This window comes from Gymnoscopelus braueri (genome assembly GCF_963280865.1).
Source record: "Gymnoscopelus braueri genome assembly, chromosome: 12".
Taxonomy (NCBI): domain Eukaryota; kingdom Metazoa; phylum Chordata; class Actinopteri; order Myctophiformes; family Myctophidae; genus Gymnoscopelus; species Gymnoscopelus braueri.
In genome coordinates this window covers 50,047,095-50,119,183 of record NC_137614.1, presented here as the reverse complement: position 1 = coordinate 50,119,183, position 72,089 = coordinate 50,047,095, and the positions used below count along the sequence as shown (strand labels likewise).

Genomic DNA, 72,089 nt, shown 5'->3' with positions numbered 1-72,089 from the left:
TACTATGAGAACCACTGCTGTCTCATGCGTGTTGAATATTAGACCTGCATTATACACATAATGTACATTATATATATTATTATAATAGAATGTAGTTTCATCCTGTTTATTAAACGAATCTCACATTTACTCATTATTCTTCCCACTAGATGGCGCCATTGTTTTTTTGGCAGCATGTCTACCTGCCAGTGTTGGATCTGATATTTATTATTATTATTATATTAATTATTAGTCATTATTTCTACTTTTAATGAAATCCCTTCATATTAGTTTATCATTAATAGTTAATATTATAACTCTATGGTTAATCCCTCACATGTGCTTCCATTAATTATAATAATATTATTTATAATATCATAAATAATTTATATATATATATATATATATATAGATGGTCATGTGGTCAAGAAAGAATATCAACATTTCAACATGATTTATAATGGTAAAAGGAAAAAATATGTAATAATGATAATTGACACACACACACACACACACACACACACACACACACACACACACACACACACACACACACACACACACACACACACACGCAGTAGCAAAGTTTGTGTTGTGAGAGACTTCGAGCCTCATTTACGTTCTGTCGTACGACGCGCCTAAAATAGCCGATCTACAAGCTCACAACACATCACATCCACAACGCATTGTGAGCTTGTAGGTCTGCTGTTTTCAGGCGCGCAGCACCGTCGTACGACAGAACGTAAATGAGGCTCAGGCTGGAGTTTTCCCGCTTCTCCTCGTGAAGACAAAGGTGAAGAGGCTGTATGTTTATGATCCATACATACATGAGGGAGTTCATCTTAAGCTTACATGTGGTTGTGATATTATATTGTGATAGTAGATCAACAATGTAAAACAAGAAGAGACTGAAGTAGTTTTATGGTGTGTACTTTTTTCTAACATGACTAAGACTAAATATTATTATTTAAAGGAAAAACGAAACCCCCAAAATACCACCATGTTATGTGTAACAGTAGTACTGTGTGTATAATAGTCAATACAATGTAAAATATCACCTTAATTCACAACTTTAGTGTAAAGCATATTGATATTAATGCACTTACAATTTTACATTGATGTCACAATAATGGTAGTAGATTGAAGTCTAAGTGCAGCAGCATTTGATTGACTTGTATGATTGCAACTGAATACATATCAGTTATTATGAGCAGCAGATGAAGAAACAAGATGATATTGACCAGTTATTACATAGCATATCACTAATACCTGGAACAATGTTTTAGTTGTATGACATACTTAACAACGCTGGTCACCTCTGTCCTTGTCTCTGTGTGTGTGTGTGTGTGTGTGTGTGTGTGTGTGTGTGTGTGTGTGTGTGTGTGTGTGTGTGTGTGTGTGTGTGTGTGGGTGTGTGGGTGTGTGTGTGTGTGTGTGTGTGTTCAGTCTATGATCAGTGGAAGTAGTTCTTCTTAGTTTACTATGAGGAACATGAACGTCCTTAGGGTTGACCGTCCTGTACCTTTAGGAACTCCTAACAGAGCCAAGAAGACCCTGCCTCGGAGTTTTGAGGTAAAACTACACATATATATACTTTACACATATAACTTTATATGACATCAAATGATATCTTAATATCTGTTTCTCTGTCCCCCCACTCTCTCTCCGTGTGTGTGTGTGTGTGTGTGTGTGTGTGTGTGTGTGTGTGTGTGTGTGTGTGTGTGTGTGTGTGTGTGTGTGTGTGTGTGTGTGTGTGTGTGTGTGTATAGATTAAAGACTCACACATTCCAAAAGCAGGTCTAGGGGTGTTTTACCAGGGAAAAAAAGAGCTTCCCATTGGGACGCGCTTTGGTCCGTATGAAGGAGTGGAGATTGACAAAGAGGAAGGTGAAAAGAGTGGATACTCCTGGGTGGTGAGTGTGTGTGTGTGTGTTTGTGTGTGTGCACAAACAACCTGTATGCTTTTAAATAGTTTGTACTTAAGACATTTAATTATTTAATTTTACTTTACCTATCTTGGTTCACTACCCAGGGTACAGTAATTGTATTGTACCCTAATTAATTTGTGTTGTGCAACAACAGTTGATTGTTGGGGGTGTGTGGGTGTGAGAGGGTTAGTAAATTATCTATCTGTGTGTGAAATAATTTGTATACTGTATGTGACTATATTTTTATGTTTGTTTATGTTGTATTTAGTCTATGGTCGTACATCTCATGTGGCTATTCCAATACATTTGAATGTCTATAATGAAGGACACTGCTTAGTGTGTAGTTTTATGCTAGAGGGATTACATTTGTATGGCATACAGATAATGTCTTATAGGTTATAATGGGGTAGACACACTTTATTTATGTCACTATATACTTAACATAGATAAATAATGTATTTATTTTTCTCTAGATCCGCAAGAAACATGGTCATGTCTACATTGATGCTAAAGACGAGACACAGTCCAACTGGATGAGGTAGGACATAATTCACTGCTTATAAACGCAAAAAAAACACTTTACATAATTTTTCTCTGTCATGGGAAGGTTTTCACATCATACTGTATACATCTACACAAGATATCTATACTATTTATCTAGTTTTGTTTATAGATAAGTATAGCCATCTAGTAGATTGTAACAAATATACTTCTGGATGTAGTTGTAGATATGTAGATAATGTGTGTGTGTGTGTGTGTATGTGTATGTGTATGTGTATGTGTGTGTGTGTGTGTGTGTGTGTGTGTGTGTGTGTGTGTGTGTGTGTGTGTGTGTGTGTGTGTGTGTGTGTGTGTGTGTGTGTGTGTGTGTGTGTGTGCGCGTGCATGTGCTTGCTTGCGTGCGTGCGTGCGTGCGCGTGTGCGTGCGCGTGCGTGTGTCAGGTACGTGAACTGTGCTCGCAATGAGAGAGAACTGAACCTGATCGCGCTCCAGTATCGACAAGCCGTTGTGTATCACTGCTGTCGTCCTGTGAGAAGAGGAGAAGAACTGCTGGTGTGGTACGGTGATGAATATGGGAAAGAGCTGGGAATCGTCTTCGACAAGATGTGGGACGAGAAGAGTTCTGCTAAAGGTGACCTTCTATCTGTTTGTTAAATGTAACTGTTGATTGATCTGTCTATTAGGGATGAGTCAGACTAGTCAACTAGTGTCAGACTAATGGACTAGTCAGTTTGTCTTATATCTTCTTATCTTTTTTTAGATACATAAACTTTTGTTTCTAGTTTGTAATGATGTTTCAGTAGGTAGTTTTTATTAACCCCTGGCTTAGATGAAGGTAACTGCATAAGCTTCACTGACTGACACATGTCATTGTCCAGGACAATTAGACTAGAAGCAGAACAGGAACATTGGGTAAAGAATGTTGGTGTGTCTCACGTCCAGCTCACATGTATGATCCTCACCTTGTGGACACGACACTGAGTAAAATGTCTGCATGTCTGCTGTGTGTACTGTCTACACACACACACACACACACACACACACACACACACACACACACACACACACACACACACACACACACACACACACACAGGAAAACTGTGCCAGAGCAGCATCTGGTGGACATTCATCCTAAGCTGATACAGTCTTATTATATAGAGACTATAGTTCACTAATTGAATTGTTCAGAAAACCAACCAACTAGTTGACTTTAACCAAATGTACTTCTGCATATCGTCAATGTATTTACCTACTTACCTTTTAACTCTTGAAAATCCACTCTGAACTTGACTTGGACATCACTAAAAATAATCTGTATGAAGGAGACATTTGACATTCTGAATAAGGAGTCAGGATTTTCAGGATAAATTAAACTATACATTCATATTGACTTCTAGGTAGTGTTATATTGGTGGCCCAAGAAGGTTAACCCTTTAAACACTGGTCTGATAATTACTGTTACTGACTTATTTTGTATGCAAGAGCATTAACAAAAAACAGCCTGTGGGCCAAGCAAGGAAGACGCTGGGTTCACAGTTCATCACATCAGTGGCCCAAGATAATTAAGCACATTTAAAACTGTTCATAGAATTCTTACACATTACAATTATTGCTGTTTTAATAATGGTTGGTTAAATCAAATATGAAATCATGTGAATGTGTTGTGATTATCTAGGCAAAACCTTTTTTATGGATGAAAATTGTCACCCAAGTCCAAATGTTGTTCTGGGGTGTAACACTTCATAGAATTAAATTAAAATATTATGGGTTTGGATCATACAGTAGTTCAATATATATTTGTTGATACAGCTGAGGAAAGAAATCCAATTATAAAATTGCGTTCTATCAGTGATTTTGTGAATTAAGTAACAGCCATTTACACCATAAGGAGCATAACTAAAAAACAATTGCACAAGGTAAATGATCTAATACAAAAATAATATTAAAATTATAGTGCAAATCCTGATCATATTCTGAAGTGAGAGGCTGTGTAAATGCAAACAAAGGTTGTTGTTTTTCTTTTCTCCTGGACACTTTGGTACTTTGTATCCAACGTACTTTTTCCCTCTTTGGTCCCTCTTAGAAAAGCTACAAGGATGGAAACAATACATCTGCATTCTCAGTTACCTCAATACATGAAGGCTGCCTTATTAGTGTTTTTCTGAGAGAAAGAATGTACCTCGTGCATATTGCAGCCATTATATCAGCTAATACTATGGAGAAGTCAGGGGTAAATGGACAGATGATGGAGGGTTTTCAAGTTGTGTCTGACTCTGCACTCACTGTTTTCACCTCTGTCTCTCTCTCTCTCTCTCTCTCTCTCTCTCTCTCTCTCTCTCTCTCTCTCTCTCTCTCTCTCTCTCTCTCTCTCTCTCTCTCTCTCTCTCAGTGGGAGAGGGGTCCCAGTCTTCTCAGAGTCAGGTCTTCTCCTGTCCTGAGTGTCCATACGCCTTCACATCTCAGGGCTTCCTCCATGGACACCTGAAGAGAAGCCACAACGACCTCTACTGGCAAATGCTGAGGAGTGGACAGATCCTACCAGCAGCCTGTCAGCAGACCTCCACCACCAGCTCTGTACCCAGACAGACACAAGGAGACACTGGACACACTGTAGAGAGACCTTTCCTCTGTGGACTGTGTGACAAGAGATTCACTCGGTCATTTAACCTGAAGACACACCAGCGTCTCCACACTGGAGAGAAACCTTTCCACTGTATACAGTGTAGCAAGAGTTTCAGTGATCCCAGTAGCCTGAGGAAACACCAGCAAGTCCACACTGGAGAGAAACCTTATCGCTGCGTAGACTGCGACAAGGGATTCAGTCGGTTAGATAGCCTGAAGACACACCAGCGTCTCCACACTGGAGAGAAACCTTTCCACTGTGGACAGTGTGACATGAGGTTCACTCGGTTAGATAACCTGAAGAAACACCAGCGAGTCCACACTGGAGAGAAACCTTTCCACTGTGGACAGTGTGACATGAGGTTCACTCGGTTAGATAACCTGAAGAAACACCAGCGAGTCCACACTGGAGAGAAACCTTATCGCTGCGTAGACTGCGACAAGGGATTCAGTCGGTTAGATAGCCTGAAGACACACCAGCGAGTCCACACTGGACAGAAACAGTTTTAATCAAAACACATTTCGTTGCTGTCGGGCAGAAACCTCCGCGATCTACAAGCTCACAACGTGTCACATCGTTCTGAGCTTGTAGATCTGATATTTTCACTATTAACTGGAACATTTTCGTTCCGTTTTCGGAAAAGCGACGGCTTTTGGACATAATGAGGTTTCCACCCGACAGAGACGATTTCTAATCTGAAGACACACCAGCGTGTCCAAACTGTAAAGAAAACCTTTCCATTGTAAACAGTGTTACATGTGTTTCCATTGGTTAGAGTCTCTGAAGAGACAGCAGCATGTACACATTGAGTAAAACCTTCCATTGAAAACATTGATACAACAGTATTAGTGAGTTAGGTCACCAGAAAAGACCCCACAAGCCAGTGTTCTAGTGGTGGGTTTCCCCTTTTCATTAGGCCCATGTTTGTAGTCATTAGCGCCAGCTGTACACTATTGTGTGAAACTTCCAAAAACATCGAATGCTCAGAAAGATAGAGGCCTATTAATATCCTGTGTGAGTTTTGTTGGCTTTGTGTGATTTTATTTGAAAGATTTGCCAACATAATACTGTATGAGTTTTCTTTAACTGAATACAACACAATAAAGTATGAATTATCTTTTACTTTTTCATGCTAGTCTAGTAAGACGTCTGGTTTTACATTCTATAGTGGAACTCTTTTCATAAATTGATTTGGTTTGTTTAAATTTTTTGGATGACATCGGTCATTTTAAAAATGTATTTGACTATTTGTTTATTTTTTGCCTGCAGAGTATAGAATGCCTTTTTATTTTCATGATTTGAAAAGTTTTGATAACATACAGTAGTACAGTATGACATTTTTGTTTCAATCTTTTGACAAAAAGTATTGATGACATGCATTAATATAGTATGACATTATTTCACATAATAGTATGAGTTTTTGTATTATATGGTCTAGTATGACATGTGATCTGTTAACAGGTTAATTTAACCTGCAACAAATAGTTTGTTATTGCCTAGTACTGATTAAATATGTTGCTGTACCTGAATGAGTTTGTGTCTGAATCTGATGTTAACTTGTGTTGTTTTAGTCTGTTTGGACCAGGGTCTATTCCACGAAACCTGGATTAGGGATAAACCGGGTTTAAACCGGGTTTAACGGCTATCCTGGCTTAAATTATCCAGGAATCGGTTTCACGAAAGCTGAGTTAGCTCGGCAGATTAACTTAGCCAGTAAACCTGGATATGTTTATCCATGATCCTGTTTCACAAAAGAAAATTGAAGCAATCCTGCCTTAGTTACCATGGCAATTTAGCTGTGAAGTTAGCCTGGTCCGGACCAGGCTAACAGCCAAGCTTTATTAATCCAGTGCCTTGTTCTTCAAGTTTTGTGAAATAGCTGTTAGTCCAATGACTCCAATCATAAACCAATGAGTTTTTCCACACTTATTCAATTCTTATGCGAAAATCGAAGATCTACAAGCCCGAAATGTTTTTGTCCTATGGCGGCCGGGGGTCCCCGGCCCCCCATGGACCCCCGGCCCCCCATGGACCCCCGGCCCCCTGTGTACCTCCGGACCCCCGTGGACCTCCGGACCCCCGTGGACCCCCGGACCCCCCGGACCTTTGTTGGGGGTCAACGGGGGTCCGGGAGTACACGGGGGGCCGGGTACTCCCGGACCCCCGTTGACCCCCGGCCCCCCGTTGACCCCCGGCCCCCTGTGGACCCCCGTGGACCCCCGGCCTCCAAAAGGCAAGCTTTTCACTTGTAGATCTTCGATTTTAGAAATTAGAAATTAGAAAATTATTTTAAGGGTGTAATTATAATTCCAACATTCACTTAAACTCCTTATGTTTAAGCCTAACTGAATTATATATTTATGGATTTGTATATAAATTAATTGCATATTTTTGGACAACTTGTGCATTTAATTTGTCTGCAATACTTTGCCACGCTTTCTCCCTGGATCTATATTTATTGCGGCTGTGTTTCCTCTCTTGCTTATTATACATTTTACTTCCTTGTATGATTTCATAAGCTGCTGCAGTGCTGCTGTTCAGCCACAGAGAAGAACGCCGCTCTGGTTTTGGGCTCCATGATCGACTTTCATGGTCTTTTATAGGAATATGTGAACTCACATTCAGCCTGGTTTAATGATCCTGGCTCGACAAACCTCTCCTTCTCAGCCCGGCTTGGCGTTCGTGGAACTGAATAAACCAGGCTGAACAGCGCAGGCTTGTCAAACCTGGATTTGCCTTTTAAACCAGGATAATTTAATTCCGCTTTCGTGGAATAGACCCCTGGTGTTAATTTGATGTTATTCTCTAAAGTTTCTTTAATATTTATTTATCTCGTTGCTGTCGGGCAGAAACCTTGCATCTCCATTATTGAATTATAGCCGTAAATTAATGCCCTATTTTGTCATATACAAGTACCAAAAATGGCCGATCTACAAGCACACAGCCACGTTTACATGGACGCTTTCTTCCAATCTGATTAAAATAAACCCGATTGAAGGTTTTGGATCAAGTGTTTACATGGGATGTGATCTAATCCGATCTGGTGTATACATAGACCTGTTTTCAATCGGATTAGCTGTTGCGCAAATGATGAAATACATTGCATTTCCCTGTATCCATTAGTAACTTTATATAATAATAATAATAATAATAATAATAATAATAATAATAATAATAATAATAATAATAATATATAATGCAAATGCACATAGCCAGCCCTAGCCTATAAACAATACATATTTGCGCCTGGCGGCCCATAAGAATATAATAGCCTACATGTCATGGTCCATGGACAAGTGAATTCACGATAATAACAAAAAGGCTGTAGTTAATTAATATTTTGGCTACTTATAAAATGGCCTATTTTCTTATATTCCCTTACCCCAGTCCCATTATTATTTATCTAATGAAGGATATGGGATATTGTGCTGGTGGTTTCTTAGGCTATTTATGATGGCGTTTTCAAAAAGGTGGCGTTTTCAAAAAGTTACTGGCCTCAATAACAGACAGTCTACCCAGGGGGTGTGTGTGTGGTACTGTGGTTGGTTGGTCAAAGACGCACAGGAAAGCAGTGGTGTAAAGTAACTAAGTACATTTACTCAAGTACTGTACTTAAAGGTAGGGTAAGTGATATGTTTTGCTTAAAAAGTAAAACGTTTTTGTTGACAGGTTACAGCACAATATTCTGATGGTACCAAATCATTGCTATAGAGTGTATGTTCAGTAACATGAGTCTCCATGTCTCCAGCTCTTTAATAAAAAGAAAATACATTTTCAAGTAGGTGACAACATTTCAGCCAATCAGAAGAGTACAGCTTAATTTTAATAGTGTTACAGTTCCAATTTTGCATGCTCATTTCTTGTGTTATCAGTCCTAATTTCACTTGTTTAATCTGTATCCTGTCTGAGTTCTCTATCCTGATTGGATAAAATTGGTATCCTGACCTGAACATGCATTTTCTGTTTAATAAAGAGCTGGAGAGACTGTTACTCACTCTATAGCAATGAGTACTATCATAATATACAGCTATTTAACACTTACTTTAACCAAAGAAAATCACTTACCACTTACCTTATTAAGAAAGGCCTTACGAGGCACGAAGTGGATAGGTAACTTACCTTAAGTAGCTACAAATCTGAGGTATTTTTTACTTTACAGGAGTATTTCCATTTTTCTATACTTTTACTTCTACTCCACTACATCTCAGAGGCAAATATTGTACTTTTACGCATCTACAATTATTTGAAAACTTTAGTTACTTTGTAGATTTTGATTATTATTATTACAAAAAAGATACATTTACCACTTCAGCCCTATTTAAACTTGGGTTATTTGAAAATAGCTGATCTACAAGCTCACAAGTGTTGTGAGCTTGTAGATCTGCTATTTTCATAATACTTCATTTCATTTTTCAATAATACTTTTACACATTTTAGACAGGACATTCTGCATAACCAGCTACTTTTACTTTTGGTAGCCTACTTTAAGAATGTTTAGATGCCAATACTTTTTGACTTTTACTCAAGTCGATTTTGATTACTGGACTTTTGCTTGTAACAGAGTATTTCCGCATTGCACTATTGATACTTTTACTTAAGTAAACAATTTGAGTACTTTTCCCACCACTGCAGGAAAGAAAGTGTTGGCAGGACAGGGTAACGCCAAGTCCAGTCGCGGACACAGTAGAATCGTATCGCACCCGCACATCCATCCATCCATCCATCCATCCATCCCTCCCTCCCCCTCTCCCTCTCTTCTCTCCAATTATTCAGCATTAACAAAAGCAGGGGCCAATCATCAAATATCTGATCTTGATCAGATCTAGATGCTATTAAAATGAAGAGGCCCTGAGGAGGCATCAGAAATCAGGAGATTCAAGGCAGTGCATTTTATCCCACAAATAATTTGACTGATAAGACTATATGCCCATGTATTCCATGAATTAAACGCAATTAAAACATCGCTTGGGTTGGGTCCTCGGCAATTACCGAGTTTATAGTTGATCGGTCGGAGGGGTGGAACTCAATCAAGACGCACGAGCACATGCGCGCGCACACACGCGCGCACACACACACACACACACACACACACACACACAGACACACACACACACACACACACACACACACACACACACACACACACACACACACACACACACACACACACACACACACACACACACACACACACACACACACATATATTCCGTGCATTTATATAGATAAACAAATTGCCTATATAAAATAAATAATGTAGTGAAACATCACAAATGTAGTTGCAAAAATAAAAAGTGCCCCAATAAATGGCCAGGAAGCATGCGCAGAAAGAACGTAATCTATCAGATACTAATCGGGTTAAGGTGTATACATGGAAGAAATGTCCTTTTGATCGGGTTGTGAAAAGGTCTAGACCACCCCTCTGCACCCGATTAGAATTTTAATCGGGTTGGGCTTGATCGGGTTTATTTAGGTGTATATGTCACAGGACGATTGAATAACCAGGACGATTGAAGACAGAGCGCTTGTTTTTAGGCACGGGGCTTCGGGGCGAGGCGGGGCTTTGCTGCGACGCGGACCTGTCTGTTGTTGTTCCCCCCCACGTAGCAACCAGGAAGCTACGCTAGGGGAACGCTGAACACGCGTTCACACGCACGTGATAGTAGTTATTGTCCATGACGGAGGCGCGCCGACTCAGCAGAGCTTGAGGCCGCGCCTCCAGGCGCGAGTGCCCGCGCTGACCGGCCGATGCTCTGATAGTCGACACAGCGCCGTCCGAGTTGTAAACCGATAGGGACAGAATAGTTCTTTTCATGGATCACTGTGTGTGTGTGTGTGTGTGTGTGTGTGTGTGTGTGTGTGTGTGTGTCTCAGGGAGAAACTAAAACAATGCGTGTGTGCGCGGGCGCGTGCATGCGCGCACGCATGTGTGTGCATGCGTGCGCATGTGTACGCAGCACACACACACACACACACACACACACACACACACACACACACACACACACACACACACACACCTCCCTCTAGTCTGGCTTGCATTGCCCTCTAGCGTTGGTTTTACAGAATTGCCTGAAAACAAGCGCTCCTTCTTCAATCGTCCTGGTTATTCAATCGTCCTGTAACATATACATGGAGATTTTAAATCTGGTTGATTTTAAATCTTGTTTTAACCCGATTAGAAAGGTCCATGTAAACGCAGTGTGTCACGATGCAATGCGTTAACTTGCGTGAACTTGTAGATCGGCCACGTTTGCTACTTTTGAAAATCCTTTTGTGAAAGTTGCTAAATCTGTCTGTTAGAACACACACTCTCTTTTTTCCTGAAAAGTACCAGTTTTGGACAATATGACGTTTCCACCTGACAGCTATGACTCTGGTGTTGATTTGATCTGTTATTGTCTGATGTTGTTTCATGGTAGAATCTTTAATGAGCTACAGATCAACTCCCTGTTGTTGCACTAATGTGAACCCTGTTATGTCCAGTTACCTTTTCAATTGTTTTTGTCTTTTGTCTTATCCAGGATAATAAATTGAGTGTCAAGTTTTCCCTTAAAGGGCCGGACTACACCATGAATTTGAACTTTTCCTTCTTTTTTGTGTGTTTTTGGTCTCCCCTACCTCTCTTCTATCCCCAGAAATACCCCAGTTTGAATACTCAGGCTTTCACAGCATATCTGGGGTTTTCTGTAATTGGTCTCAAAACAGAGCAAACTGATTTTCACCCGAACGTGACGTCACGTTCGGTACAATCCCTCCCGTTTTTTCAGTTCCAACTAAAAAATCTTTTTTTTTTTTTTTTTTTTTTTTTTCACACAGAGCCAGGAGATAACATGCATACAAACTGGCTCAATAGCGCCCCGTGCCAAACAGGACAATGTGGTATTGCAGGTGAAAGTGCTTTATAAGCCAGAGAGAAGTTAGTTGGAATGAGTATATCTGAGGCTTGATTTAGACTCAAACCTTTTGAAAAACGTTTTGAGGGACATAAACAATATATTAAATATTCATGGTGTAGATCCTTTAATAAAGTGTTTGTAATGAGTGTTCACAGATCTATCATCTTCACTGGTGTCCATCTTCCTTTTGAACAAGTGGTGAGCTGGGTGGAAGAGGCCTGGGCAAGAGACCCAGAGAGTGTGAGTGAGAGAGAAGAAGTTACTGCAGGCGCCACCTCTGCTGTTTTTTACTCAGAATCTGTTCTTGAGAGATTACCTCCACCTTAACCCCTGCATGGTGACAGCTGGGGGTGGGGGGCTCTTTCCTCCTCCAGAAGTCCATCAAATCCTTTGTCTTGCTGACATTCAGCTGCAGGTGTTTCTCATTGCTCCATCCACACAAAGATCTCCACCAGGTTTCTGTACTCCTTCTCATCCCCCTCGTCAATGCACCCCGAGATAGAGCTATGGTCTGAGAACTTTAAAAGTGGTCCTCAGGGACCCCCAAGTACTGCTGGGTTTCTTTTCTACCAGGAAATAATATGGAATATCTATCATGAGGCTCTTTTGCTCGACTCACGTTTTCTGCAAAAGAACCATTGTTTTGCACCACAAGCTCAATGTAAGTGCTGGTCATGTAGTACTCAAACACATACAGTAGGAACTCTATGTAGGAGGATTATGTTATGGTGAAACCTTTGTGTTTTTACAAGCCTTTTATCCAAACCATGATGAACATTTTCCTATTTACAAACACAAGTTGTATTTTTAGATAAAAAAAGAGAATTGCTCTATAGTACCAACATCCAGGAGAGTATACTGAACAACTGCAATAGTAGTACAAATTAATCCAACAAAACATGTATACATAAATGGTCAAATGTGGGATTGTAAGTGAATATTGTTAACAAAACCCTAGTGTCTCTCAGCATAAAGGTCATCTGAACAGCATAAAGGTCATCTAAACAGCATAAAGGTCATCTAAACAGCATAAAGGTCATCTGAACAGCATAAAGGTCATCTAAACAGCATAAAGGTCATCTGAACAGCATAAAGGTCATCTAAACAGCATAAAGGTCATCTAAACAGCATAAAGGTCATCTGAACAGCATAAAGGTCATCTGAACAGCATAAAGGTCATCTAAACAGCATAAAGGTCATCTAAACAGCATAAAGGTCATCTAAACAGCAAAGCATAATTATCCAGACTGTTCTAATGCAGTAAATCAGTGGTTCTCAAACATTTTAGTTTCAAGGACCCTCATAACTCTGAGTGTACAAATGGAACCAAATGGACCCACGAGGGTCCATTTGTACAGTCAGTCCCTTTGGAACCCCTTCAAGAAGCCCAGAGGGTCCCTGGACCACACTTTGAGAACCACTACAGTAAATAAAGTGAGGTTTCTGTCATTCCTGAATCTGAATGCAGCAGCAACACCAAGTTCACCTTGAAAGTATTTTAGACGTATTCATATGTATTCACATTCTTGTGGGTGTAAAGACAACACTGCCCAATACAAACACACCGTAATATACAGTAGTAAAGTAGAAGCATAAAGTAAGGGCTTCACATTGGATGATGCTCTGTGCAAAATTAGTTTTGTCTCCCAACCACAAACTAAATGTATGTTGTAACTAGGAGGTTTGAAGGTAAGAATAAAAGGTGCCAATGGCTGTTTTCATGCTTTATTTATTTTCAACATTCAAGTATTAAGAGGTATTTTTGCATACAAGAATAATGTCCATAGAAAATGTGCTGGAACAAATATATGAACAACGATCGGTCTCTCAACACGCTAAAGTCTCACATTAATATCACTGATTAAAGGAGGAGTTCACCCAAAAAAATTACTTATTTTCTATCAATTACACACCCCATGAAGCCTTGATTTCATGGATTTCTTTTTGTTTTTGTGGCATTCCTAAGACAATAATTTGATGACCGTGTGTATTTCCGGTAGGAGACACAAATATTCTACTTTGTGTCTCCTACCGGATACATTAGCCGGTAGGAGACGGGAATCAAATTATTAGCTTAGGAATGCGACAAAAACAAAAAATAATCCATGGATTCAAGGCTTCATAGGGTGGGCAATTGATAGAAAATAAGTAATTTTTTGGGTGAACTCCTCCTTTAATATCACTGTCCTGCTCACTGTCTGTTATGTCTGTAGTGAACTCTTCCTCTGTAATGAGCTCCTCCTCCTCATCACCATCCTCTTCCTCCTCTCCATCATCATCATCCTCAGGGTTGTCAACTTGGTCGACAGACTTGTTCTGATCGTCTCCTTCCTCCTCTCCAACTTCATCTTCCTCACTACTTGTTCCTTCCTCTTCCTCCACGACCACCTGGTCTTCCTTTACCTCCTCCTCCTCATCACCATCCTCTTCCTCCTCTCCATCATCATCATCATCATCATCATCCTCAGGGTTGTCAACTTGGTCGACAGACTCGTCCTGATCGCCTCCTTCCTCCTCTCCAACTTCATCTTCCTCACTACTTGTTCCTTCCTCTTCCTCCACGACCACCTGGTCTTCCTTTACCTCCACCTCCTCATCATCTTCCTCGCTACTCGTTCCCTCATCTTCCTCCTCTCCCCCATCATACACCTCGTAAACTTCGTCTTCCTCCTCCTCTTCCTCCTCTCCCACCTCATCTTCCTCCTCCTCTCCCACCTCATCTTCCTCGCTACTCGCATCTTCCTCTTCCTCAAGGATGACCTCAAGTGTTTCAACTTCCTCCTCCTCTTCCTCCGGAAAATTACCTAAAAAAACAACAACTAATCATCAACTAAACTAATTAATCATTCTGATTGGATAGTGTTGTAATGGTGATTCTGATTGGACAGCTTTGTAACGTTGAGTAACGCTGACAGTTATTGGACAGCTAATAGCAGCAATTTGATTTGATGTAAGTAAATACTGGACAGCATTGTAAAGGCAATTCTCATTGGATGGTTTAGTAATGGCAAATGATGTATGATTGGACGGTTGTCAACAGCCAATCAGGATGGCTTTGTCAGTGAATCTGAGTCACTGTTACAAATAGCCTAAATAATGTACTGTACACAAACATGGGATACACATCATACTAAGGTCCTTGTAATAAACATGAATTAATACTAAATGTATTAGTCAGTGGTGGAAAGAAACCAAGTACCTTTACTCACATACGGTCCTTTTTGCCAAGCTTAGGAAAAAAGTTTGCAATAATTTCATGATGTCTTAAAACATGTGTGAGGAGAGAACAGGACGTTCTAGTTACTAAAGTTTTCAAATAATTGTAGTGAAGTAAAAGTAGGCTATAATATGTGCTTCTGAGAGGTAGTGGAGAAGAAGTAAAAGTACTGAAAATTGGAAATACTCCAGCAAAGTAAAAAATACCTCAAAATTGTACTTAAGTACAGTACTTCAGTAAATGTACTTAGTTACTTTACACCACTGCTTAAACCCCGCAATAGTTGACTGGATTCCCAAGGGCTCTATAGGCTACTAAACACCCTGTTTTTGCTGGGGAAATTGGACTCTTAAGCTGAGAGAGAGATGAAGCAGGGACCCACACAGGTTGTATACAATTGTGTTGCAAATGAAACTTTTTCATAGATTTCATAGATAGCTTCATATTGTTTGACAGCACTATCATCAGTGTTGTGTCATTTATTTATTTTTTGTTATCTTTTCTATGACTATGTTGGATTCATGTTAATGTGTATTTTCAGACATTTAACCCTCAATACTTAGTAACCTTGACCTTTGGCTCTGTACTTGGTCTACTCTTATACCCCTCAACACCAAACGTCTTCGCTGAACGTCGCCGAGCTCTCTTGTGAGCTTGTACATCTGCTATTTTCCGTGAATGTTCCCTCCAGAATTGATTGGATACTTTATTAGTCAATAATGCAAACGGCGTGGAGGTACAGTAAAACACTTTTGGATGCTAGAGTTCAAGTGGTTAATGTAAAAATTAAAATACATGACCCACCCTATCACACAAAGATCTGGTGGCCCCCCAGTAGTAACTCTGAGGACAGCCTCCCGGAACCCCTGTTGAAGACCCATTCTGTACACTAAATATCTTCGCTGACACGTCGTGAGCTTGTAGATCAGCAATTTTCTCCCAATTTTAGCCTGCTGTGTGTCCCAATGTGTCTTCTTTACACAAAATTAATGTATTTTTTAGGTTTGTACTGAAATAAAGTTGGACATCAGTTTCTCAGACTTTTCTGTGATCAGCTGTTTTGTTTCCAAACATTCTGTATGTCCATCTTAAATATAGGCCAAAAGAAGTCCTTATTAAAACAGCTGTAGGCCTGGCTGTGACGTTATTGCCTGGTTGGTGTCAGCATGGCTGACCCGACTCACTAAACCAGTGATTCTTAAACCTTTTAATTTCAAGGACCCCCAAGTTTGGGGCTATGCATTAATTAGACCAGTGGTTCTCAAACCTTTTCATGTCAAGGACCCCCAAAATGATATGTATTTGGCAACGGACCCCCATCTAAAAATATGTTGTTCCAGGGACCCCCCCAGAGGCAAATATTTGAGTTAAAAATGTTGTCTTAAAAAAAATATTTATCCCAAGGTTTGCACAAATGTTCATGATTTTTCAAAAATAGCAGATCTACAAGCTCATAGCGCGGCACTCGGTGCCGCGCTATGAGCTTGTATATCTGCTATTTTTGAATAGCCAAAGTATAAAAGGTTAAAATTATTGTGACGATATATTAACAAATTTGGCTGGGGACCCCCTGGAACCCCCCCAAGCACCCCTGGGGGTCCCCGGACCCCACTTTGAGAACCAATGAATTAGACCACAGATCCCGATGTAACTCTGACATTGTGCAAATGGAACCAGATGGACTTGTAAGGGTCCATTTAGTTTCATTTGTACACACTCAAGAGTTGCAGAAAAGGGTCCATTTGGTTCCTAACTATCAATTTAGCTGGGGACCCGCTAGAAGCCCTCAAGGAACTCTGGGGGTCCCAGGACCCCAATCTAGTAAGTATTAATTTGTTTAGGGCCTCACGATTGGTTCGGGGGCCCTCCCTCCAAGATAATTTGGATTTTTTTAAAATTGTTTTTGCATAATTACGCTACCAAACAGTACACACACACCCACAACAATTAAATGCAGTATTTCTCCAATTTACTTTTTAAATAGTGTGATACAATTACAATTGTAATACTGTCTGTGATAATTCTACATTTTTAACCTCTTTCAACTGGTGTCCCTATTTTGGGAATGTCATTGTATAGGCAATTTATTTTATTTTTAAGTAGAAATGTTTTGAAAGTATAAAATACGTGGTAAATATTGCAGCACATCTAAATATTGTATGTATTACATCAACATATATTTCTGTTGGTACCAATTCTGCCAAATCCTGCTGGCTGGTGCTGGGGTGTATAGTTTTCGACCATAACAAAGAGCCTCATATAGCCCCCTATTTGTTTAGGGTCCCCCACAACCTTGGGCTGGCACTGAATGTGAGTTCTGAAAATGTCATTAGTCTATTTGAATCCAGTGAAGATCCATAATATTCCTTATGTGTTTTTGTGGTGGTTCACTGTATGTTATTATGGATGTATTCTGGTGGTGACATTATTTGATAAGTCAGTTATCTGGAACGTTTGTCATACATTATGTCTCATTGTTCTTTTTTAACGGAAACACATTTTACATACATTTTACACATTTTGGTAGCACTTTTTATTTGTCACTAATATGGATCATAATAAACTGCAAAACGTCGGTGGACATTCCCTTTATGATGTTGGTGCGTGAGCATTCCTTTTGTCTTCTTGATAAGCCAGATCAAATCTAATTTCCAATAAACTGTTTCAGATGAACATGGAAATTGGCTTCACAGCCACAAGGCCACTGACAGTCGACTGCTAGAAAAAGAAGCTTGGGAAACACTAATAGTTATAGTATCTTCAAAACTCCCCGTAAATGAGGCAAACCACAATACCCTCATGCATGTGGCTTATGAACCAAGCCGTTCAGCCTGTTTATGTTTACTGACCAAACACTAACATAGTACGCTTTCAAAAGATACATGCTGAGACACACCGCCAGACTAGAGGTCCTGGTAGGATATAAAACCAGCAGCACTAGAGGTCCTGGTAGGATATAAAACCAGCAGTACTAGAGTAGCCTGGTAAACCCCCCTCCCTCCGGAAATCTCATTTGCATTTGGTTTCTGAAACAAAATGTGTGTCGCAAGCTTCTTCCATTTGACGGAGTGAGGTTAGTACTAGAGCTCCTGGTAGGATATAAAACCAGCAGCACTAGAGCTCCTGGTAGGATATAAAACCATCACTACTAGAGGTCCTGGTAGGATATAAAACCAGCAGTACTAGAGGTCCTGGTAGGATATAAAACCAGCAGCACTAGAGGTCCTGGTAGGATATAAAACCAGCAGCACTAGAGGTCCTGGTAGGATATAAAACCAGCAGTACTAGAGGTCCTGGTAGGATATAAAACCAGCAGTACTAGAGGTCCTGGTAGGATATAAAACCAGCAGTACTAGAGGTCCTGGTAGGATATAAAACCAACAGTACTAGAGGTCCTGCTAGGATATAAAAGCAGTAGAGACTAAAATTAGGTAAACTTAAAAAACAAAACTATTAAAAGTCAGTAAAGAACGTTTTCTATCAGTACAGGCACTATTGTCGTTTAATAATGTGATTTATTTATATCAAAAAGACCAGAGTGTACAATAAAAATATTTTATCTGATATTTGACAAGACACCCCCGCCCCAGCCAGATAAGCTAGAGAATGAGAATAACAATTATTATAATACATTTATTTCAATAGAAAAATACTGTACAGAGCCAATTTAAAATAATCAGGAAAAGAAAATCACTCTACTGTTCACTAAACCACCAACAAAACAAATAAATCTTAACACAAACACAGCGTTTAGCCATCGTAGGGATTTATAGAACCTTTTTTTTTTCTTTTTCTGGCAGAATAGTAATACAAACTTTATCTTTAAATCTGAAAAATAAATCTCTGTTTTAATGTCCTGCACCGATAGATCGTAAATATATCAATATAATCAATTATATCCTCAATATAATCAATATCATTGAACAAAAACAGAAGCTTATAGTAATCAATGGAAGATCTGCAGACCCAAACTGAATATGTGCGTGTGTGCATGTGCGTGCGTGAGACAGTGTGTGTGTGTGTGTGTGGGGGGGGGGGGGGGTATAGCAACGTAGAACATCTCAAATTATTTATTAAAATAAATAAATAGCTGAGGACATGAAACCCAAAATATACAAAGCGAATTCTTCTCCCATTAAACGGTTAACTCTTTAAGACCTGAGAACGCATCTGTGTGTCATTTTTAGATTTCGTTGGGCTATTCAAAAATAGCAGATATACAAGCTCATAGCGCGGCACAGAGTGCCGCGCTATGAGCTTGCAGATCTGCTATTTTTGAAAAATCGTGAAAAATGTTGTGCAAATCTTTGAATATATATATATTTAAAGCGAGCATTTCTAGCTAAAATGTTATTGCTTCTGGGGATTCTACAAATGTCTTCTAAATCAGTTTAAAACAGTTTTCTGAAACACTCATCTTGCTATAATATTAATGTCAGTGTCAAGGAGCCCCACAACGATATGTATTTGGCTGCGGACCCCCATCTCAAATTTTTTTTTCCAGGGACCCCCAGAAGCAAAGATTTGAGTAAAAAACAATTGCTTTATAGATATATATTCAAAGATTTGCAAAAAAAAAACACGATTTAAAAAAAAATAGCAGATCTACAAGCTCATAGCGCGGCACTCGGTGCCGCGTTATGAGCTTGTATATCTGCTATTTTTGAATAGCCCAACGAAATCTAAAAATGACACAGATGCGTTCTCAGGTCTTAAACGGTTAAGTTTGATTTGTTTTGCTCCATTGTAAATGAACAGATTGACGGATATGACCCACAATCCACTGCAGCGAGCCGCTTGGTCCCGGGGCGGTTCCCGACAAGATTCTCCCATTTCTCAAAATGCTCTCCAGAACAGGAATGTCAAGTGTGTGACTCATCTGTGATTGATTGATTAATGAATGTGTAGTGTGTGACTAATCTGTAATTAACCCTTTAAGACCGGGAACGCATCTGTGTCATTTTAAGAATTTTTTTGGCTATTCAAAAATAGAAGATATACAAGCTATGAGCTTGTATATCTGCATTTTATTTATTTTTTAATCGTGAAAATGTGCCAAATGTTTGAATATATATATTTTTTCAAGCGAACATTTTAACTCAAATCTTTGCTTCCGTGGGGTCCCTGGAACAAAACGTTTTGAGATGGGGGTCCGCGGCCTAATACATATCATTTTGGGGGTCCTTGAGAACCACTGAAAAAACTGTGGGATTTAGATGACATTTGTAAGAATCCCCCAGAAGCAAAGATTTGATTTTTCAAAAAATTGTAGATCTACAAGCTTGTAGTGCGGCACTCTGTGCTGCACTACGAGCTTGTATATCTGTTATTTTTGAATAGCCCGAAGAAATCTTAAAATGAGACGGATGTGTTCCCAATCTTAATGCGTTAACATGTATGAACTAATAAGTCAATGGTTCTCAAAGGGGAGGGGGCGGGGGGGGGGGGGTCTTTCCGAATGGACCCTTGCAGGTCTTTAACTCTGAGACTTATGGGAGAGAGAAGCACTGTACCTAGTAGTTCATACAGCAGAAAATGACACCTTCCTAGTCGGGGAGATGTTCCCGGGTTCAGCGTGGGTTCAAAGTGGAGAGGAGGAGGAGGACGAGGAGGAGGATTTTTACTTGGAGGATAGGGTTGGGATCCAGAAAAACAGGAGGAACTGGATCCAAAATTGAGGAACTGGAATCGCGGGTTCCATCACATTCTGGAATTGGAACCGTGTCCGTAAAACAGTTCATCACAGTGTCAGGGCTGGTGTGTGGACTTCACGTCTACTCTATAGAATTACGATACCGGTGGTTCTCAAAACTCGTTCATTTCAAGGACCGCCATAACTCTGAGAGTGTACAAATGGAACGAAATGGACCCTTACAATGATATGTATGTATAAATGAATTTGTGTTTATCAAAACTTATACTGAAGGCCAAAATTATGTATGTTTTTTTTTTTTTTATATAATTTATATGAATCGCTAAAAAAAAAAGGTAATCAGACCGTTGAGAGGGAATAGTTAAGGAATCGGAATCGTTGAAATCTTAAAGGATCCCAAACCTATTTGAGGAAGACCGAATTTTGTTTTTCCTTGAGTTTTTTTTTTACATTTTAATTTTTAAGGAGTTTTACTAGTTGAAAGTTAAACATTGTAATCATGTGACGCCGCTTGGTGACATCATGTGATCATGATGACCTCATCCACATCTCTTCGTCCCCTTTCCTCATCTTTGCCCCAGTCTCGGATTGAAGGTAGGGTTGAAAAAAAAAAAAAGAAACATCAAAACGGTCCTCGAGGAAGAAAAATCGAATCAAAGTGAACAGAAAATAAAACAGAACTGCTGATTGTGGTTCAGTCCGTTTCCATGGTGACGGAGTAGACGGCAGCACCCTGCTCTGTGCTGCTGCTCTGACAGAAAGCTGTGTCGTTAGCGGGGGGCGTGGCCGAGGAGGGGGCGGGGACGCTGGGCATCCTGATCTTGTCTTGTCGATGGTAGAAAAGAAGATATGCTGCATTAGTCTGGAGAGAGAGAGAGAGAGAGAGAGAGAGAGACAAACAGATAGAGAGGGATAGAGAGGAGATGAGAGGAGAAAGGCAACTTATAAAAAAAGTTTTGCTATTGAGTTTTTAATAGCACTAATAATCAATAGTTTAATAAGCTTATGAAAAAGCATACATCACATTTTATAATAATAATAAACTGTGTGTGTGTTCTCACCACAATCTGGTCTTCTCTAGCGTAGGTCACCTTGCTGTCATCAAAGTAATACCACTGACCATTATCCTTGTTCCTCGCATAGCTGGTGTCTGCACACACATTATCACACACACATTAACTCTTTGACTGCCAGAGTATTTTCATAAAGTACTCCCCCATTGCCAGCAATTTGTGTTTTTTTTATTTTTATATTTTGAAAATCTTCATGAAAATAATTTATCAGACTGTTTTTTAAAGACGCAGCACAAATCCGCCACTAGAGAGCAGCACATGACAGTTTGATCAGCTCCTTGGGTCACTGTTACCCTTCTTGAGCGATTAGACAGGGAAAAACATGAAAACGGATGTGACGTCGTCACACATCGTCTGATCGCTCAAAATTACGATGTGATACACGACGGCGATGACTGATCGTCACCCAGACCATAGATTATAGAAGAGAACCTGTCCGTTTGTCTGTCATACCGTGTGAAAACCCGTTTGTTTACCTATTCTTGACGAAAATGACCGGGGGAAAAAATCAAAAACCGGAAACGGAACCCAGGTCATGAAACCGGATGCAGATGTCGGTGAAGTAAGTGGAACTCGATAATAACATTGACTTTTAAGCAGCATAGCGCGATCAGAGATTAAACAATGAACGCGATTCCAACGCGTCAAACGCGTCAATGGCGTGGGTGGATTAAGTAGTAATTGACGCGTTTTCGAGTCAATGGCGTTTATAGAGTTAACCACTATGATACGATATGATATTGGCCATTACGTATACTGTATGACCGTTGATAATGTATCGGCAATTATGCAGGGCCGATGTGTAATTTTCCCCAAAAAATAGAAATAGCTGATCTACAAGCTCACAAAAAGAGTAAGAGCCCTGGCATGACTGTCAAAATGGCGGCCCAAGTTGAACCGTTTCACTTTCAGACTGATGAAGGAACATGATTGAAGTGAACTAAAATTTAAAAAAAAATGTTGGTAAAATGAATCCAAAGCACAAAAAAAAAATATATATTTTGAAGCCAGATTTCTCAGAAAACATAATTCTATTTTAGGGTCAATCTAAGCAACGGATACTTTATTGTGTAGAGTCGACTCTGATCCTCTACTTTCATATAAAATTAAGAAACAAAAATGCTAAAATGTTGGATGATTGCTGCATGCGGTCACATTTTCCCAATTGCTGAAACAATGGGAAAGGTTTCATTGTTCACAGGTTGCCAGTGCAGGTTTGTGGTTTGAGGAGAGCGATATAGTAGCCAACACTGAATGAATGAATTAAGGAGAGAATACAGTCTTAACTACAATCTTAAAAGGCTTACAATGTCCGTCCCTGAGTCCTCCGTAGTGATTGGACACAGCGATGAGGTCATAGCGGCTTGGAGGCTCCCCATTGGTCACATTCTTCCTCAGAAGGAAACCAGAGAAGTCTAGGTCTCTGAAAACACAAACGGTTATGCAGGCCACGATTAGACATCTGGATTAAAATGACATTATTATACACCTGGATAAACATCTGGATTTAATTCAATCTGTTTAACCCATTAATATCTGATTCTAAAAATGTTTTCTAAATCCTATCAGTTTTCTGAAAAACGTATATTTCTATATCAGTGGTGCAAAAACTTTTTCATGTCAAGAACCCCCAAAAATTATGTATTTGGCCACCAACCCCCATCTCAAAATATTTTGTTCCAGGGACCCCCAGAAGCAAAGATTTTAGTTAAAAATGTTCACTTTAAAAAATATACATATTCAAAGATTTGCACAATTTTCCACAATTTTCCAAAAATGGCAGATCTACAAGCTCATAGTGACGCGATATGAGCTTGCCTTGCATATCTGCTATTTTTGAATAGCCACAGTATAATTGTTATATAACCAAAATAATGGTTAAAGTGGTTACAATCTAAAATGTCACAGATGCTTTCCAGGGGTGTAATGGGTTAAATCGGTCGATACTAGGCTACTACAAGGGCACTTGTGAGTAAAGTTGGCAAGTTGCCCTACAGTTTAACAACAGTGCAGGTTGAAGATGAAATATCTAACCCAGATGCGTAAATACTCTCCACAACAGCTATAGGCTACTGCAACTGTGGCATCCAGGTGAAACACGACGTTAATCATAATCGTGGAGCTATTTTTAACTCTATGAGGTGGACACGTTAAAACGTTACCACTTTGAACTAAATAGCTCTATGAGGAGACGACAAGATTCTCACAACTCATCAACTTTCCCACGGCTGTCCCAACTAGACGCACGGACGGCATCCACTGTCTAACTATACAGTATAACCTCCTGTGAGTGAGTAGTGGTCTATAATTTATGTTCAAATAGCGCAATCCAAAATATAATGCTGTAGGCCTAAGTGTTAGGCTGTATTTAAGCACCTGCTTGTCATTAATGCATAAAAATAACCGTTATTTTTGTCAGATGTCCGATAAATTTGAATCCTTCCGGACATTGGGACCGGCAGATTAAAATCCTAGCGCGACCCCTGCCCCTGGTGTGTGCGTGTGTGTGCGTGTGTGTGTACCTGAGTGGGAAGTCGACGATGCTGTCTAGCTTCTCTCTGGAGAACTTTGTGTAGGAGAACCTCTTGAGGTGGATGATCAGCACCTCGGGCAGAGACCACAGGTCCAACTTCTTAGTGGCCAACTGGTGCTTCTTACAGACTGGACAGTACCTGCACCACACACACACACACACACACACACACGTTTGTATTACTATACGTGTAACAACATCAACCTTTTAGGATGGCATTGAAAAAAGCCCCAAAACAGATCTAAAAGTTGTAGACAGAAGTTTGGGCGAATGTTAACCCCAGAACAGGGATGCTAAGCGGTTAATCTAGTTGCTGTGACCCTGTCCACCCGTGTGTGTGTGTGTGTGTGTGTGTGTGTGTGTGTGTGTGTGTGTGTGTGTGTGTGTTTTACAGTGAAAAAAGGATAAGATATGCAAATCCCCACAGTTCTTTGAAAACGGTGCTGGAGCAAAAAATACTCTAGTGAAAAGAAGGCAACGTTTCAGCCATGCAAAGAATGATGAAGCCCTTGCATGGGCGAAACGTGGCTTTTGTTGGTTAAATAAAGTCTATCATGTGCAGACATTCCCAACTTTTCATGTGTGTGTACGTCGTCAGTGGTTCTCAACCTGTGGGTCGGGACCCCCAGGGAGGTCCCCACATGATTTTGGTGGGGTCCCCAATTATTTTTTGGGTAAAGTGCCAATTTAAGGACTTTTAAGAGAAGAAAAAAATTGCATGCTACATCAAAAGCAATCAACAAACTATACTATAAAAACTGGTCAGACATATATGAAAGAGGAAAACATTGCTGATCTACATGCTGTGAGCTTGTAGATAGGCTATTTTCACAATATTTATCTGTGGAATCAGGGTGGGGTCCCCAGTTCAAATATGATTATGTTGAGGGGTCGTGGCCTGAAAAGGTTGAGAACCACTGGTGTACGTTACCATGGATTCTCTTTTTCTACAGTGGTAAAGAGTGTGTGTGTGTGTGTGTGTGCTGTACCATGGGTTTTCTTCCTCCAGTGTTTCTACAGTGGTAAACAGTTCGATGCACTGCTGCAGTTCAACAGTGGTCTGCTGGTGAGGAACGTCCATGCTGTGATGCTTCACGTATTTCTAACACACACACACACACACACACAGTTGAAAAGTTTCTGTTACTTCTGTTCAGTGGTGGAAAAAGTACTCAAATTCTTTACTTTAGTAAAAGTACCAATACTGCAATATAAAACTACTCTGTTACAAGTGAAAGTCCAGAATTCAAAATTTACTTGAGTAAAAGTACTAAAGTATTGGCATCAAAATGTACTTAAAGTACCAAAAGTAAAAGTACTAAATATTTGAAAATAGCAGATCTACAAGCTCACAACGCGTCGCGATGCGACGCGTTGTGAGCTTGTAGATCGGCTATTTTCAAATAGCCTAGGTATAAAATAGGGTTAAACTGATTAAGGTATGTTTCATTATATCATAATTTATATCTGAAAAGTAACTAGTAACTAAAGTTTTCAAATAAATGTAGTGGAGTAAAAGTACAATATTTGCCTCTGAAATGTAGTGGAGTAGAAGTAAAAGTATTGGAAATTGGAAATACTCAAGTAAAGTACAAATACCTAAAAATTGTACTTAAGTACAGTACTTAAGTAAATGTACTTAGTTACTTTCCACCACTGCTTCTGTTCAGGAGCAACCGGGAAATGCACACTCTAGCACAGGAACAACAGCACCCACATCCTTTACCTCGGCCTCATTCTCATTGTAGTATTTCTTCTTCATGTCGGGGGTCCAGTCAATGGCGACGTACGGCTGGGCTGGAGCACAGGACACATGAGAGAGAGTTACATACACGGCTAGTATTTTATTATGCAATATGGACATTAGTTACATTAGCATGCATCCCCTTAATTTATTATGCAGATTGGTAATATATCATGCACTTTATGTGTCTCCTCCCCTTGTCTCTTCCCTTTTATGCTTTTATGTTATTCTCCATTTATCTTTTAACTGCACAATGAAGAATTTCACCCATCTTACTTGTCATGTGATGTGACAAGACTGTAATAATACTTCTGTAATACTACTAAGTGCCATGTCTTATGCCAAGTCCATTTTCAGGGCATGTTCATTTTAATGATCAATCGATTGCGTTTTGCCAATTATTTGGAGGCCCACAGGTTGAGAACCAGTCTTATGCTCATATGTTTTTTTAGCTAGCAACAGCGTCGTATCCAAGACAAATAGAAGAGCGAGACAGCTTTTACAAGAGAGAGTGAATATGAACACAGCTTCTGACCCATTCTTTACCTCCATGGTCACTGAACTAAATATTGGACCCATTCTTCACAAGCCACACAATCTTAACACATTGACTGCCAATCGCGTAGATCTACGCGAACCTATCTAAAGCTGCCACGTGCCAGTCACGTAGATCTACGCCAACTTAAAAAAAAAAAAATTGACCCAAAAGACCAAGGAGATATGATTTTTCGAAGATCTAGACTCCTATCCACTTCCTTGTTAACTTAAAACTTAAAAATTCTGTATCTCGGCTCCTGAGTACTACTTTTTTTTTTTTTCAATGAAAAATCTCTGGCAGTGGGCAAACGCGGCCAGAAATAATTCAGGCAGTGAATGAGTTAACATCATTCTGACACTAAAATGGCTTTTTTCAAAGACACAAATCAGGGAGAAAATCTACGTTGTTATGGACCTCTCCACCATTCTGCCCCTAGTGGCGAAGCGTGGGTTGGGGTATCTCGCTAAATGAAGCGTCTTTGGCCGTACTACAGACCATTAACCCATTAACACCTTTACCGCCGGGCCCGTAGTTCTACGGGCCGTTAAATCCAACGGTTAAGCGCCGAGCCCGTAGTCCTACGGGCTGCGGTCTTTTCGCGCATGCGCGGTCCGGGTGCACTTTCGGAATTTTTTTGATCCACTTCCGTTTCCGGTTTGATGACAGGAAATAGAATTATTTGGGATCCGGTTTCGACGATCACGCCCGCTCCCATTCTACAGACGAAACTGAAACTCAATTCTCTTCCTGTAGTTTTTTCTCCTCGCATTTCACTGTTTAACGTAATCCGCTCTAACTCAAACATGGATGCCCCGTTTGACACGCGATCTTCACTGGGAGATACAGGGAGATCTCGCGGATGTAAACAGACCGTTCACGGCTCAATCTTAAGGATTTTAACAAGATCTATGGCGACATGAAAAAAACAAAAAAACAACAAAAACACCTTGGCACTGGTGAGTACATTATGAGATTAACCTCTGGCGGTGGATGTGTTAAGACCTGGAACTGTGTCATTTTTAGATTTGAGCTAAAAATCATTATTTTACACTTTGGGCTATTCAAAAATAGCAGATATACAAGCTCATAGCGCGGCACCGAGTGCCGCGCTACGAGCTTGTAGATCTGCTATTTTTGAAAAATCGTGAAAATGTGTGCAAATCTTTGAATATATATATTTTTAAAGCGAACATTTTTAACTCAAATCTTTGCTTCTGGGGGTCCCTGGAACAAAATATTTTGATGGGGGTCCGCGGCCAAATGCATATAATTTTGGGGGTCCCTGACATGAAAAAGATTGAGCACCACTGATATAGAAACATACGCTTTTCAGAAAACTGTTGGGATTTAGGAGACATGTAGAATCGGCTTCAGGTCTCAATGGGTTAAAAGAGTGTTCAGACTCACAGCTGAAGGAGAAGGCGTGCTCTCCCTCGCCCATCCCCCGCTCCGTCGTTCCGTTGGAGTTCACCGCCTGAATGGAGAACAGGCACTTCCTCCTCCTGCCACGACACGACTTCCTGTCCACCTGCAGCGAACACGCCTCTTCCTCTTTATTATCCTCTTCTTCTTCTGTGATTTCACAGGGTTCTTGTTGTTGTTGTTGTTGTTGTTGTTGTTCTTGCGCCGCCCCCTGGTGGTCGGACAGCGGCACTGCCGCGGCGGAGATGGCGTTAGCGTTGTTGGCGGAGGCGTTGCCGCTGATGTTAGCGACGTTAGCGTTCCCGCTAGCATTAGCGTCGGCGCTAACGGCGCAGAGGGAGGCGGGGTCAGAGTCACTCTGGGACACGCTGCTGGTGGTCGCTTCCTCGGCGCTGTCCAGTGACGGCTGGGCGTGGTCGAGGTGGGGGCGGGGTTTGGTCACGGCCGAGCCGTCCGGTTGGCTGTTGGCCCGTCCGTCTCCCTGGGAGGAGGGGCCCGCTATCTCTCCGTCTTCTTGCTCCTCCTCTGGAGGAATGAAAAGGACAGGTTGTGGACCATCACCGGTTATCATTCTTTATGAATATAATTCATGCGTTTAATTTAACCCATAAAGACCGGGAACGCATCTGTGTCATTTTAAGATTTCTTTGGCTATTGAAAAATAGCAGATCTACAAGCTCATAGCAAGGCACAGAGTGCCGTGCTACGAGCTTGCAGATCTGCAATTTTTTTTTTAAATGAAAATGTGTGTACATCTTTGAATATATATACATTTTTAAAGTGAATATTTGTAACTCAAATCTTTGCTTCTGGGGGGGGGGTCCCTGGAACAAAATATTTTGAGATGGGGGTCCACGGCCAAATCCATATCTTTTTGGGGGTCCTTGACATGGAAAAAGTTTGAGAACCACTGATGTAGCAACAGACATTTTGTAGAATCGGCCTCAGGTCTTAACACATTGACTGCCAATCACGTAGATCTACGCGAACCGCTTTAAAGCCGCCACGTGCCAAACACGTAGATCTACGTGAAGTGAAAAAAAAATATATATATATATATATATATATATATATTATTTTTTTTTTCAATTTCACCCAAAGACCAAGGAGATATGATTAGTTGAAGATCTGGACTCCTATCCACTTCCTTGTTAACTTAAAACTTAAAAAGTCTGTATTTCAGCTGATCTGATAAGCTGATACCTTTCGGGACGGGAACCCCTTTTGGGGTTCTTGTTGCCATGTACAGTATTATAGCAACATACATGGTTTTGTAATTGTTTAAAACATATTTGAAGTTTTTCAGAAAACTTAGGTCAGGGTTTAGAAGGTGTTTTTAGAATCAGCCTCTCAGGTCTACATGGATTAACACACAGAATGACTGCCTTGCTCAAGCAACATTTCAAGGTGTTGCACTATTGCCACATTAATGTCTAACAAAAACATGTTAAAATGTGTGTATTCGGCAGTGGCAGCCAGAACGCTAGTATAGGCTGGGCCTGAGCAGGAGCGCATGCACGCGCGCGCAGCGCATGTGTCTCCGACCCGTGCGCGCGAAAATGTGCGGTTATTGCGCGGATATTGGGCGTTTCTGGCTGTTTTTTTGTTACTTTATTTCGGTTAGGGTTGTTATTTAATTCTTATTTTTGCCTGATTTTACCGATTTTTTATCCAAAAAGTAATATTTTTTGCAAAATCGATTGGGTGGGCCAGCTCTCTATGTGGGTGGGCACCCAGGCCCACCCATGGCTACGCCCCTGGTATTGGGGTTGGGCGATGTCTGATCACGGTGGGCACAACAAAACATTGTGATGAACAACGGTGTCGCCCCGTTGTGGATTAGACTGGGATCAAATCGCTTTGCAGTTTGGAGATCCGGTCTAGATCTGATATAGAAACGGTCTCTGTGCCGTGTGTCTGTGTCTCTGTGTCTGTGTGTGTGTCTCTGTGTCTGTGTGTCTGTGTGTCTGTGTCTCTGTGTCTCTGTGTCTCTGTGTCTCTGTGTCTCTGTGTCTCTGTGTCTCTGTGTTTGTGTGCGTCTGTGTGTGCAATTGACCGTATAAAGTAGGCGTGGTGTAGACCTGATCTGAGCACTGGAGCAGTAAATAGATACAGGACTTTACACAGAAAAAGTTTTCTGCGGAAAGCCTGGTGATGCGAGGAGGTTATTAGTGGATTATTTTAATTAAAACATAAAAGAATGCTTGCTGTCTGGCAGAAACCTCATATCCAATATTTTAATGTTTATTTTTGTAAATGAAGGCCCTACTTCGACATACTACAGCGTCACGCAAAAGTAGCAAAAAAAATTGCCGATCTACAAGCGCAAAACGAGACGCATCGTGACGTGCTTTGTACCTTGTAGATCTGCCAGTTTGGCCATTTTTGAATTGTAATCCTGAATAGTAACAGTTTTGGACATAAGGATGTTTCCCCCTGACAGCAACGAAATGGCCCTTTCCCCATGGCATAGTACAGTGGAGCATTACAGTCTGTTCTTCTGGGAGAGCGTACCGTCACTGACTCCGTTGGTTTGAGTCTTGTACAGCTCTTCCTCGCCATCGTCTTCCTCCTCCTCACCTTCCTCCACCTCCTCCGAGGGGTCAGGAGGTCGCACGTAGCGCCTAAAGGGTTAGTCACACACGTTAATCCCTTCATTTAGTCATTACAGCTTCACGCTGTTTATATTAGTTCATTAATGTACTTAACCCATTCAACCCGGGACCGCGTGTCTGTCATTTTAGATTTATTTGGCTATTCAAAAATAGCAGATCTACAAGCTCATAACGCGGCACCGAGTGCCGCGCTATGAGCTTGTAGATCTGCTATTTTTTGGGCGGTGAAACCGCCCCTATAAGTGAGATTTGGAAAAATGTACATTTTCCTGCGCTGTGATCTGGGCCCAGGAAATTAGTAGAATTATCCTGCGATGTGATTGGCCAATCACAGCCTATTCAGGACTGTGATTGGCCAGTGTCACATGACACATGTGCATAGCCCTATATAAGCAACCATAACTTGAAAAAAACCAAATATTGGTTTTTTTCAAGTTATGGTTTTGTCCATCATAAAGAGTGTTTCAATAAATGTATTTATCCTTTGTACATGATTGATCGACTCCATTCAGTATTGTGATTAGCTAGCAAGACACCGCCCACTTCACACAGGGTGTGATTTTTGGGCGGTGAAACCGCCCCTATAAGTGAGATTTGGAAAAATGTACATTTTCCTGCGCTGTGATCTGGGCCCAGGAAATTTGTAGAATTATCCTGCGCTGTGATTGGCCAATCACAGTCTATTCAGGACTGTGATTGGCCAGTGTCACATGACACATGTGCATAGCCCTATATAAGCAACCATAACTTGAAAAAAACCAAAAATTGGTTTTTTTCAAGTTATGGTTTCGTCCATCATAAAGAGTGTTTCAATAAATGTATTTATCTTTTGTACATGATTGGTTGACTCCATTCAGTATTGTGATTAGCTAGCAAGACACCGCCCACTTCACACAGGGTGTGATTTTTTTTTTAAATCGTGAAAATGTGTGCAAATCTTTGAATATAATTAGCGATTTTTCAAAAATAGCAGATCTACAAGCTCATAGCACAAGCTCAATGGGTTAATTAATGTACAATGTATTGTGTGTGCGTGCGTGTTCTCTTACGCCAGTCTCTGTAGGAAGATGCCATACAGGTCGTGTGTGTTGCACTGGTTCCTGTCCACGGCCAGCAGCAGTGGGTGTCCGAACAGAGAGCTGCTCCCACAGCCAAAGTCTCTGCAGTGGGAGCGTTCCCGCAGGTACACCGCCAGCATCACCGCCTCGCCACTGTCCGTACTGGATAACTGGTAACTACACACACACACACACACACACACACACACCGACAGACAGACAGTCAGAAAGGCAGACAGACAGACAAATTTAGGGGAGCGACACGGACATAATATGATGAAGCCTAAATTAGGCATTACACACACAACCAACTCTATATTGTCCTTAACTCTTTGCCTGCCAACGACGAGATTTCTCGCCAGATTCTGCTAAGGCGCAGCCTGATATTGATGAGAATGACGAGATTTTGTGTTTTCAGTGGTTGTCCATCAGTTGGCTCTGTTCGCTACTAGGGATGGGTATTGGCAACAATCTCACGATACGAAACGCATCACGATACTTGGGTCACGATACGATTATATTGTGATACGCATCACGATAATTGGGTCACGATACGATATATTGCGATACGATACATATTGCGATATATTGCGATAATATTGCGATATATTGAGATATCACGATATATTGCGATACGATACATATTGCGATATATTGCATATATATATATACATGTATCACAACTACATTGTATATATATATATACACACTACATATTGAGTAGCTGCAGATCTGTGATAGGTTCTTTGAATGTTTTTTCATAAAGCCTGTATCTGAAAAAGCAAAAACATTTTCTTTTTCAAAAAAAAAATCGCGATATGACGGCCTGGAGTATCGATACAGTATCGCGAAATAAAATATTGCGATATATCGCGAAATCGATAATATTGCCCATCCCTATTCGCTACCCTATGAATGATGCTTTCACTGCCAGATGACGACAGACACGCCGCAAATGACTTCATTTAAAAATAAAACAGCTTGTTTAATTCCTGTTTGTACGTTGTGGAAAAATGGCTACATCTCCGTTTCTGTAGTTTTCTTTTACAAAACAAGCCACATTCAAATGGCCACAGCTATGCCGTGAGAACGGCGATCAGGGAAAATATTCCATGATATTAGGAAGTTAGTAAAAACAGTCGAAAATCTCTGGCAAACGATGTTTCATTTCGTGGCAGTCAAAGAGTTAATGGTCCCTCAAACTAGAGGTCACATATAGTTTTTGTTACGGTACGTACACAAAGATGTCGTCTCTGTCCAGAATGCAGCTCAGAGCCTCGTCAGTGTGGTAGATCTTATAGAACCTGTGGTTAAATACATCAGCCACCACCATCTGACACACACACACACACACACACACACACACACAGTTACATTACTAAGAAGAAGGCTTAGTTGTGTTGTTTGTAATGTGAGTTGTATGTTTGCTAATAATTATTTGAAATGTCTCCATAATTCATGCTGGTGAGATCGTGATACAAAGATCTGATGAGCTGAAATAAATATACAACTAATATGTACAGTAATAAATGATAAAAGTCACCTGACTGGCTGGTACGTTAGTCATCTCTGACAGAGCTACACACAGGTCTGAGACTTTCCCTGCTTTAGGAACCACCGCCCGATGCTGAGACAGAGAAATAGAAACATCATTAAAGGTTTCATGACGTTCAGTTTTACCACACATTAAAAGTCTTTGTCATGGTCCTTCAAACGTGTATAAAACAAAAAACAAAAAAATCCACTCCATTGATCCATGGCAGGTGTTTTTCTCTCACATTTCTAAAGCCTTTTCAACTGCAATGAAAAAATAAATCTTTGCCTGCGGGTGTCGCTGGTGAGGGATTTTGCCTGTCAATCATCGCCTCTGCTCCGCCCCCCCCCCCCCCCCCCCAAAGGAAAGGATAGGGGAGGGGCGAGGAGGAGAGTGGGCGGGATTAAACGGCTGTGACCTCACTGCCGAAGGGCCAAGCTCAGATTACTTTTCAGCCTAATTATTCAGAAAACCCCAGACCACAGAAAATCCACTGAATGTTCAAAGTTCAGATTTTTTGGTTGTAATTGAGGTCATAAAACCCCCCAAAAAACATTAAAAATAAAAAAAGTGAAAATGAATGTCATAGAACCTTTAAATTCACATCATATTCACTTTAACCCATTAAGACCAGGAACGCATCTTTATCATTTAAGATTTTAACCACTTTAACCATTATTTTATACTTTGGCTATTTAAAAATAGCAGATCTACAAGCTCATAGCGCGGCACTTGGTTCCGCGCTATGAGCTTGTAGATCTGCTATTTTTGAATAGCCCAAAGAAATCTTAAAAATGACACACAGATGCGTTCCCGGTCTTAATGGGTTAAAAACGCACAAAAGTTAGAATATGGAGATAAGAAGTTTCTGCCCGACAACAGCGATACAATAATAATAATAATAACAGTACCTGTACTGGTTTGGCGTTGGGGTCCAGTGAGACAAAGAAGACCTCCATGACCCGCTCCTTGCTGACCGGCAGCGGGACGCTCAGGTAGCAGAAGGGGTCGAAGGTCACCGAGACCTTGTGGCATTCGGGACAGACCAGGGTGGACTTGAAGAGGCCGTGGAACGTGTCCACGATCACGCTGTCGTTGCGACGGCGGTGGTTTCGCCACGCCTCCTCCGCCACTTCCTGTTGTTTGGACAGGAAGCAGGAAGTACATTAAAAATACAGACAATAAGAAACCATGCTACTGCAGAACTTTATTAATAGCTAAAATATGCTATGAATGAACAATTCAATTTCAAACTAGGGCTGGGCAATATATTGATACTGTATCGATATGTTGATTGTTGTATTGATACATGACTTAAAAAGTCATAAAAAACGTTTACATGGGTAGCGTTGCATAACATTCATTTTAGTAGTTCATTTTCTTTTCTGGCGACACTTCTGGTCTGTCTATTATTTGTTGGACAGAATTCAGCTAGAAGAAATTAGTATTAGCTTTAGAAATGGTCAAAAACACATTTAATTGTTCAATGGTTATTGTAAAAAACATGCAAAGGAAGATTATATCAAAAATGACTTGTTATCTTTTGCTTCAACCCATTTAGACCCGAGGCCGATTCTACAATGCCTTCTAAATCAGTGGTTCTCAGACTCAAAAATAGCAGATGTACAAGCTGGCAGACCTGTGAGCTTGTATATCTGCTATATTTGAATAGTCAATGCAAAAATCTAAAATGACACAGATGCTAGTTACACAGTACGACTTCAAATGTTTGACTTAAATGTTTTGCTTGTTCCTTCCCATTATCAGATTACGTTGGTGTGAGCTTTGCAAAGCTGATGATGGACATGAAGACAAACACACACACACCTGGTCGGGTCGTCCGTCTGCGTCTCGTAGTTCGATGTACTCTTTGTTTTTGACGCGGTTCAGGTCTTCATGGAGTCCGTCCAACAGGAAGGACAGCAGCTCCTGGCTGTCGTGCTGCTGGTAACCCAGGAACTGTGAGGCGAAATGACCCACCTTCGTCTGCAAACACACAGCATACAGAAACACCCTTCATCATCCTCACACTGCCTCAGAAGATTACTGATTAAAATGATCTCTCTTCTTCAAACACACACACACACACACACCCCGATATGGAGAATGCGCTGTGATGAACTTGTTGGATACTGTGATGGTTGCACCATTTCATTGTATCCCTGATTGTACTGATAAATCTGCAATCTTCATGACCAAAGATCCTGATCAAAATATCCTTTTTCAAAAACATCTATTCCTCTGATCAACTTTCTGAATCTTGACCGTTCTGATATCTCAGCCATTTGTGCTTATTGTGGAAATTCATAATGCAACGATGATAAAACACAATACATCATGGTCTCTAACACACACACACACAGATGTTGTGGTACCTTGAAGATGCGCGGTACGACAGAGTAGTGACATCCAGACCACATCTGTTTGATGACATCAGCGTAGGCTTCAGCGATCTCTCCCTTCATGCCCAGAGGGTTGCTGAAGTTCAGCTCCTCCACGTACTCACTCCTCACAAAGTACTCCGTCAGAGGGGGAGTGTTACTCAGACACTGACACAGAGAGAAAGGCAGACAGACAGAGACAAGCAGAGATTTTAGTATACCTAAAGTTGACTACAAGCTGCTCCTATATTGCGCTGATCAGAGCAATGGTTGCAGAGTTATCGCCATTTAAATAGTTACAACACTGCGGTAGCACTGCTGTAGTGCCCCAAATGTGAGCGAAAACATTTTGGTGTGACTATCGTCATGCTAGAACCCTGAACAGTGTTTGTGCAAGTTTGGTGCAGATTGGAGCAACGGTGTGCCTGTGGCCCCCCTGGTGTGACTATTGTCTAATCACACAATTATTTCAGATAATAGCAATTATTTTTGCTTAATCGTTTCCATGTTGAAAAATGTTCATACATTTTCCAATATAAAAAAAAAAGCAGAAATAAAAATTTACAAGTTTACAATGCGTCACTTTGTGACACGCTGTAAGCTTGTAGATCAGCTATTTCTGCTATTTTTAATGTTTAATGTAATGCTATGTATAACATTTTTTAATATGTCAATAATTTCTTTGTAAATTTAAGTTATTATCTGCCTTGTGCAATTTTTGATTACGAAGCCTAAAAGGCTAACAGAAAATTAATTTGTATTCATATGTTCTAATGTTCAACAATGGCCAAACACAATTAAATCGTTAATCGCAATTATTTGAGTGACAATTAATCGTCAACTTAAATTTGTAATCGTGACAGCCTGAAGTCAGGATGTTACGTTTGTGACATCCACGTTGATCCACCCAGCACCCACCCACTAGGCCATTCTAATGTAGGATATTAGTGACGAGGCTGACGGGGTTGAAATGGGTCTTAAGTGGTCAAATGTCAAATGAAAGCCAGAGGCTCTTGTGGCAACACGTTAAGCTTGACTTCTTTAAATACTCCACTCATTCCTTACATCACCATCATGTTTGCCATGGGAGGAGGTTTTACACACTAAAGCACATTCAGAAATCACTTTATCTCTAGGGGATATCTTTGTAATACGCCTCTAAACCAGCGGTTCTCAAACTATGGGGCGCGACCCAAAGTGGGGTCACGGGAAGGTGCCCCCAAAAAAAGTATTTTTATCAAGAAAAGGGAAAAAAAAAGGGAGGTCGTCACTCGTCACGACCAACGTGAAGAGGACGGCCACTAGACTCAACACAGACCGAGAAGCAGCAACACAAGGGACAAGACACACAAGCCCTTGCAGAGGCTGAGGCACACACACACTGATTTACCGTAGATGTTCATAAACGATTTACTTAGGAATTATTTTCAATATGAGCGGGCGGCTTAAAAAGATCAATTTTGGGTGTTTTTGTTACTCCGAGAGCGAGAGGGTACTAATACATGGACCACAGGTTCATTTGGTTCCATCTGTACCCAATCTGTCCCCCCAATGTACAGTAGAAAATATGTTGCAATATCCTTCATTTATGAACTCTGTCTGTTATTTAGCATTTATTTTCGATGCATTTCAGTTTGTTAAGGAAAACGTATGCTAAGGGACATCAGAGTAAGGCATCTTCTTCAGCATGTCCTACTCCCATCTCTGCGTGTAATCAAATTAAAATGATCTTCAGTAAGATAGTTATCAGTAATTGTTCTTCTGGTTAAATCAAAACTAAATGGACTCGTACGATTAGTTGGTGGTGACGGGGAATGGAATCCTGTCAACACCTGTTTCCACTTCCCATCCCCAGCCACCACCCCTGCTAAGCATGCGTTACCATGTGTTTCTGTATTGGCTCCGTAGCCTCTTAGCCACTTAAGATCCATTTCAAATGACGTGTTGTGAGATGGTAGATCGGCATTGTTTTGGTGCGAGTTTACAAAGTTGGCAAATTCATCAGGTTGCCAAAGGGAACGCCACTCTTCTGCCCATGTACTTCCAGATGCAGAGAAGTTTTGCCCACTTATTTTTGAGGGCAGCTACGCTTGAATCGTTGTTTTTCTTTTACTGTGTAATGTGGTCTGTAAACATCTTCTGTGCATCCTCTATACCTGCAGACAGAGTTCATGAAGCGTGTGTGCGTGTGCGTGCGTGCGTGCACCTGCAGACAGAGTTCATGAAGCGTGTGTGTGTGTGTGTGTGTGTGTGTGTGTGTATATACCTGCAGAGCAGAGTTCATGAAGCATGTGTTTCCCAAGTTGGTGAGTCCACACACTCCTGGTTGTCCTTTGTAAGAGTCCTGATCTTCTACGGAATTCCTCCTACACACACAAACACATACAGTTAACCCTATGCATTTATATATAATTTAAAAAAAACTGCTCCACTGAGCACAGGTCTCTGCCAGGTCAGGTAGGTTATTGTGGGCCAGCAATGTTCGGAATTCAGTCATTATAGACGCTGATTGGCTCTTCCACTTTTTGGTTTCTGCAAAACGTCCACCCAGTGCTCTGGGCAAGACCGGTCTGCAGAAGACACATGTAGGGTGGCATTTCTTCCTTGGCCTAGTGGGAATGTGCGTGCAAGGTTTCACGGCAATCGCACGCTGCGTTCATGATCCGAGACATTTTGTTCAAAACAGACCACTCCTGCAAACTATGGACGCCAATCAGGATGGAATATGCCAAATCGGACTGATCTGTATTGATCACATGACTATAGAGATTTGTGACTAAATCTGTAGGAGTAAAATAAAAAAAAACGTGTTGTGCAAAGAGATCGGCCTCCTGGTGGCGCAATAACAGGTGAATGTGAAAAGGGAGTGTGTGTGCACAGTTTCACGTTGATTGAGCCAACGGTGCCGGAGATCAGCTGTTCAGACGGCCGGACGGACACACGGACAGACAGGGGGCAAAACAGTCTCAGCCACACCTTCGGCTTGGTGGAGACAATAAAATAAATATATAAGAGATGTATTATTAACCCATTAAGACCTGGAACTGTGTCATTTTTAGATTTGAGCTAAAAAGCATTATTTTACACTTTAGGCTATTCAAAAATAGCAGATATACAAGCTCATAGCGCGGCACCGAGTGCCGCGCTACGAGCTTGTAGATCTGCTATTTTTGAAAATTCGTGAAAATTCGTGAAAATCTTTGAAAATATATATTTTTAAAGCGAACATTTTTAACTCAAATCTTTGCTTCTGGGGGGTCCCTGGAACAAAATATTTTGATGGGGGTCCGCGGCCAAATACATATCATTTTGGGGGTCCTTGACATGAAAAATATTGAGAACCACTGATATAGAAACATAGGTTTTTCAGAAAACTGTTGGGATTTAGGAGACATGTAGAATCGGCTTCAGGTCTCAATGGGTTAATCCCTCATGTCTTACATGATTTGGGGTCTGGAGCTGGGCCAGGTACCATCAGCATTCCTGATCTCCATGATGACAGTCTGACACACACACACACACACACACACACACACACACACACACACACACACACACACACACACACACACACACACACACACACACACACACACACACACACACACACACACACACACACACACACACACGTTAAAACACACACTTAAATAGAAGTAACATTCTGATAAACAAGAGAGAGGAGAGGAGAGGAGGAGGTCAGACCATTCCAGAGCAGAGGCAGGCGTCCAGGACGGTGACTTGTGTGTTCCGGAGTCGTTCACAGCAGGTGTCTGAGCTCTTCATCCACAGTCGACATTCGGAACCCTCAGCCACCGAAAACTGTTTGCACACCTCCTTCTGAATGGAGTCTGACACACACACACACACACACACTAGATTCTCAAAAATTCATTTAGTTGAGTGACATCACTGACTATACACACACACACACACACACACACACTTACGTATGCGGTCAGCCCGGCTGAACTGTGCGGTGATAACGTTGTCCATGTTGCTATGGAGACAGAGGAAGACCTCCACTGGATATACCTCTACCTTCAACGTACTGGGCAGGTCTACTACCTACACACACAACACACAACACACACACACACACACAGTTAATGTCCTCGCAGTACAACACATTGTCACTCCCAGGCCATGGCGGAAAAAGTACACTCTTTTTACTTAAGTAAAAGTATCAATACTGTAATGTAGAAAAGTAAACGTTTTTTTTTACAAGTAAAAGTCCGGAATGCTCAATTGTGAGCTTGTAGATCGGCATTTTCAAATAGCCGAAATATATATAGGGCTGAAGTTTCAAGTTCATTAGGATCCACATTAGCTGGTGCATAACAACAGCTACTGAAAATTGGAAATACTCAAGTAAAGTCAAAATTACAAGTACAGTACTTGAGTAAATGTACTTAGTTACTTTACACCACTGCCTCCCAGTAGAACACGTAGTCACTCCCAGGTCATAGGTGATTAGTTGGCCAACATCTTCTGTCACACTTTTGACTCGACATGCTCCACTGACGATGGAATGAGGACGTTCATTACTAGGGATGTGCATGACTGACCAAAATCAACCCAGAAAGGAACTCCGTCAGGAGCGGACTTGAGCTAGCCGCCAAGTGGCCGCGCAGAGCACCCCACCTGGGGTCCCCAGGTGATTTGCTTAACTCTTTCAGTGCCTTTTCTTATTTATGGAAGTTTGGTTCTGAGTGCCACAGCCAAAATTAATTGTAAAAAAAAGTGCTCAGGAGCCGAGATACAGCCTTTTTCAGTAAGAAGTTAAACAATAAGTGAATGGAGCAGCAAATCTTCAAATCATCATATCTTGGGTTCTGAACCTTTTTTTAAAAGGAAAAGTTTATTTTTTATTTTTTTTATGACTTTAAATTTTTTTATGACGTCTTAGAAGTCATGTGGCGCTCAGGGCGCTCAGGGGTCATGTGGCACTGAATGAGTTAATGTGCAACATTGTTTTCTCACTCAACCAACATGCACTGTAAGAGTATACAGGGTAACAAAGTAAGTGACAATTTAATTAATTTAAAGAGATACCTCAAAAAAATTAAAAGAGACCATTACGGCGTCAAAGGTAATTAACAAACTGCTGTAAAAAATTGTCAAACATTGGCCAAATTGTCAAATATTACCCGAGACAATGGCAAAACAATGAAATTAGCCATTTTCACAATATTTATCTATGGAACAGAGTCAAACCCAATTCCTCAACTACTACAGTTCCAAGTGCTTGTCAGGAATATGATTATTTTTGGGGGTCGCGGCCAGAACCTAGATCGACTACTTTCGGTGAATGTTCCCCCAAGAATAGGAATGCAAGGGTTCAAGTGATTAATATAATGGGGAAAATAAAGAGTTCCTATCACACAAAGACTTGGTGCCCCCCCCTGTACTAACTCTGAGGACCCTCCCCTCCCCCCCCCCCCAGTTGAGGACCCATGCAGTAGTAGAGTTTACCTTGCGCTCCAGAGCAGGCTGGTCATCCACCATGCCATACCAGGTGAGCAGCTTGTGCCAGGCTTCGGCCGGAACCAGCAGGAAGTCCTCGTTCTCCACCAGGCGCTCCTTCAGATGGTACGAGTCCTGGTCTGGAATCATCAAAGACATCATCATCATCGTCTTCATCATCATCATCATTTAACCCATTCAAACCGGGAACGCATCTCTGTCATTTTTAGATCTCTTTGGGCCATTCAAAAATAACACGGCACCGAGTGCTGCGCTATGAGCTTGTAGATCATCCTGATCTTATAGCAAACATTTGTAACTCAAATCTTTGCTTCTGGGGGATTCTACAAATGTCTTCTAAATCCTAATATCAGTGGTTCTCAAAAATGATATGTATTTGGCCGTGGACCCCGCACCCCGCATCTCAAAATATTTTGTTCCAGGGACCCCCAGAAGTTGTGACAGAGTTAAAAATGTTTGCTTTAAAAAAAAGTATATATATTACCGTATATATATTCAAAGATTTGCCCAAATTGTCACTATTTTTCAAAAATAGCAGATCTACAAGCTCATAGCACGCCACTCGGTGCCACGCTATGAGCTTGTATATCTGCTAACTTTGAATTGCCAAAGTATAAAATAATGATTAAAGTGGTTACACAGATGCGTTCTCGGTCTTCAAAGGGTTAAACAAAGTTCCCTCACCGACACCGTACAAAAAGACGATGTACGCTGTAGGGGGCTGAGCTGGGAAGGGACGTTCCATGTATTTTGCCTTTCAAATGAAATTTAGTTGCATCTGAATAATAATTTTGTCCCCTTTCAGTTGTTTTGAGGCATTTGTCACTCACTGTACACTTGCACATAATGTGAAATTTGTCCTCTGCATTTAAAATGTACATGCAGTATTCATTTGCATCTTTGTTTTTGACAGACTTGGAAACATTCAAATTTAAATTCCCTCTTAAGTTCACTGAAAATAGACTTGAGACGTTGAATAAAACACTGGCTGGTAACACAGCTGTCTGACGACTGAATTTCCCTCTGGATTAATAATGGTCTATCCTATCCTATTCTGAAAGGTGAGAGTAGAGAATAGCAAACAGAGTATCCCTACTTATCTGTCTCCACGCAATACTCTTCCATCTTCTTCCCCAAATCTTTATAAGTTTTAAGGTGTGCTGAAAGATGAAGCTGTGTTGTGCAGCCTTGGCAACTGTTGAACATGCAATGTTGGTCAACGTATCTAGGGTCAAAGTTCAAAGTGTGTGTATGTGTGTGTCTCTCTCTAGCCTAGAGGAAGCCTTTCTGACCAATGTCATTAAATACCAACCACTTCTACATACCATCTAAGAGCTGGGCTATAGGTGCAGCCTGTGTGTGTGTGTGTGTGTGTGTGTGTGTGTGTGTGTAGTTTCTACTCCCTCCTGTTGTGACTGACTGACAGAGTGAGTGACTGAGTTCTTGTTGTCCTAGTCTAGTCTTAGTCTTGTCCTATGTTTTTCTCTTTTTTCTCCGGACTGTGCCCTGGGCCAGTGTAATAACTGGATGGGGGCGCACAACAAATACAGAACCTATGAACACATTGTTTTTAATATTTGGCCGCTTAGGACATACCCACAGGTTGTTAGAGGGTTTCAACAACTTAGGATGCTCAAAAAGGAGGCACAAATGTAAAAGTAAAAAGCATTAGGAGACGCTGTTACTTATACCCATAGAGTAGTGGTTCCAAATGGATCCTTACAGGTCTGTAACTCTCAGACTTATGAGTCCTTGAGAACCACCAATATTGTAAGACCGTGTGATAAAACCGGTTCGGGAAACGGTTCCAAATGTTATGGAACCGATTTCGGTTCCTCAATGTTGGATCAGGTTCCCAATCCTACTACTACTACTACTAATATTGATAATGAGACTGACCTTCAAACAGATCTGTGTTGTCGATCTGTCCCGGGAACGATGAGGAGTTCTGGTCTCCCGTTTCAACAAACTCCTTCCACTGTTCATACCACCGATGTTCTATGATGTACCTGTGACACACACAGAGAAAAAGACAGAAACATTAGACCTAAATGTTTTTTCTGTAAAAAGGCAGAGATCAAGGAGATGACATTTTAAGTCCTGGCACCAGGACATAGTGGCCTGTCATTTACCTTTTAACCCTTTCAATCCAGGGACGCATCTGTCATTTTAGATTTCTTTGGCTATTCAAAAATTGCAGATCTACAAGCTCATAGCGCTATGAGCTTGTAGATCTGCTATTTTTGAAACATTTTAAGAATTTGTGCAAATCTTTGAATATATATTTTTTAAAGAGAACATTTGTAATTCAAATCTTTGCTTCTGGGGAGTCTCTGGAACAAAAATATTTTACAAATGTTTTACAAACGCTTGGAAAAAATATATATTCAAAGATTTGCACAGGTTTTCACGATTTAAAAAAATACTATTACATACATTGTTGGTGCTCCATAGATATTGGTGGGTACAACATTTTGAAGTTGGGGAGTGCCAGTGCTACCAAGTAAACAAGTTTATTTTGAGCCCTGTGGGTGAATGGTTAGTGTGCTGACTGGTTAGTGTGCTGACTATAATAGCAATGCACCTTATGGCTGCACTGTCCTCTGGTTCGATTCCTGCCAGAGTCATGAATTACACATCTTTTCCCCTCTCTACCCTCATCTTCCGCTCTCCCCTATGTTAAAAAAAAGCAATACTTGCCTATACACAATCCAGCTGTGAAAATACATTATAGCCTACATACTTATTAAATAAATAAATGAATAAAAGTAGACCAATCGCAGCGCATGCTGATAAGTGCATGACATCACAAAAACAGAACCACCTGGAGAAGCAAAAGTGAAACTTAGGAAGAATGTTAACCCATTCAATCCAGCTATTTTTGAATAGCCAAAGTATAAAATAATGGTTAAAGTGCATTCCCCGGTTTTAATGGGTTTAAATTAATACTGTAGTGTACGTAAACACTGTTCTGGTGAAGCACTTTTGTTCTTATAGGTTTGTTGTCCTTATTTCCATTTGGGTATGGACACAAGCCTCCTCCAGACTTTATATCACATCACATTCAGAATTTTTTTTACTAAGCAAGAATTTATTTACAGCAAAAGTGTATAGTATCACCATCAGTCAAATATTTTGTATGCGTGGTGGACTCAAAATGTAAATTTAAATCTCCCTCGAGGGAAAGGTCTTCTGTTGACATGTTTGCGTTATTTGCTGATGTAGGCTTATTTGGTTAAATTACTTTTACATTTTATTAAACTGTCCGATTGATGGGACTTCATAATTTCCACACGGTTTCAGTGTATTAAAGTTGCTTGCAAAATGTGTAGCCAATATTCAACTTTTGAACACCGTTGCCATTAGCGCCACCATCAGGAGAACTGGCCCCATATTTGATTATACATGGTTTTGGACCGAACCCCTAAAGGGCCGTTCACATTGACTGAGCACTATAACTATAAATATAACTAGAACTATAAAAATATAGTTTCAAGTCAAGTGAATGGCAGAGTTCACACCAACTATAAAAAATATATAATAATTTAACATAATAATAATAAATACTATAGAGAAACACCAGAGGGCCCAGCCCATAATGACAAGTATTTTAAGTACTCTTATGCTAACTGCTTTACAATAGGCAAAGATATACAATGTAACAGCTGTTGTGACCACAGTGTCAAAATAAATCAATAGAAAAAAAAATGTATTCTGGTGAAAACTATTTTATATTTACTAGTTCAAGATATGACCTAGTCATAAAAACATTTCAAAGACAGGTCCTGCTTTACAAGAAATAAAGAAAGTCCACTTTCATTTTTCAGGTCTCTTTCTTGGAGATGAACTCAAGAAATCAAAAGTGAAACTGGAGGCTCAGATGTGTCATCACATTGGGATTTCCAGAAGCTGAGACAAACAACTCCATGGCTCCACAACAGTCCCCGTTTTATCCCCCGTTAAGTTAGCAGTGTTAATAATAATAGCTCCATGTGGATAATTAGAAATCTTTGTTTTGTTGAGGAGAAAGGTTGGCTTAAGTGATACTCAATGGATACAGCACTGTATCCGTCCAGTTTCCACTCATATCTTATGACAAAACAAATGATCAAATATTAACATTGCTTCATATAAGATCACAATCACCCAATCTGATTCTCTATTTTACATTTTAATTTGTTTATGGACTCACTCTCACACTCTACAGGAAGTCATAAAATGTCTGTTTCCTACGTTCTGTCTCTCCTACACTGTCTCCCTCTCAGCTTTCCTACGTTCTGTCTCTCCTACACTGTCTCCCTCTCAGCTGTCCTACTGTCCGTCTCTCCTACACTGTATCCCCTTGCTGTCCTACTGTCTGTCTCTCTCAGCTTTCCTACGTTCTGTTTCTCCTACACTGTATCCCCTTGCTGTCCTACTGTCTGTCTCTCTCTCAGCTTTCCTACGTTCTGTTTCTCCTACACTGTATCCCCTTGCTGTTCTACTGTCTCCCTCTCAGCTGTCCTACTGTCCGTCTCTCCTACACTGTATCCCCTTGCTGTCCTACTGTCTGTCTCTCTCAGCTTTCCTACGTTCTGTTTCTCCTACACTGTATCTCCTTGCTGTTCTACTGTCTCCCTCTCAGCTGTCCTACTGTCTGTCTCTCCTACACTGTCTACCTCTCAGCTTTCCTACCGTCTGTCTCTCCTACACTGTATCCCCCTAGCTGTCCTACTGTCTGTCTCTCTCTCAGCTTTCCTACCGTCTGTCTCTCCTACACCCGTCTCCCTCTCAGCCGTCTCAAATTATTCACCAAACCAAGTGTATGCAGTATGCACTATTCTTCTTTAAAACAAATCTACAGTAACATAACGTTTTCCCTGTGTTCATATTCATAACTACTATAAGAGAGACTATACCTCAACTATATGGTTAACCTTGCAACACCAGGTTTTCCATACGGTAGAAAGCCTGGTTTTCCGGTGGCGCCACAATGTTATTGTTCCGCCACATGAATGCCGAATAAATCAATTAGCCTGGCCTCGCCAGTCACTACAGCTCAGAATAAAAACGTGGACAAACCAAAACAGTATTTCCAAACAAGAATTACTTGAAGAAACTTGTCGAATTCCTAAAATTACACATTTTGAAGGGGGAGTCATTTTGGAGGAGCACAGGGCACGGGCTAGATCCATATCCGCTCTAGACCGGATCAGAAAACAGCTAAACGAGTTGATTCCATGGCCTGTAGCCTTACTACATTTATGGTAGTGTGATGTATTAAATTTGCACGCGACATTCCCTGTGATTCATGGAGATACAATGCTCACTCATTCTCCCACAGGGCAGATATGCTGCACTACTCATCCAAGTTAATTACTACTGACTCGCAATGGAATGCGAGCCTTAACAACTTAAACCCTCTAGACTTGGTAAACTGGACCTAAGTTGGCTCAGTACTTAGTTTTTTCAGGCTACACCAAACAACATGCATTGTGAGCTTGCAGATCTGCTATTTTTTGGGGGGTAATGTTCGCCCCAGAATGTGGATACTGGGGTTCAAAACGGTTAAACCAGCATGTCTTCCCGAGAATCAGTAAAACCCTGAAATTCTATTCTCCATCTAAACAACACGTGAGTAGTTTCAGGTCAAGTGGATGGCAGAGTTCACACCCAACTATGAAAAAAATACAATATAGTTATAGAGCTCAGTGTGAACGGCCCTTTACAATAATAATAAATACTAGAGAAACACCAGAGGGCCCAGCCCCATAATGACAAGTATTTTAAGTATTCATAAGCTTACTGCTTTACAATAGGCAAGATGTACAATATAACAGCTGTTCTGAGTCTGACCACAGTCAATATCAAAATAAATCCATAGATTAAAAAAATAAAATTCTGATCAAAACTATTTTATATTTACTAGTTCATCTAAACACATGATGTATTGACTAACACTGTAACATTATCATTCACTGCTCTTGCACATGAACTTGCATGTTTTCAGTTTCACTTACATACACAAGCCAAGATAAAAAGGATAAACAAACATAATTGGTACAAGAAATACTTGAGCTCCTCTAGGACGTTGTATTAAACTATAGTGACAACTACACTAACATTAATAATTCTGTAAACATCTCCCTATAGACTAATGTTGGCTAAAAAAAACACAATCTTGTCATGTAACATAATAATTTGTGCACGCTGCTTCCTCTCGTGGTTAGACTTTATCTGCCATAAATAGGAGAAGTGGTTTAACAGTTTTAATGTCAATAGCACCCTCACTTATCTTAACCATTACAAAACAGTGTTGTTGCACGTTAAGTAAACGTTAGCCTTGTGCCAAAACAAGCTCCATGCTAACAGGTGTTACACCAACATCGGTGACTCATCGAATCGGGTGAGTCGAGTTCACAGATCAACTCTTTTTTTTGTTGTTGTTTATTTATTGCCAATATTGGCAATTGTCAGTTTAATGGAGTTTCCAAGTGCTGTACTTGTTTATTTTAGGTACATTTTTATTTTACTGGAGTATTTCCAATTTTCAATACTTACTTTTACTTCACTACATCTCAGAGGCAAATATTGCACTTTTACTAAAGCTTTAGTTACTAAATTATTATTTATAAAACAACATACATTAACCACTTTAACCCTATTTTATACATAGGCTATTTGAAAATAGCAGATCTACAAGCTCACAGGAGCTTGTAGATCTGCTATTTTCAAATATTGTAGCACTTTTCATTTGGTACTTCTTAAGTATATTTTTTAGTAAAAACATTTAATACTTTTTTCCATCACTGATTCTTTTCTTTTCTTCGTTACATTGTCCATATTGGGTTTATTTTGTCTTGTTTCTTCATCTGTGTGACATGTCTATTAATGTTTTATTTATAATAGATGTGAACATTCCACATTGAAGTAATTTTATCCTAATTTTAAGCCCCTGGAGGGTTTTTAGGCAGTTTCCTTCACATATGTACTGAATCTTTTTTTTTTTTTTTAATTCTCTTGTAAAGTGAAAATAAACAAAAACAAACAAAATACAGCTAAAGGCAGTGGTGGAAAGTAACTAAGTACATTTACTTAAGTACTGTACTTAAGTACAATTTTTAGGTATTTGTACTTTACTTGAGTATTTCCAATTTCCAATACTTTTACTTCTACTCCACTACATCTCAGAGGCAAATATTGTACTTTTACTCCACTACATTTACTTGAAAACTTTAGTTACTAGTTACTTTTCAGATGTAAATTTTGATATAATGAAACACACATTAACCACTTTAAACCTATTTTATACCTAGGCTATTTGAAAATAGCAGATCTACAAGCTCACAATGCGACGCGTTGTGAGCTTGTAGATCGGCTATTTTCAAATATTTAGTACTTTTACTTTTGGTACTTTAAGTACATTTTGATGCCAATACTTTTGTACTTTTACTCAAGTACATTTTTAATTTTGGATTTTTACTTGTAACAGAGTATTTTTATTTTGCAGTATTGGTACTTTTACTTAAGTAAAGAATTTGAGTACTTTTTCCACCACTGAACGCGAGTCACACTATTCGATAGGTCAACGCTTTGCGTGCAGCGCCGCTACCTAACCTAGACGCTGTCAACTCACCAAGTGTCTCCGGCTCGCAGCTCTATGTCGCGGAGTAAACACTCAATGTCCCTCCGCTGGGTGTGAAGCCCCGGCGGCTCCGTGGCGGCCGCGGCGGTCATAATAACAACAATAACGACAAATAACAAGTCATAAATGTCATAAATGTGAGGATGTGTGAGCGGTGGAGCGCCTCAACGGCCGCATTGATGTGCAGCGATAAAAAGGAGAGACTGTGTTGTGTGTGTGTTTGCGGAAGTAGGAAGTGATGATGGGCCTCCGCTTTTATATGGCGTTAGTGCGACGGTCTGTGTTGCCATGTTCTGTGAGAGAAACAAGGCAACCAGCTCTAACGAAAACAAGCCCAAAAGAAGCGAGTATGGATGGGCCACATTTTTGATTGAATACTTTTATTAGCAGTTGGCAAAAATAAAGCGCAACAATGTACAGTTCAATACAAGGTCTGCTAAGAGGATTTTAAAGCCTAGGGCTTGTTTCCATTGGGGTCCCTTTCCTTTCTCCTTTGTACTCAATTAAACGAAACATTAATGACAGACACACTACATGAGCACTTTAAACCTATATGCATGCTTGTAGAACTGCTATTTTCAAATAAAATCTTGTGGCAAAAAAAGGAGACAATTTGGAATATTTTAACAACGCAAATATTTTTAGATGGGGGGGGGGGTCGGTGGAGAAATACATATTAATCTGTTTGAGAACCACTGGTTTAAACGACATTAGTAAACAAGCCCCAAATAAGCAACTACACTTTAGAAAGAAGCCCAAAAAAACGCAACCCGCCGCAACTACCAATATTTACGAGCGAGTGAAGCGACGTTACAGAAGGACATGCCCAAAGTCGCTTATAATAAGCGGACATGGCAACACTAGAAGTAGGAAGGGACGATGGCCTCGGTTTTATATGGCGTTAGTTAGACTGTAGTCTCGCGTTAGTTGGGTAGACTGGGTTCAAGTTGCTTTGCAAGTTGCTGATCCGGTCTGGGTTCCATACCCTATACTTGCATGTATGTGTGCGTGCATATGACCGGATACGGTAGGCGGGCTCTAGACCGGATTACACTGGTTGAGTCACAATTAGAAACCAAGCTTCCCACGGGTGCTGCGGAAAGCCTGGTGAAGCGAGGTTAGTACGACGGTGTCGTTTTGGGCCCAAAAGAGCAGATCTACAAGCTATCAACACGTCGCTGCCGCCACGCGTTGATAGCTTGTAGATCTGCTCTTTTGGGAGCCCAACAAGGCGAGTTCCTCCCATCATCCCATGTTGTTATTTATTTATTTATTTATTTTTTGGCACATTTGCAGGAATATAATTTTCAGCAGAACAAGGGAACAAAAAATAAAAAAACGTATCAAATAAATATATTTAAAAAATATATATCATTTTAAATACGTTTTAGGCCCAGGGGGGATTTAATGGGATGTAAAGGAAGAAAATTAGTAATTTACTTTTTATTTAAAAGACCTTCATGAAACTTTGCTTGAGTTCATTCATGTTAAATAATAATAATAATAAAATATATAATCATCATCATCATCATCATCATCATCATCATCATCATCATCACCATGACGTCATGATTCCTCTCACCCAATCGGTGGACGTGATATTGGTGCGAACCAATCACACGACAGCGTACTGTGCAGACTTCCTGTTTGGGTCGCAGACGGAGGGAAATTCAGCATCAGTTTCGCGCGCTGCCTGTCAGTCAGTCATTCAAGACAATAAACAACCCTCATATTCACATTAAAACATTACATTACGACAAGCATGGAGGTGGAGATGAAGGACATGGAGGTGGAGATGAAGGAAGCCGAGGCGGTGGTGAAGAGCTACGAGCTGCCCTGGGTGGAGAAGTACAGACCCCTCACTCTGAACCAGGTGGTCGGCAACCAGGAGACCGTCAGCCGGCTGGAGGTGTTCGCCCGCGAGGGCAACGTGCCCAACATCATTATAGCAGGTCAATATGTTAATAACATCATTATAGCAGGTCATTATGTTAATAACATCATTATAGCAGGTCAATATGTTAATAACATCATTATAGCAGGTCAATATGTTCATAACATCATTACATATGAGCTCGTATTGACATAATGTAGCCATTAGCCAACAGTAGCTGTAGAATACAACTCTCGTAGACGTATTTATGATTCTGACGTTTTCAATCTACGAGAGTTGTAGGGTTCACCCCCCATGGAGACAGGGATTTTCTGCACTATGCCCCGTAGACACTCCAAACATGTACACATTGAAAATAAAGGTGCTTACCCCCAAGCCCCAAATGTTAACCGTCTCTACGGGGTAGTAGTTTAATGTAATAATCCATAACTTTCAATAAAGAAGTGTTTTAATGCCGTCTGTGGCCGAACGCCATTTTTTCACCCTCGTTTACTTCCTGTTTACATTGAGTGTAATTCCGGGTTTCACCAGATGGGGCGCGTCACTACCGCCCATTGGGAACTTCCGACAGATTCGGCCACAGACGGCATTAAAACTCTTCTTTATTGAAAGATATGGATTATTACATTAAACTACTACCCCGTAGCGAGAGTTAACATTTGGGGCGTGGGGTTAAGCACCTTTATTTTCAATTTGTACATGTTTGGAGTGTCTACGTGTCCCTGTGTCCATGGGGGGTGAACCCTACAACTCTCGTAGATTGAAAACGTCAGAATCATAAATACGTTTACGAGAGTTGTACTGTATAGCTAATGTTAATAATATCATTATATATGAGCTCTTAATTACATAATGTGGCCATTAGCCAACAGTATAACTGTCTGCTTGATCAGTGGTTCTCAGCCAGGGGTCCTTTGGGCAGTTTGCGGGGTTCCATGCCCAGGGGTCAGGTTTAACAACTATCATATGTTGGCTATTCTAAAATAGCAGATCTACAAGCTCACAGCATGGCACGAAGTGATGCACTGTGAGCTTGTAGATCTGCTATTTTATCTACATCTTCGTATGTTACTCTATATGTATGTATGTTAATCATGTATGTTACTGTATGTGCAAGTGTATGTTAATGTGTGTGTATGTGTGTTTGTTGTAATGTCAGGTCCTCCTGGAACCGGTAAAACCACCAGCATCCTGTGTTTAGCCAGAGCCCTGCTTGGAGCGTCAATGAAAGATGCCGTGTTGGAGCTGAATGCTTCAAATGACAGGTATATAGATGATAAGTATATGATAGGTATATAGATTATGAAATACTGTACATGAAAGCTTCAAATGAATGGGTATGAATCATGAAATGCATCAATAGTAGCTGTGATGTTGTATTGTATGACATATATCATTGGTTCTCAAAGTGGGGTCCAGGGACCCCCAGGGGTCCTTGAGGGAGTTCCAGGGGGTCCCCAGCTAAATGATAGATTAGGCACCAAATGGACCCTTATGGGTCTGTAACTCTGAGAGTGTACAAATGGACCCTAACGGGTCCATTTGGTTCCATTTGTACACTGCTACAGCCGTAAAAAATCTTCTCTTATGGGGGTCCCTGGCATATCTTTTGAAATGGGGGTCCGCGGGCTAATAAGTGTCAATTTGAGGGTCCTTCACATGAAAAAGTTTGAGAACCACTGACATAAGTTGTGTTGTATGACATGTTGTATTGTATGACATGTATATTGTGTTGTATGACATGTTGTGTTGTTGTCTCCAGAGGGATCGATGTGGTGAGGAATAAAATTAAGATGTTCGCCCAGCAGAAAGTCACCCTGCCTCCAGGAAGACACAAGGTCATTATACTGGACGAGGCAGACAGGTGAGACATGTCTGTCTGTCTGTCTTTCTGTCTCTCTGTCATACTGGTAAGACAGCTGCACAGTGCTGTACGCTTTTCCTGTTGAAACAATGTCTGAACTACGATAAAGATGGCCGTGCATCTACTTACTGTCCAGTCTAATACTCTGCATTTGGCCTCAAATTACTACTTATCTTTTCCTTAAAAGTTAAACTTTTCCCATTTAGGGCACCTAGGCTGACAGTGCATCGCGGTCCCGTTCGAGTCCCGTTCCAGACGATCTTTACTGCATATCTCTCCCCATATCTCTCTCCCTGTTTCCTGTCCATCTCCACTATACCTATAAATAAAGGCAAAAAATCCCTAAAAAACATCTTTAAAAAAAAACATTTTCCATTTAGAAAACTGGACCTTTGTCAGGAACAAATTATTTTCACAACCCCACTCTGTCAGTATCAGAATCAAACTTTATTGTCACATCACATTATAGGTAATATGGGTGAAATTCTTAATTGTACAGGCCCATTAATGCAGTTAAAAAAGATAGATAGAATAGAATAGAAATACAGTAAAGTGCATTTAGGAGAGTGGCTAATGTACATAATAATTTAAGGGGAGGAAGTGTTTGTAATGGGGAGTTCAGTGCACAGTGTCCACATGCTCAGTTCTCGTTCAACAGTCTTATTACTGCTGGATAAAAGCTGTTACAGAGTCTCGTGGTGCTGCTTCCGATGCTCCTCCAACGCTTGCCTGGCCGTGGGTGCCGCAGTGACTTAAACAGACCATGGCTGGGGTGGAAAATGTCCTTGATGATGCTTCCGGCCTTAGCCACACACCGTTTCCGATGTATGACCTGGAGAGGGGGAAGCTCACCGCCCACGATGCGCTGCGCCGTTCGCACCACTCTCTGCAGTGCCTTTTGTTCGGCTGCGGTGCAGTTTCCGAACCAGGCGGTGGTGCCACTCGTCAAGATGCTCTCGATGGTGCTGGTGTAGAAAGCTCTCAGGATGCGGGGGCTCACTCTGAACTTTTTGAGACGCCGGAGGCAGTAGAGCCGCTGTTGGGCCTTTTTCACCACCTGTGTGGTATGCGTTGCCCACTTGAGGTCCCTCGAAATGTTTATTCCGAGGAACTTAAAGTCATCGACCTGTTCCACTGCAACACCATTGATGTGGATGGGTGCGTGCTCTCTCTCCCGCCTTCTGAAGTCCACGATGAGCTCCTTGGTCTTATTGACGTTGAGAGCAAGGTTGTTCTCCTGGCACCACTGTGTCAATGCTCCGACCTCTGCTCTGTAGGCCGTCTCATCGTCATCGTCAATCAGGCCCATCACACTCGTGTCATCCGCATATTTGATGATGACGTTGGAGCTGTGTGTGGCTACGCAGTCGAAGGTGTACAGGGAGTAGAGGAGAGGACTCAGCACACAGCCCTGGGGGGCTCCTGTGTTGAGGGTCAGGGGGTCCGATGTAATGTTGCCCATTCTCACCACCTGACGTCGGCCCGATAGAAAGTCCAATATCCAACTGCACATGGACGATCTATGTATCTATTTATCCATCAGTCTGTCTGTGTCTTTAATATTTTATCCTTCTTTCTGATCTCTCTTTTCTCCCTCTGTCTGTCTCTGTCTGTCCAGTATGACGGACGGCGCCCAGCAGGCTCTTCGTAGAATCATGGAGATTTACTCCAAGACGACTCGTTTCGCTCTGGCCTGCAACGCCTCAGATAAGATCATCGAGCCCATCCAGTCTCGCTGTGCCGTGCTGCGCTACTCCAAGCTCAGAGACGACCAGATCCTGGCCCGACTGCAGGAGGTGGTGGAGCTGGAGAAACTCAGCGTGTCCAACGACGGCCTGGAGGCCATCATCTTCACCGCCCAGGGAGACATGAGACAGGTAGGACAGACAGGGAGACATGAGACAGGTAGGACAGACAGGTAGGACAGACAGGGAGACATGAGACAGGTAGGACAGACAGGGAGACATGAGACAGGTAGGACAGACAGGGAGACATGAGACAGGTAGGACAGACAGGGAGACATGAGACAGGTAGGACAGACAGGAGACAGGTAGGACAGACAGGGAGACATGAGACAGGTAGGACAGACAGGGAGACATGAGACAGGTAGGACAGACAGGAGACAGGTAGGACAGACAGGGAGACATGAGACAGGTAGGACAGACAGGGAGACATGAGACAGGTAGGACAGACAGGGAGACATGAGACAGGTAGGACAGACAGGGAGACATGAGACAGGTAGGACAGACAGACAGGGAGACATGAGACAGGTAGGACAGACAGGGAGACAGGTAGGACAGACAGGGAGACATGAGACAGGTAGGACAGACAGGGAGACATGAGACAGGTAGGACAGACAGGGAGACATGAGACAGGTAGGACAGACAGGGAGACATGAGACAGGTAGGACAGACAGACAGGGAGACATGAGACAGGTAGGACAGACAGGGAGACAGGTAGGACAGACAGGGAGACATGAGACAGGTAGGACAGACAGGGAGACATGAGACAGGTAGGACAGACAGGGAGACATGAGACAGGTAGGACAGACAGGGAGACATGAGACAGACAGGGAGACATGAGACAGACAGGGAGACATGAGACAGGTAGGACAGACAGGGAGACAGGTAGGACAGACAGGCAGATAGGACAGACATCGTCTTCACTGCACAGGGAGACATGACACAGGTAGGGCATGCAGACAGACAGACAGAGTGACAGACAGACAGGACAGACATCATCTTCACTGCACAGGTAGGACAGACAGACAGACAGACATCATCTCCACTGCACAGGGAGACAGGTAGACATGTCAGTGTCCAAACCTCTGTGTCTGTGAATGAATGAATATTAAATGTATGTGTCAGGACAACTGCTTGACCCATCCCACATGTGATTATCAGACACATCAAAACATTCCAGTGTAGCAACTCATAATAGAACCTGAATATAAACAGAGCATATACGTACCTGCCCATAGAATATAAAAAGTAAAAGTGAAGTTCATCTATTGTAAGTCAGCCTTCTCCTCCTATCCCACGCTTTAGAAAGATATCCTGAAAATATAAAACGTGTGATCAAAAAGAAGTTCAAAGCACCGTTTTCACGATCTATCAAGTTTAAAGGGATAGCTCACCCCCAAAATGACTTTTTTTTCTCTATCAATTAGTCACCCCATGGAGACTTGTATTCATGGATATTTTTTGTTTTTTGTCTAAGCCATCAAATGAGTGGCTGAATGCGACAAACAGAAATGTCCGTGAATTCAAGTCTCCATGGGGTGACTAATTGATAGAAAAAATGGATGAACTATCCCCATTTCATTCTCTGTGTCTCCTCAGGCCCTCAACAACCTGCAGTCCACACACGCCGGCTTCGGTTACATCAACAGCGAGAACGTGTTCAAGGTGTGCGACGAGCCACACCCCCTCCTGGTGAAGAGCATGCTGGGACACTGCGTGGAGGCCAACATAGACGAGGCCTACAAGATCATGGAGCAGCTGTGGAGGCTGGGCTACTCCCCAGAGGACATCATAGGAAACATCTTCAGGGTCTGCAAGACCTTCCAGATGCCCGAGTACCTGAAGCTGGAGTTCATCAAGGTACCTGAAACACTGTGGTTTAGGGCTGCAACTATCATTTCATTCGCAATTATTCTATCGATTACTTTTTTAGATTAATTAAAGAAGCAGGTTTGTTTTTACACATCAACAAATGACACAGAAAAAAATCAAATAATTAAAAAATGTTTTGCTTAAATTGATTTGTCTGATTAACCAATAAAATATAGCCGATCTACAAGCTCACAACGTGACCCTTTATGCGCTTGTAGATCAGCTAGTGTCACTTTTTAGGAAACAAAATTGAAAGAAAAAAGTGAAATTTCAATTTCCCCCAAAATCAAAACATGAGTATTTATCTTTATATGATGAGGAAACACATTAATGCCATGTTATCTATAATGTGTGTGTGTGTGTGTGTGTGTGTGTGTGTGTGTGTGTGTGTGTGTGTTTGTTTGTGTGTAGGAGATCGGTTACACCCACATGAAGGTGTGTGAGGGCGTCAACTCTCTGCTGCAGATGGCAGGTCTGCTGGGGAGGCTCTGCAGTAAGACTACGCCCCCTGCTGCTGCGAGCTAGAAACACCACCAATTACTGCACCTACCTTCATACACACCACCTCTCTTACTACATCAGTGACTCTCAACCTTTATCATCTCATGGACCCCCATTTGATCTGTGGGAAGTCAATCTACGCTGTAAAATTCGAAAGTGTTAATTTAACTCTGAGAGTGTATAGATGGAACCAAATGGACCCGGGTTTCATCTGTACACTCTAGAGTTACAGATCCATAAGGGTCCATTTGGTCCCAAAACCAGACACCACCCATCCAAAAAGATCCCAAAACCAAAATGATCCCACCCCAGGACAGTAACCACCACCCTCTTGTACTTGGACCTCCAAACAGCTGAGACCTCTGGAAGTTCTGCTACGACAGCTCTGTAAATAGATACACATTCAGCCTTAACATTCTGCTATTAAAGATGTTTTCAATTACACTGTTGTGTGTGTTCAAGGTTCTTTATTGTTACTGCTTGTGTACAGCTACATACGAGTAAGATGTATTTTTGTTTGACTGCTCTATCATTGTAGCACCATTAGTAATGGTAATACAAAAAAAAGGAATGTGTATGCAAGATTAAAAAAAGAGGAGGTGGAATTATTATGAAGAGGAGTTTTTACTAGTCAGTTTGTCCTAGTCAGCGCTGAAGGTGCTGTGTATGAAGTTCTTATGGAGGTATGTCCACCAAAGCTTTTTGTGGCATTTTTATCTGCTTGGCATGCCAATATTTTCAACTCATGTGTTTGGAAGTGTTCCTAGGAAAGCACCTGATGTTTTCAGATGGGAAGAAACAATGTGATTGACTCACAGCCTTTTACTCCTAGATTGTCAACATAAATTGTGAAGTAAATACACAAATATCCTTATTTGTGAGCAGAGCAGACAGATTCTAAAGTGACCTGTGCCGGTGTCCTTGATATTTATCGCACATGCTTCTTTTTCGAGCAGTCTACTGTCAGTGGCCTTATGGCTGCGTAGCCACTTTCCATGTGGCATCATCTGAAACACTATATTGGAAATTAGATTTGTTTTAACTGGCTTATCAAGAAGACAAAAGGAATGCTTACACACCAACATACAGGGTTCCCACACATTTTTACCTATGAATTAAAAAAAAACTTTCCATAACCGTTCCAAATTATTTGACCCCATTTCCAGGCCTATAGCAGTCATATGGTGCAATAATGAGGCTCTTACTCCAGTGTGCTTTCAATGCCCCGAGACAGACTTGAGCGAAGGCGTCACGTGAAAAAACATAACAGATCTACAAGCTCACAATAGTGCAACGTGTTAGCTTGTAGATCTATTATTTTTGTCACGTGACGTCCTATATACATTAGGCCGCTCTCACGCAGCTCGTGCAGCACAGCACTACATTTTACCATGTTACATATTTCTCGTAATGTTAGACATGTTTTTCAGAAAATAAATAGCCAAAACTATGTAAATTCAAACATTTTCCAAAACATTTGATTAATTCCAAACTTTTTCCAGGCCTGGAAAACATCAAATTTCAAATTGTTTCAAATATGTCCAGGAATTTCATGACCGTGGGAGCCCTGAACATAACAATAAGAAAAGGGTTCAAGTGGTTAAACTGATTGTGAAGCTACATTAACTAATTTGGCTGGGGACCCCCTCAAGGACCCCTGGGGGTCCCCGGACCCCACTGCTATAATGAGTCAGGCCCTCGTTAGGCCTAAACCACCACCATGCACCATGGGAAACAGCTCTGTAGTTGCACTGTGAACATATCACAATCCAGTAGATGGCAGTAATGTAACGATTATGGACGGACGCCAACCAACCACCATAAAAGCCCCAAGGCCCAAAGTTATGGAAGCATTTCAGGGCCAAAAGTTTTGATCATTTACTAAAAATTGTTCACGAAAAAATATTTAAATTCAAGTGGAAAAATAAGAATTGAAACCAAAAGTCTCACATTTTTATCTTGAACTTTGAAAAATACAAAAACGTATTCAAAAGTTTTTTTCAGTTCAAATGTATTTTTGATTCGCTTCTTCAACACTTTTGAATAAATTATTTATTTTCGCTTTTCACTTTAATATATATTTAGATTTTTGAGTAAATTATTTTTTTCAGTTTCAGATTTTATTTTTACGGATTCAGATCTTATTTTTACGGATTCAAATCTTTTTTTTTCGGTTTCAGATTTTTTTGTTTTTTTCGCCTCTAACTTTTTTCACTTACGGGTTGAAAAGTTTTACGTCATCTTTTGGCCCTGAAGTTGCGTGGGGGCGCGGCCTCAACCGAGAGGGGCGTGGAATCATGAGTGACAGGTCCCCCCCGTGATGTCATCATCGTGCGATCAGGAAGTACCATAAAGGTGGAGTCACGTTAGCTAGCATCACAGCTAGCTAGCTTCAGCTAGTTCAACGTTGGAAATGGATCCGTTCCGGTGTTTCAAATTGTAAGGAGACCAGATCAAGTTGAGACCGCGTCTACTGTCGTCCTAGTAACAGCAGATGTTGTCCCCGGTGAAAAAAACACGTAGCTGTCCTCGTCAATGCCGTTTTTTTTTTCATATCACAATGTCAAAACATACCGATCTGATTCTTGTTTGGGTGAAGAAACGCCAGACAGACGAACACTCACGTTGCGTTGTGGACGGCTCTCCGTTGGTTTTGTTGTTGTTGTTGAGGAAAAGGAAGACAACCACTTCCTGTGTCAGTCTCTCTAACAATAGATTTACACGTTTTATAAATGCAACTATTTGCCATTGGAGTCGGAGTCAACATGTGTAAGGTACAATCACTATTCAGCCCATTCAAAGCGTGCAAATAAACGCATCAATGAATTAATAAATATATAAATAAATGTTCATTCCCTCCTGGGATTCGAACTCTTCCCAATGTCAGCATAAATACACCAGAGAGGCGCTTACTCCGGTGCGCCATTCTTTTCACAACAAATAGGTACCATAAACAACTCATAGAGTATACAACCAGCCATTAAAAAACAAAACAGACATGGTCACAGATTAACTTGAGACCTCAGTCACCACACTGATTTTATTTTACTGGTCTCCAACACGGCTGTTTACTACAGATTTGTTTCTAAAATATCTCACCATGATCATCTATTATTCATTATGTTATAGGCTACTTAGAAATAGTAAATATGACGCATGATATAGGTTAGATAAACTGTTTATAACATGACCAATTATAGAGAAAATATGGCCAAAAGTGTCTGAAACCCCACATTACAGTGACGTGATTATTGACCAGTCAATTTTAAATGTCCTACAAATTATTGAAGCTAATGTTTATGTAATCTAATCACCTGGAAATAGTATGTTTAAGATACAGTTGCAGTCGCTGCACAGAAAATGGCATTTCAAGGCATGTCCATTTAGAGCTCTGGTCTCCGTTAGGAGCGGTGCTCCTCCCATTGACTGCAAATTCCACTACCGTGCGAGGTCTCCAACTGTAGTAAAACTAAAGAAAACGATTTTGCTACTCATCGAAACAAAGGCTGTTTTGTGTTGCTGAAAAACTATTCTCCATGGTGGGTTACATCTCAGCACACCACCTTCTCTGTATAATACACTTTTTGTGCAGAAAATAAAATATGTATTGCAGGTGAGTATTAAATTACTCACCTGCGCCCTCTACAGATCTGGTCAATATAAATAACCATTGATCATTAGGCCTACCATTGATCATAAACGAACAGTTTATCTAACCTATCATGCGTCATATTTACTATTTCTAAGTAGCCTATAACATAATGAATAATAGATGATCATGGTGAGATATTTGAGAAACAAATCTGTACTAAACAGCCGTGTGTTAGAGACCAGTAAAATAAAATCAGTGTGGTGACTTGAGGTCTCAAGTTGATCTGGCGACCATGTCTGTTTTGTTTTTTTAATGGCTGGTTGTATACTGTATGAGTTGTTAACGGTACGCAATTGTTGTGAGAAGAATTGCTCACTGGTGTAAGCACCTGTCTGGTGAATTTATGCTGACATTGGGAGTGGTTCGAATCCCCGAGGGGATAAACAATTATTTATTTATTTATGTATTCATTGATGCGTTTATTTCCACGCTTTAAATGGGCTGAATAGATATTGTACCTTACACACAATGACTCCAATGGCGAATAGTAGCATTTATAAAACGTTTAAATCTATTGTTAGAGAGACTGACACAGGAAAGAGTCTTCCTGTTTCTCAACAACAACAAACCCAACGGAGAGCCAGCGCCCAACGCAACGTGAGTGTTCGTCTGTCTGACGTTTCTTCATCCAAACAAGAATCAGATCGGTATGTTTTGACATTGTGATATGAAAACAAAAAACAACAGGCATTGACGAGGACAGCTACGTGTTCTTTCACCGTGGACAACATCTGCTGTTACTAGGACAACAGTAGACGCGGTCTCAACTTGATCTGGTCTCGTCTTAATCTTTGTCACCGGCTGCATCCACCCGGTCCAAGACCAAGAGTACCAGCCGCAGCCGGTACCACTACCAACACCAGCGTGCAAGTAAGAACAGTTTTTAATAAGATAGATGCTAGTAAAATATCCGATAATGATGGGTTAATGTTGTAACAATCAGAGCGATGGAGATGGAGACCTCAAGTAGGCCTAGTTCCAGTTTAAATGAAGATGTTATTGTGTTACAAATATAATCACATTATTCAAAAGTAATTTATTTTAAATGCACCACAGACGGTCTCTTCTGGTGCAACCCTGCTGAACTGGTAGTTTTGGTGCTATTTTTTAATCGATATGCAATAGGCCATTATCATTAAGCTAAGAACATTATTGTTATTAAGCATGATTTTGCCCGCTATGGTCTGTAGTAAGGTCCACAATACGTTTTGTCTAGGTATACTTTTATAGTTGTCGAATGAATTTTTGAAATTATGATTTAATTACATTTAGTAATGGTATGAAGGACCCTTCCCTGGACGTTAAGCACTAGACTGCTGGCCTGAATATTATGGTCTTGACCTGCTGTAAAGTGTCATGATATAATGTGTGTGATTTGGTGCTATATAAAATTGAAATTAATTAATGTATTGTCTTTGTTGTTTGACAGAATGCTGATTATAATTCAAACGTGGCTTCAGTTGCACAGAACCTCATCAATGTGCTCACTCAGAACGTGCAACACACTCCTCTGGATAACGACATGAACAGGTCTGAGATTTTATGCATTTTACTCGTCTGTTAATTTAACCACTTGAACCTATAAGAATCCCTATTCTGGGGCCAACATTCAGTGAAAATAGCAGATCTACAAGCTCAAGGCATCAGGCTGCAAGCATTGTGAGCATAGGCGCCGGAGGCGGGGTCACACGGTCCTCTGTGTCCCCCCACTTTTCAGCTATCGACTTCTTTTTGAAAAAAAAAAAAAAAAAAAATCTTTTTTTTTCTCTACCGGCGCAGTAGCTCCGCAGCCTCCGCCCACCCCACCGTTCGCATTGTCAAGCGGCCCCAGCCAGACATGCTAATTGCCTCTAATAAACAAGTCTTGATCACTGTGGCTGTGCTAAACATGTTCTGCAGGTTTTGGGGAGGGTGTCATTATTGTCATTATTGAAATGAAGGGTCGCTATGCTGTGTCCCTCAACTCCCTCGTCCTGTGTGCACTAACAGTCACTGCATGCACTGAATACCAGTGGTGGAAAAAGTACTCAAATGTTTTACTTAAACAAAAGTATAAATTCTGCGAAGTAAAAATACTCTGTTACAAGTAAAAGTAAGGTATTCAAAATGTACTTGAGTAAAAGTAGAAAAGTATTGGTATCAAAATGTATTTAAAGTACCAAAAGTAAAAGTAGGCTACTCATTATGCAGAAGGTCCCATTTCACAAGTTTTCAAATGTGAAAAAAAAGTTTTCTAACCCTTGATACTTTTACTTAAGTAAAACATTTGAGGATGGGACACACTGGGATGGGTAGAGTGTTGTTAACTGTTTTATGGTCATTTCATGAATTAATTAAGCAAAAAAAAATCATGCCCGCAACGCAGTGGGAGGGGGGCGGGGGGAAGGGGGGAGTCATGACGTCGTCGCTGTCCCCCCACTATTTAACCCCTTCCGGCGTGCCTGATTGTGAGCTTTTAGATCTACTATTTTCAGCCAAGATATCTATGTAGAGCGGGGAACCTAGTCTTAATGTGCTGTACTATAATGTTTTAAACAAATATCTTGTTTTTAATTATGCAGGTCCTTCAATTTTCTCCCCAAGAAAAGTTCATTTCTTGGAAAGCGAAAGATGCAGACTCCAAAAGCATCCACATCATCTCCAAGAGCCTGGAAGCCTTTTAGTTTTTATTTGTACTTGTTAAACATGAATGCAGAGACAACCCCAAGCCCAGAGGAAGAGTTCCAGCTTGCCCAGGCAGGACTTGGAAAAAGACTTGTCAACATATCCAAGGATATGAGCCATGATGAGGTATGAAGATTGATTGAATACTTTATTAGTTAGTAATGTAAACAGCACATGGTACAGTAATTAAAAGGATAACACAAAAAAAGTCCTTGGGACTTGTTTCCAATTTCCATTGTGGTCCTATGTATTCAATTAATCAACATAGCATACAAAATGAACTCTATAATACATGTCATCAACGAAACCTACTGGTTACAATTAGTGTATCTATTTGAACATGCTTTTCATCCTAGTGTTAGGCTGTTCTTCAAGCATGTAGACATCATAGTCTATGCTATTCTTTTAGTTCTCCAGACTACTGCAAGTGGAGTATCCCAAGATGATGGAAGTGACCGGAGGCTATTATCTTTACAAATCTCCAGGTGATGTAAATGTGTAGTATAACATCCATTGTAATGCATTGCCATTCATATAACTTGGCCCAACAACCACAATGAAATGATACTAACAATGTTGTGTTACAGGTGGTCAGGGTAAAAGAAGACTCATCATGATCTCTCCTGATTTCAATGATGGATACTCTGGTACCTTCCTTCGGAGTGTTACGGGGGGAGGGAAAAACACCACGTATGCTGTGCCTTTGCAACACAAGTTCGACCTGACTCCATTACCTCCAGACGCAATAGAGTTCCTTCACACACCGAAAGAACAGTGCAAAACATGCAAGGTGACCTATCCTTTGCAGATTTTGCCCCTCCATGTTCAACAGTGTGTGGAGACTCATTCGTCAGAGGATGACTATGATGATGATGATGAGGTAAATGTCACCATTAAATAGGTGATTGTTTTATTTTTTATGTAATTTGTTTTGTCACTTGGTGAAGTTGTCAAGCTTGTGCTAATTTATAGTGACTGATAGACGCAGTCATTTATTATCGTCTTTATGGTGTGTACATTATTTTTAAATGATAATGCACCATACGCACACTGAGATTGTAGGGTGGGTGATAGCTGATTTGAGCAGTCAGAACTGTCCTCAGTTATTTTACTTTTTCAGTGCTGTATAGAAGCCTACATCCAGCTGCTTGGCATTCCATAGGTTTTATAATTGCAATGTAACGTCACACAGAAATACTGTAATCCACAGAACCTATTGTAAGGGTTGTCTGTCTCTCTCTGTGTGTGGGAATGGCTGACTTATTGTGCGTGCATGGACGATCTCCATGCCCAACAGGTACTATGTAGTCACACCCAGCTCCGAGTCCAATTTGACTTTGTTTTGGCCAGATGTGACAGCCATTACCCGTTGTGAGTATGTGCAACTAATTTTTTATTTTGTCTCTTCATCTTAGACATGTCAAAGTGAGGTCGAGATAGTTTCTGTGACAACACCCAAGACTGCACCCCATCTGCACCATGAGACTGCACCTCCTCTGCACCATGACACAAAGACCTCTGTTGAAGAGGTATTATACGTAATGTTTTGTGAAATGCCTACATTAACTGTTTGTGTGGGGCTGTGGCAGTTGTTCATTTTCTGTGTTCTGTTCTCCATCAGAAGGTTCCGTGTCCTATCTGTTTCATGAAGTTCTCACCACAGTTCTTGGAGATCCATGCTAGCATGTGTGGAGAAAGGTATTTGAGATGGTGTATATTTGTTCATTTTAAACGTATATGCTGCCTAGTGCCTATAGTACTTTCTTCCCCCTTATATCAATGTCTCACTTGTAGGTACCTTTATAGAGGAGAGGAAAATCTTAGCCATGCTGAGACAACTGCCATGAGGAAGGAAACTGCTGTGGGCCAGGACAGTGGAGAGGAGCAGATCAAAAGGTAAATAATGTTGTCTAAATGCATTAAGGTTTTATAACATTTAATCGTTTACATGCCTTCATTTTGAGTTATGTTTGGCAGTGTTGATGATGTATTGGACACCATCAATCGAAGAGTGGACAAAGATAAAGAGTTCAAAATCCAAATCTCAAGAACCAACATTCTGGAGAGGGGCCTTCTGCAATGGCAGCGTCAAAAAAAGAATTCACCCTCTGCTACCCTGGCAGTTACCTTCTTTGGGGAGGCAGGAGTGGACAACGGCGCTCTTCGAAAAGAATTTCTCACAGGTATAACAAAAATGAACACATTTGAATTCGTATATACTGTAGACTACTATAGAGTCCACTGAAATTGTTTTAGATGTCAGCTTATGAACTTTCTACACTTATTTGTTTTAGCTCTTGCTCATTTACCCTAGTGCTAGGTATGCTCTTAGTTGCTTGTTTTAGAAGAGAATGCTCTTAAGACTTCTGGTGATAAGTAGTTTCTTGCCTACCCATGTTGAATACACTTATTGTAAGGCGCTTTGGATAAAAGCGTCTGCTAAATGACTGTAATGTACTTTGGTTATATGGGTACCTAAACCAAATCTTCATGAAGACAATGTTCTCTGTAATATGTCATACTTACCCATAACATTCTCTAATGTACTTAAATAGAATACCCATTAATTTAGAGTAGTGGCAGTCTTCTGAGTAACCCATATTCGACAACCCCCTAAATTTTTATCTGGATGGATATTTTGGTCTAAAGAAATTGGCTAGTAGTTATACAAGTCAGAGGGCCACAACGATACAATAAAATACTTGATGCAGAAGGCCATTGAGCACCATATTAAAGGCTGTTTGTTCTTCTTGGTATAGAAATTGTTGCAGGAATCGAGGGCCGCTTCTTTGAGGGACCACAAAATCAGAGGATCCCACGATATTCTCTGACTGACTTTGACGGTGGCCTCTTCAGGTGTGTTTATTTTTGATAAAAAAGTGTTGACCAACTACTCGGTAAATGTTTTCTAACTTAAGTAAATGCATTCATGCTCAATTTGTGTAAATAGGACTGTTGGAGAGATTTTGGCTGTTAGTTTGGCACAAGGTGGCCCATCCCCTGCCTTCTTCAGCCCATGGACTTACAGCTACCTCTGCAGTGGGCAGATAAACACAATGGATCTCAACAGTAGCGCAGTGGCAGATGTACAGTTGCGGGCGTTAATTGACCAGGTATGTCCTGTCCTGTGTGATTAGAACTGCTGCTGGGTTATGTAAAAAAAATTAAGGGGTGGGGGGGCATTCCCTGTCAATTTATATTGTCATGTTTACATGAAATATTGCTCCAGGATGTTCTTAGTCTTAATTTACATTTTCAGGTAGAGTCATCGACAGAGCAATCAATTCAAGACCTATCTGACGACATCTACGATCACGGATATACTGGAAATGTCTCATTTGAAAAGAAGGAGTCCATTGTTCGGTATGCGTGTTTCTGTTTGTATAAGAAGATATACTAACTTGAGTGTGGTTTTGTAGCTAATGTTTCTACTTTTGCAGTGTCATCATACTCCATGCAATGCTGAGGTTGCAGCCTATGTTGGAACAGCTAACGGAAGGGCTGAAGCTGTATGACCTTCTGTCATTAATCAGGAAGTATCCAGATATCTGCCAGCCCCTGTTTGTTCCTGGGGAAGATGTAAAAGTAAGAAAAAACAAGTGGCCATATTAACATATCGCAAAAAGTTTGGAATTTGTTCGGTAGATGTTTATCTGTTGTAATAATGCTATCTGGCAATAACGTTTATAGGCCTACCGTTGAAAAGCCTGTTTTATTTCCCTTTTTTAAATGGTGCCCATTTGTAAAGAATATGCATTTGTGGGATGCACAGTTCAGTATGTGGGTTGCAGTCATGAAGATTTTAGTTGAGCTTCCTACCTCAGGTGCCCATGGTGATTAATATAATTTACATTATAACTTTCTCGTCATAGGTCAATGCAGAGTTTGTCGTGGCATCCATTCGTCCTGAACTGAGTGACTTGGGGACTAACAGGCATCAGGTTGAGATGAAGATGATGGACTTCATTCAGGACTTCCTTTATGAAGGTATATAATTTCTGATTCCCAGCAAATCCTATATTCCGTTGTCAAACTGCAGTTTGACTGCTTGTAGTCTTAAAAAGATACCCAGGTGCCACCTGTAGTTGCAGGTAAGTTATATGCTCCCTAAAATGTTTTGATTCATTATTATAGTACCTTCCATTTGAAAATCTTAACCCAGTCAGTCAGCTGTCATTTTGTGGCTGAGATTACCCTTGTGTAATTTACTGAAATGGTTGTAAGCCGTAAAGTAAAAGGACCTTTAAACTGTCACGTAACACTTAAATCTATTTACTTCATAGCTGAAGATCAGGGGCATGGAGATGACACCGATGGCCCAAGTCCCACTCCCATCACACCTGCAAGGCTTCTGCAGTGGATCACAGGCCAAGGTCACATCCCACTTCTTCCCTCAGAGAAGAAGGATTTTGCTGTAGTGGTCGAGTTCAACCATGACTGCACTAAAGACTTTGGGGATCATGGTGTCTGTTACCCTGTTGTGTCTGCATGTGCCAACACCATTAAGTTCCCTGTAAGACACATGGGCACCTATGATCAATTCAAAACTGTTCTAACAGAGGCTTTTCATCTAGGCCAAGAATTTAGCCATGTGTAAAGAATTAAAGGAGAAATCCGGACATTTTAAGTGTTATCTTTGATGTATAGTTACTCACTCACCGAGTTAGGAAGTGGCGTTGAGTTTTTCCAGTGATTCCCCTGTCTGTGAGTCTGGTCGACCCCCACCATTGGCATAGTGGGAGGCGCTTGTCTTAGTGAAAATCGCCTAATTCCACAGCTCCAAACTTCTTCTTTTTTCCACAAATCCTCCTCATGGTGTCTCCTGATACTTTCACATGCACTGTTTATAACTCACGAGCTGGCGTTCATGGTCAGCGACGTGAATGTTTTCCTCTCGCGAGATTTCCCGAGGAGCGCAGTGAGCCGAGGACGGGAAATCTCGCGAGACGCAAGATTTCACTAAGCGATTTTCACTAAGACACACGCCTCCCACTATGCCAATGGTGGGGGTCGACCAGACTCACAGACAGGGGAATCACTGGAAAAACTCATCGCCACTTCCTAACTCGGTGAGTGAGTAACTATACATCAAAGATAACACTTAAAATGTCTGGATTTCTCCTTAACTGCCTCTTTTTTCAAGGTCACACGACAACCCAAATGTTTACGTTTACAATGTGTTAAAGGAGTAGTTCAGCCATTTTAGTTTTTTTTTTTTGCAACTGTTCCTTGTCTGGTTAACATTTTGTGTGACGTAAATATAACATTAGCTTGGCACAGAACAAAGTTCTCAGGTTTGTAATTTCTAGATGGCTGGCTAGAGATATGAGCCATGAAAAAGTATAATAGTGAAGGCCACTATTATATAGTGAACCCCACACGTTTCTTTAACCTGTTTAAGTAGACATTTTATACATGCACTTTATCCTCTTGTTGGACTGTTCAAGCATGTATATGTTATGTAGTAGCTATGTTATTGAAGCTACTACAAAAGAGATGCAGGGAGCGATAGGATGCTACAGTTGGAGCAAACATGTTGTCTCAAGATTGTTCCATAGAAGTTAGAAACCTCAGAAGCACTTTGAGATTTTACCGTGTAGCTTTTCACTTGTCAACTGTTTACATTGTTGTCCTGTTTACATGTTTATACGCCGAACTAAAAGGCACTTTACCATGTTGACTGCACTGTTGTCAGTCACAACAAATGTTGTTCTACTGTTTAAAATTGTCTATGCAGAACTAAGAGGCACTTTACCCTGTGGCTGCACACTGGTCAGTCACAACAAATAAAACTGAATACATTTGTTACACTTTTTTTATTTTTTAGTTGGTTCTGGTTAAAACCTCCTGCATCTACGGTACATAGTTTAGTACAGCTAAATGAATGTCATTGCCGTAGGACTCCGATTGTCTTGAAACATCAATAGTGGTCGTGAGTCCTGCCATATCGTGTTCACAGAGACTGTTACTGTTTACTTTTTTCTATCCAGGCCAGAACTACTGTAATGGGCACTTTACCATGTGGCTGCACTGTTCAAATAAAACTGTTGAATACATTTGTTAACTTTTTTTTTTTACTACTTTCTGGTTGAAACATTTGCATCTACGGTACATGATTTAGTACATAGTTTAGTACAGCTAAATAAATGTCTTTGCCGTAGGACTCAGATGGTCTTGAAACATTAATAGTGGTCTTGAGTCCTGCCATATCCTGTTCACAAATAGGACATTCAACTTGTGGAAGAATCACTCCAGAGCTCATCACATCCATCTCACTGGCGGTGTTGACAGCAAGAGTTGCATCCTCCAGTCCCTACATTTAAACAGCACATTTCAAAATGTCATTTAGAAATCAGGGAACAAAGTAAAGGAAAGCAAATTTAGATCAACATGTAAACATACTACACTGATGTAACAAGTATCAATATATATAGTTTGAGGTCCTCTTTTTCTTCAATGTGGCTAAATAAATAAGTCTCATACAGCTTTTGAAGAGTGCATTATACGTAGACCAATACATTTTAATGTAAGTTATATGCTGTGCATACATTGCATTTGACTGGTTTTGGTTTTGGTTTTAAGCTTCAAGTTCTCTGCAATTGGTAAAACTAAAATACCCAAAATGTGTGTTAATTGTATACAAAATATGTTCGCTTAAAACTTTAATTGGTAGTTGTGGAGGATCTATGGGATTGTGGAGTCCCATTGTCCAGTTGTGGACCTTAAAGGATGATTATCCCAACCCATCCTATACACATTGAGATCCTTCTGCAGACGTGGAAGAAATGCATACTGGGCGCAGTACAGGTGGATGCTATCATCAGGATCAAGCACACACACCTTCATCCTCAAGGCTGTGAAGAATCTAACTGATCTAATTATTTACCAGAATAGATGGTGGAGTGATTAAGTATTGTATACTATACATTTAATCAGCAACATTACCTTAAAGGGTCTACACCATGAAAATCACTTTTTTCTTGTTTTTTTGTATTTTTTGGGGTCCCCAGTGTCTCTTGTACCCAAAAAAAAAATTTTTTTTTAAATTCAGTCATTCCTTCTCATTTCATGGATTTCCAGAATGGGCGTGTCTGAACAGGCGATCTCAGAATGGAAATGTTTATGATGTCACAAACATTATTGATGGCAAACCCAATGTTAAATGAAAAGTGCCCGAATCGCTCCGAAACTTTTTCTACCCCCCCTAAGTGGGGGTCTACGAACAAATACTTCGGGCTCGGATTTTGGCTCCGCCCCCCGGAAGTGGGTGAAACAGGCACCTCAAACACTTGGTGGAATTGTTCAAAAATGTTCAAAGTGTTTTTTTTTCGATTTTGTATTTTTCTTAGATGCTTCTTTTTATGCAGATTTTTTCCATTTTTTCCCCTTTTTTTTAATAATTTTTTTAAATATTTTTTTGTATTAACAGACAGAATTGCTCAGTAGCCCCCCCCTGCCCAAGAGGACGTTTTGGTATTGCAGCTGAAAGCGCTGTATAAGCCAGAGACAATTGACTTGGGATGAGTATATCTGAGTGATGATTTAGGCTCAAACCTTTTGAAAAAGGTTTGAGGGACATACACCATATGATATTAAATATCAAATATATTTTTTAAATTCATGGTGTAGCTCCTTTAGACAGAACAGGCTTAGATCCTTTTAGAATTACATGTCCTAGCTAGAGCAAGTTTAGCAGTAGACCTATAACTTTCAACTGTCATCTCAATTGATGTATGATTAATGGTAATTAAATAAATGACCTTTCGTGAGAAGCCACCCTTCCAAAAATAAATATAACCATCTCCTGGTTGACTACAAATATTCCACATCTAGAGGCAGTCTTTGCATGACCTGAGAAACTTAGGCTCTGAAGAACATGAACCACGACCTCACTTTCAATGGGTCTGCCCAAGGGCAATGACCTAGAGTATTATTATTATTATTATTATTATTATTATTATTATTATTATTATTATTATTATTACTATTATATTATTATAATAATAATATAATAACACCCCCAGCATACCCCCAGAGCAGGTGGTGGTGTGCACGGATTCATTAGTTGAAAAGTGTGCAGTCAGAAAAGGCAGTTAGGGAGGATTTAGTAATTGAAATTAAACAGTACTTATTAGGATTACACAGAGGTGGTATAGATGTTCAGTTTTGCTGGGTGCCAGCTCATAAGGGGTTGGCAGGGAATGAGGGTGCGGATAAACTTGCTAAAAGGGCACTACAACAGGGTTACAAATATTATTAGGAAAGGGCGAAGGGAAAGCAATAGTTAAGAAAAAAGGAATGGAAATTTGGCAGAGAAGGTGGGATGAAGATCGTAAAGGAAGAAAGTATTATAAAATACAAAAAAATGTCAACATAAAGAGTTATAATGAAAGGGGCAGAAGGGAAGAAATCATCATCACAAGACTTAGGGTGGGTCATACAGGGTTAAATAATACACTGTATGTAATGGGTAAGGCAGAGAGCAACAAATGTGGGAACTGTGGAGAAACTGAAAATGTAGAGCATATTTTATTGAAGTGTGACAGTTATGCAGAGGAAAGAACACACAATTATATGACAACGTTTTTGAAGCAGGACGGAAATGGGATATTATGGGGATTCTTGGAACAGAGGGAAAGGGGAGTAGTTATGGTTAGGAAGGCACTGTTTACTTTTTTACATGACACTAGGTTAAGCATAATATAAATAATAGTTCATTGATGGGATATTTGACATGATGTTACACACTCTTGTACAGTAGGTGGCAATATGCACCTTTAAGTTGGTTGCGAACCGCCAGTAAATAAGAGAAGAAGAAGAAGAAGAAGAAGAAGAAGACAGGAAGTGTATGCATTGTTTACAATGACGCAAGCACCAGGAGGAGTAGTATGTGTTGGTACCAGTGCCAGCGTTCAGGTAATAATAATAATAATAATAATAATAATAATAAGTATAAGTATACTCTGGAAACTGTACAGTAGTTATTTATTTATGTATTTATGTATTTATTTATGTATGTATTATTTATTTAACACGACAATAATTACTTTCGCATTCTTGTTGTTGGCTATCTCTGGGCACAGGTGG

At 40.7% G+C, this 72,089-nt stretch overlaps 4 protein-coding genes across 5 annotated transcripts in view; 3 read left to right on the top strand and 1 right to left on the bottom strand.

Moving 5' to 3' along the window:
- Positions 1 to 18,646: 18,646 nt before the first annotated feature.
- Positions 18,647 to 49,029, bottom strand: usp11 (ubiquitin specific peptidase 11). The gene is made up of 21 exons (XM_080443534.1): positions 48,805 to 49,029; positions 43,089 to 43,198; positions 41,178 to 41,308; positions 39,653 to 39,770; positions 39,408 to 39,553; positions 39,144 to 39,205; positions 37,969 to 38,068; positions 35,697 to 35,870; positions 35,149 to 35,307; positions 34,233 to 34,457; positions 33,331 to 33,414; positions 33,026 to 33,120; positions 31,779 to 31,964; positions 30,629 to 30,738; positions 28,100 to 28,639; positions 26,137 to 26,207; positions 25,400 to 25,512; positions 24,400 to 24,549; positions 23,185 to 23,300; positions 21,866 to 21,954; positions 18,647 to 21,666 (listed from the first exon to the last, which is right to left on the bottom strand). The coding sequence occupies exons 1-21, from the start codon at positions 48,903 to 48,905 to the stop codon at positions 21,499 to 21,501; spliced, it is 3,048 nt and encodes a 1,015-aa protein (XP_080299660.1). The 5' UTR covers positions 48,906 to 49,029; the 3' UTR covers positions 18,647 to 21,498.
- A 1,441-nt stretch (positions 49,030 to 50,470) lies between these two features.
- Positions 50,471 to 57,484, top strand: LOC308096218 (replication factor C subunit 2-like). Its single transcript, XM_080443557.1, has 6 exons — positions 50,471 to 50,765; positions 51,867 to 51,972; positions 52,470 to 52,571; positions 54,190 to 54,448; positions 55,913 to 56,173; positions 56,597 to 57,484. Exons 1-6 carry the CDS (start codon positions 50,576 to 50,578, stop codon positions 56,708 to 56,710), a joined length of 1,032 nt encoding a protein of 343 aa, XP_080299683.1. The 5' UTR covers positions 50,471 to 50,575; the 3' UTR covers positions 56,711 to 57,484.
- Positions 57,485 to 61,781: 4,297 nt separating this feature from the next.
- On the top strand, positions 61,782 to 67,606 carry LOC308096208 (uncharacterized protein). 2 transcript variants are annotated; one of them, XM_080443543.1, is made up of 14 exons: positions 61,782 to 61,868; positions 62,900 to 63,128; positions 63,412 to 63,487; positions 63,590 to 63,882; positions 64,418 to 64,531; positions 64,624 to 64,700; positions 64,809 to 64,898; positions 64,980 to 65,185; positions 65,762 to 65,858; positions 65,953 to 66,115; positions 66,262 to 66,365; positions 66,443 to 66,587; positions 66,875 to 66,989; positions 67,286 to 67,606. In XM_080443543.1, exons 1-14 carry the CDS (start codon positions 61,861 to 61,863, stop codon positions 67,597 to 67,599), a joined length of 2,031 nt encoding a protein of 676 aa, XP_080299669.1. In that variant the 5' UTR covers positions 61,782 to 61,860; the 3' UTR covers positions 67,600 to 67,606. The 2 variants fall into 2 exon arrangements, with proteins under 2 accessions (XP_080299669.1, XP_080299668.1); XM_080443542.1 differs by having other exon boundaries at positions 64,797 to 64,898.
- Positions 67,607 to 71,848: 4,242 nt separating this feature from the next.
- The window catches only part of LOC308096214 (uncharacterized protein), a 3,425-nt gene continuing 3,184 nt past the window's right edge, over positions 71,849 to 72,089 (top strand). Inside the window, exon 1 of the mRNA XM_080443549.1 lies at positions 71,849 to 71,918. Within this exon, the coding sequence (XP_080299675.1) occupies positions 71,865 to 71,918 (54 nt within the window). The 5' untranslated portion in view covers positions 71,849 to 71,864. The remainder of the gene's footprint in view (positions 71,919 to 72,089) is intronic.

What these genes read in the sequence shown, in the direction of transcription:
- LOC308096218 (XM_080443557.1), top strand. Translation starts at nt 50,576, where the DNA reads ATGGAGGTGGAGATGAAGGACATGGAGGTGGAGATGAAGGAAGCCGAG. An exon ending in CTGAATGCTTCAAATGACAG is followed by an intron (nt 51,973 to 52,469) that starts GTATATAGATGA and finishes TGTTGTCTCCAG; the next exon opens with AGGGATCGATGTGGTGAGGA. An exon ending in TGAAGCTGGAGTTCATCAAG is followed by an intron (nt 56,174 to 56,596) that starts GTACCTGAAACA and finishes GTTTGTGTGTAG; the next exon opens with GAGATCGGTTACACCCACAT.
- LOC308096208 (XM_080443542.1), top strand. An exon ending in ACTATGATGATGATGATGAG is followed by an intron (nt 63,883 to 64,417) that starts GTAAATGTCACC and finishes TCTTCATCTTAG; the next exon opens with ACATGTCAAAGTGAGGTCGA. An exon ending in TGCGGGCGTTAATTGACCAG is followed by an intron (nt 66,116 to 66,261) that starts GTATGTCCTGTC and finishes TTACATTTTCAG; the next exon opens with GTAGAGTCATCGACAGAGCA.
- usp11 (XM_080443534.1), bottom strand. Translation starts at nt 48,905, where the DNA reads ATGACCGCCGCGGCCGCCACGGAGCCGCCGGGGCTTCACACCCAGCGG. An exon ending in TCATGAACTCTGCTCTGCAG is followed by an intron (nt 35,871 to 37,968) that starts GTATATACACAC and finishes TCTCTGTGTCAG; the next exon opens with TGTCTGAGTAACACTCCCCC. An exon ending in CAGACGGACGACCCGACCAG is followed by an intron (nt 34,458 to 35,148) that starts GTGTGTGTGTGT and finishes TCCAAACAACAG; the next exon opens with GAAGTGGCGGAGGAGGCGTG.